The following is a 72,089-nucleotide window of genomic DNA, read 5'->3' as shown; positions in this document are numbered from 1 at the left end:
TAATTTTTAAATTATTTTAAATGTGCTTTTAATTATTTCAACACAGAATGCGAATTTGTCTAGAGGACTATTTTGGTTGTTCATTTGTTTTATCTCTTATATATACTATTCTCAGTTTCTCAGTTTTAAATGATTAGCTTTTTCAATGTTTTGCAGTCCATGACATGCAGCCTTTAGTAGTGGGTCAAAGGACAATACAAATGAAAATACAATGTTGTGCCCAAACATTGTGTCTTACCTCTAGATATAGGAATACATGGGAATGAAGCTGGTATATCTTGACCCTCCCTCCATAGCTCCAGATTGTCTACTGGTACCCTAATCTAACCATTTCCAAACATTCCAAAATTACAATTTGCTCTTATATTAAAATGGACAATAAACTTTTAACATGTTGTATTCATTGGCTCAGAAGTCTATACTTTCTTATCACAGGTAATTTTTTTTCAGACATCTATTTGGAAACAGCTCAGCCCATCTGTTAGTATTTAGCTGCTGTTTTTAAACCAAATTTTCTCAAATGTTTGTAATCATAGAAGCATAAACAAAAATAAATGCCGGCATTGTTAAAAAAATTAATTCAGTGTTTGAGAAATGAGAGACTTCTTTCTACATAGTGAGTATATGCTACTGGCTTACTTTTCTATTTAAGTCTATACATTTATTGAGAGAAAATTTCTATAAAAAAATAATGACCATATTTTGAGGCTTACAGATCAGTGTAGCATATATAACCTACTATACCAGTCAGGAGAAATTCTAAACTGTTCTCAATATTTATTAGTCCTCCTTGCAGATATAAAATAAGGATCTTTTGATCTGTAAGTTATTGTAGTATTACTCTACCAGGAGAGGCATATTCAGAATGAAAACCATTTAAAAGCAAAAAGGGTGATACAAGGGAAGATCAAATGTGTCTCTGGGAGCCTTCAAATTTCTTTTCACAGTTCTCTTCTCTCCAAATTCTGTTTATCATCTCTTAGTCCCTAAGCACAAGACTTTGTGCAAGAAGATCAGCTTTTACTCCATATCCCAGTTTTTTCTTATAGCTTTTTATTAGTTTTCTATTGATACCCAAACAAATTACCACATGCTTGGTGACTTCAAACAACACAGATGTATTATATCACAGCTGTTTAATTCGAAGTCTGGGCATTCCCAATATCAGCTGGGCTTCTGCTCCAGGTTTCACCAAACCAAGTCAAAGCATGAACCAGATTGCATTATTTTTTGGACACTGGGGAAAAATCTACTTCCCAGCTTATTCAGGTGGTTGGCCATATTTATTTCCTTGTGCTTATAGGACCAAGATATACCTCAGTGGTATTAGACAGAAGTCTTTATCAGCTTCTCATGGTTGAGATCCTCATTCCTTCACTTGTAACTCCTTCTATCTTCTAAACCAATAAGACATTTAGTCTTAAGACTTTGAGTCTGTCTAACCTACCCTAATATTTCATTTCTCATCCCCCTTCCTCTTCTTTTTTTAAGGACTTGTGTAACTACATTAGCCAACCAGGATAATCTCCTTATGTTAAAGTCAATGAATAAGCAGACAAATTTCTTCAGTGAAGTACCTATATTAGTATTTTCTAACAGCTTTATTGAAGTGTAATTCACATGCAAAAACTAAACATGTTAAATGTATACAATTTGATAAATTTGAATATATGAATACACTCATGATACCATCACCACAATTAAGGTAATAAACATATCCATCATTTCCAAAAGTTTGTTTAGTATTTTATTTTATTTTGTTTTGGTGTAGTAAGAGTGCTTAACATGAGATCTACCCTCTTAACAAATTTTTTAAGTACACAATACCATATTGTTAACTATGGGCACTATGTTGTATAGCAGATCTCTAGGACTTATTCATCTTGGATAAATGAAACTTTATAACCATTGAGGAACAAAACCTCACATCTCCTTCCCCACCATCCCCTGACAACCACCATTCCACTATTCTGGTTCTAGGAGCTTGATATTTTAGATTCCTCATAGAAGTGGAATTATGCCATATTTGCCCTCCATGACTGACTTACTTCACTTAGCATAATGTCCTCCAAGTTCATCCATGCTGTTGTAAAGGCAAGATTTACTTCCTTTTTAAAGCTAAATAATATCCCAACATATATATGTGTATGTGTGTATGTGTGTGTATCTATATATCTATATCTATATATTACATTTTCTTTCTCCATTTCTCCATCCATGGACATTTGGGTTATTTCTATATCCTAGCTATTCTGAATAATGCTGCAATGAAAATGGGAGTACGGATATCTCTTTAATAGCCCAATTTCAATTCTTTTGGATACACAACCAGATATAGGATTGCTGGATCATATGGTAGTTCTATTTTTAATTTGTTGAGGAATCCCCAAATTGTTTTTCATAATGGTTATAACTTTTTAAAATTCCTGCCAGCAATGTACAAGGGTTCCAGTTTCTCCATATTTTCTCCAACACTTCTTACCTTTATATTTTTTATGATGGCCATTCTAAAGGATGTGAGGTGATTATCTCATGGCTTTGATTTGTGTTTTCCTGATGATTATGAATGTTGAGCACCTTTTCATAAACCTAGTAGTTCTCTATATGTCTTCATTGAAGGGGATCCCTGGGTGGCGCAGCGGTTTGGCACCTGCCTTTGGCCCAGGGCAGGATCTTGGAGACCCAAGATCGAATCCCGCATCGGGCTCCCGGTGCATGGAGCCTGCTTCTCCCTCTGCCTGTGTCTCTGCCTCTCTCTCTCTCTGTGACTATCATAAATAAATAAAAATTAAAAAAAAAAAAAAGAAAAAAATGTCTTCATTGAAGAAATGTCAACGAAGATAAGGGCTTTTGACCATTTTAAATTTTTTTTTATGCCACTCTGTTGTAGATACTATTTAAACACTTTGGGGAAAAAAACACTTTGGATAGTAACTTTTTTTTTTTTTATGATAGTCATACACAGAGAGAGAGAGAGAGAGAGAGGCAGAGACATAGGCAGAGGAAGAAGCAGGCTCCATGCACCAGGAGCCCGATGTGGGATTCGATCCTGGGTCTCCAGGATTGCGCCCTGGGCCAAAGGCAGGCGCTAAACCGCTGCGCCACCCAGGGATCCCAAAAACTAATGGTATCTTGATAGGAATTGCATTAAATGTATAGATTGCTTTGGGTAGTATAGGCATTTTAGCAAAATTTTTTTCCTTTGATCAGTGAACATGGAATATTTTTCCATTTCTTTGTGTCATTTTCAATTTCTTTCATTAGTGCTTTATAATTTTTTTTTAAGATTTATTTATTTATTTATGATAGACATAGAGAGAGAGAGAGACAGAGAGAGAGACAGAGACACAGGAGGAGGGAGAAGCAGGCTCCATGCTGGGAGCCTGATGTGGCTCGGTCCCTGGGTCTCCAGGATCATGCCCTGGGCCAAAGGCAGGCGCTAAACCACTGAGCCACCCAGGGATCCCGGTGCTTTATTGTTTTCAGAATACATATCTTTTATCTCTTTGATTAAGTTTATTCCTGGGTATCTTATGGTTGGTTCTTGGTGTAATTGAAATGAAATTGATTCTTTATTTCTCTTCCTGATTCTTCATTATTAGTATATAGAAATGCAACAGATTTTTATACATTGATTTTTGTATCCTGCTGCTTTACTGAATTCTTTAACCAGTTCTATCTAGCAATTTTTTGGTGGAGTCTTTTGGGTTTTCTATGTAGAGCATCGTGCCATCTACAAGTAGTGAAATTTTGACTTCTTCTTTGTTAATTTGGATGGCTTTTCTTTTGGGGACTGATTTCTGAGGCAAGGACTTCCAGTACTGTATTAAATAACAGTGGTGAGAGTAGGCATCCTTGTTATGTTCCTGACCTTAGAAAAAAAGCTCTCCACTTTTTCCCCCATTGATGATGATATTATCTGTGGGTTTTTTTTTTATATGGTCTTTATGATGTTGAGATATGTTGCCTCTATCCTTACTTTGTTGAGGGTTTTGATCATGAATGGATTTTGTACTTTGTCAAATGCTTTTTCTGCATCCACTAAGAGGATCATATGGTTCTTACCCTTTCCTTTATTAATACGGTGTGTGATATTGATTGATTTGTGAATATTGAAGGGCTCATGCAACCCGAGAATAAATCTCACTTGATGGAAGTGAGTGACTCTTTTAATGTACTGTTGAATTCAATGTGCTAGTATTTTGTTGAGAATTCCTTCATCCATGTTCCTCAGGGATATTGGCCAGTAGTTCTCTTTCTTAGTGGAGTCTTTGTCTGGTTTTGGAATCAGGGCAATGCTTGCCTCATTAATAGAATGAGTTTGGAAGTTTTCCTCCTATTTCTATTTTTTTGGAATAGTGTGAGAAGAATAGGTATTAACTCTTCTTTAAATGTTTGGTAAATTTCCCCTGGGAAGCCATCTGGCCCTGGACTTTTGTTTATTAGAAAATGTTTGATTACTGATTCAATTTCATTGCTGGTTATAGGTCTGTTCAAGTTTTCTATTTCTTCCTGTTTCAGTTTTGTTTATATGTTTCTAGGAATTTATAAATTTCCTCCAGATTGCCCAATTTGTTGGCATATAATTTTTCATAATATTCTCTTATAATTGTTTGTATTTCTGTGGTGTTGATTGTGATATCTCCTCTCTCATTAGTGATTTTATTTACTTGGATCCTTTTTCTTTTCTTTTTGATAAGTCCAGCTAGGGGTTTATCAATTTTATTAACTTTTTAAAAGAACCAGCTGCTGGTTTCATTGATCTGTCTTCCTGGGTGTTTTTTGTTGTTTGTTTCCGTATCATTTATTTCTGCTCAAATCTTCATTATTTCCTTTTTTCCTGCTGGCTTTAGCCTTCATTTGTTCTTCTATTTCTAGCTCTTTAGGTGTAAGGTTAGGTTTTCTATTTGAGATTTTTCTTGCTCTTGAGGCAAGGCCTTTATTGCTATATACTTTCCACTTATGACCCCTTTTGCTGCATCCTAAAAGCTTTGCACCATCATGTTTTTTTTTTTTTTCATTTGTTTCTGGGTATTTTTAAATTTCTTCTTTAATTTCCTGGTTGACCCATTCATTATTAATAAGATGCTCTCTAGCCTCCATGTATTTATGGTCTCTCCAATGTTTTGCCTTGTGGTTGACTTCAAGTTTCATAGCCTTATGGTAAGAAAATATGCATGGTATCATCTCATTTTTTTTGTGCTTTTGGAAGCCTGATTTGTGACCTAGTGTGTGATCTATTTTGGAGAATGTTCCAACTGCACTTGAAAAGTGTGTGTATTCTGCTGCTTTAGGATGAAATGCTCTGAATATATCTGAAATATAACAGGTCAAAGCCATTGTTTCTCTGTTGATTTTCTGCTTAATCTGTCCGTTGATGGAAGTGGGGTGCTAAAGTCCCCTACTATTATAATATTATTATCAATTAGTTCCTCCGTGTTTGTTATTAATTGTTTTATGTATTTGGGTGCTCCCAAGGTGAAGGCATAAATATTTGCAATTGTTAGATCTTCTTGTTGAATAGACCCCTTTATCATGATGTGGTGCCCTTCATCTCCTGTTACAACTGTTGGTATAAAATCTAGTTTTTCTGATATAAGTATTGCTATTCTTGCTTTCTTTTGACATCCATTTGCATAGTAAATATTTCTCTATCCCCTCACTTTCATTCTGCACGTGTCATTAGATCTAAAATGAGTCTCTTATAGGCAACACATAGATGGGTCTTGGTTTTTGGTCCATTCTGACACCCTATGTCTTTGGATTGGAGTATTGAGTCCATTTACATTCAGAGTAATTATTGATAGATATGAATTTAGTGCCATTTTATTACTTGTTTTGTCACTGTTTCTGGAGATTTTCTCTGTTCTTTTCTAGTCCTTGTTACTTTTGGTCTTTCCCACTCACAGAGTCCCCTTTACTATTTCTTGCAGGGCTGGTTTAGTGGTCACAAACTCCTTTAGCTTTTGTCTGGGAAACTCTTTATATCTCTTCTTCTATTCTGAATGATAGTCTTTCTGGATAGAATATTTTTGGCTGCATATTTTTCCCATTCAGCACATTGGTTATATCATGCCACTCCCTTCCAGCCTGCTACTGTACAGAGTTCTCATTTTGTCTTTCCTTGTACATTAGGGACTTCTTTTTTCTTGTTTCTTTTAGGATATTTCTTTATCTCTATATTTTGCAAATTAACTACAATGTGTCTTGGTTTAGGCCCTGTTTTTATTGTTTACAACAGGAGGTTTCTGTACCTCCTGATCTTGGATATCTGTGTTCTTCCCTTTTATCTTATTTTATGTTCTATATCACTTATTTGTTCCTCTGCTTCTTCCATACTTGTGGCCATTACATCTAGTTGGTTTTGAGTCTCAGTTACTGCATTTTTCATTTGGGCTGCTTAGTTTTTAGCTCTTTTATACTTTAGTAAAGGACTCCCTGTCATCTTTTATGCTTTTCTCAAGCCCAGCTAGTATCCTTATGATTGTTGTTTTACATTCTCCATCAAGCATATGACTTATATCTATTTTTATTAGATCCCTAACTGTGACCTTTTCTTGTTCCTTCTTTTGGGATGAATTCTCCCATCTTGCATTTTGCCTAGGCCTCTGTCTTCTGTGTGTTATAAAACCCTGTTATGTTCCCAGCTTCTGAGAGTAATGGCTTTATTAAGAAAAGGTCTATACTGTCCAGGGCCTGGCACTTCAGAGACTGTCTCTGGTATGTGGTGCATATAATCTGCTGCTATGTTTTGGATAATCTACTCCTCAGGTCAGTTGTCTACAGGGTTTCTCCTTGCCTGCAATGGGCAATGTTTGGATCTTGGCCAGAGTATGGTGAGTTTTAACTAGTTGAGCTCTGGTCGGCTTGTTAAAAGAGACGTGATGCTACTTACTAGAAATGAAATCTTGCAGAATTCTATGGTCAGTACACAAGTGTGCAGAAGGTTGTTTTTTTGTTTGTTTTTTTGTTTTTTTTCCTGGGCTTCTGGGGAAAAGTCCTGTTGCACTGATCTCTAGGCACAACTGCCTGAGAAAAGCACTACAGGAGAGTATAGGACAGTGATACTCAATGTAAGCAGGTTAGGCAGCCAGAGTTGGTGCTGTGCTGTTTACTGAAATTAATTTATGCTGAGGGGCAAGGGAAGAAAATGGTACCAGTCAGCTTCTTTGTCTCCATAGAAGGGAGTCAGTGATTGCTGTATTCAGGGAAGCACTGTCAGAAGAAGGAATAATTTCCTCTCATGATCCCAGGTGTTTTTTAGACTGTTGTTTTCATGCTGTCTCCACATTGCTTGCCTGCCTGGAGTAGTGCAGGGAACTCCAGGCTCTATCCCAGCCAAATCTGCTGACTTTTAAAACTCCAATCTATAGGGATCTGGTATGGTAGGGACCCCTGATCCTCTGGGGGAGGATCTTGCTGCACCGGTGCCAAGGAAAGCTTCAATGAGAAGGGCAGTCACTAAAAGACCATGAAGATAGATTAAGGAAAATAAACGACAGCCTGAGGAAGAAAACCCTACGTTTAATTGGTGTTCCCGAGGAGACCGAAAGGGACAGAGGGCCAGAATATGTATTTGAACAAATCATAGCTGAAAACTTTCCTAATCTGGGAAGGGAAACAGGCATTCAGATCCAGGAAATAGAGAGATCCCCCCCTAAAATCAATAAAAACCGTTCAACACCTCGACATTTAATAGTGAAGCTTGCAAATTCCAAAGATAAAGAGAAGATCCTTAAAGCAGCAAGAGACAAGAAATCCCTGACTTTTATGGGGAGGAGTATTAGGATAACAGCAGACCTCTCCACAGAGACCTGGCAGGCCAGAAAGGGCTGGCAGGATATATTCAGGGTCCTAAATGAGAAGAACATGCAACCAAGAATACTTTATCCAGCAAGGCTCTCATTCAAAATGGAAGGAGATATAAAGAGCTTCCAAGACAGGCAGCAACTGAAAGAATATGTGACCTCCAAACCAGCTCTGCAAGAAATTTTAAGGGGGACTCTTAAAATTCCCCTTTAAGAAGAAGTCCAGTGGAACAATTCACAAAAACAAGGACTGAATAGATATCATGATGACACTAAACTCATACCTTTCAATAGTAACTCTGAACGTGAACGGGCTTAATGACCCCATCAAAAGACGCAGGGTTTCAGACTGGATAAAAAAGCAGTACCCATCTATTTGCTGTCTACAAGAGACTCACTTTAGACAGAAAGACATCTACAGCCTGAAAATAAAAGGTTGGAGAACCATTTACCATTCGAATGGTCCTCAAAAGAAAGCAGGGGTAGCCATCCTTATATCAGATAAACTAATATTTACCCAGAAGATTGTAGTGAGAGATGAAGAGGGACACTATATAATACTTAAGATCTATCCAACAAGAGGACTTAACGATCTTCAATATATATGCCCCAAATGTGGGAGCTGCCAAATATATAAATCAATTAATAACCAAAGTGAAGAAATACTTAGATAATAATACACTTATACTTGGTGACTTCACTCTAGCTCTTTCTATACTCGATAGGTCTTCTAAGCACAACATCTCCAAAGAAACGAGAGCTTTAAATGACACACTGGACCAGATGGATTTCACAGATATCTACAGAACTTTACATCCAAACTCAACTGAATACACATTCTTCTCAAGTGCACATGGAACTTCCTCCAGAATAGACCACATACTGGGTCATAAATCGGGTCTGAACTGATACCAAAAGATTGGGATCGTCCCCTGCATATTCTCAGACCATAATGCCTTGATATTAGAACTAAATCACAACAAGAAGTTTGGAAGGACCTCAAACACGTGGAGGTTAAGGACCATCCTGCTAAAAGATGATAGGGTCAACCAGGAAATTAAGGAAGAATTAAAAAGATTCATGGAAACTAATGAGAATGAAGATACAACCATTCAAAATCTTTGGGATGCAGCAAAAGGAGTCCTAAGGGGGAAATACATCGCAATACAAGCATCCATTCAAAAACTGGAAAGAACTCAAATACAAAAGCTAACCTTACACATAAAGGAGCTAGAGAAAAAACAGCAAATAGATCCTACACCCAAGAGAAGAAGGGAGTTAATAAAGATTCGAGCAGAACTCAACGAAACCGAGACCAGAAGAACTGTGGAACAGATCAACAGAACCAGGAGTTAGTTCTTTGAAAGAATTAATAAGATAGATAAACCATTAGGCAGCCTTATTAAAAAGAAGAGAGAGAAGACTCAAATTAATAAAATCATGAATAAGAAAGGAGAGATCACTACCAACACCAAGGAAATACAAACGATTTTAAAAACATATTATGAACAGCTATACGCCAATAAATTAGGCAATCTAGAAGAAATGGACGCATTCCTGGAAAGCCACAAACTACCAAAACTGGAACAGGAAGAAATAGAAAACCTTAACAGGCCAATAACCCGGGAGGAAATTTAAGCAGTCATCAAAAACCTCCCAAGACACAAGAGTCCAGGGCCAGATGGCTTCCCAGGGGAATTCTATCAAACGTTTAAAGAAGAAACCATACCTATTCTCCTAAAGCTGTTTGGAAAGATAGAAAGAGATGGAGTACTTCCAAATTCATTCTATGAGGCCAGCATCACCTTAATTCCAAAACCAGACAAAGACCCCACCAAAAAGGAGAATCATAGACCAATATCCCTGATGAACATGGATGCAAAAATTCTCAACAAGATACTGGCCAATAGGATCCAACTGTACATTAAGAAGAATATTCACCATGATCAAGTAGGATTTATCCCTGGGACACAGGCTGGTTCAACACCCATAAAACATCAATGTGATTCATCATATCAGCAAGAGAAAAACCACCATATGATACTCTCATTAGATGCAGAGAAAGCATTTGACAAAATACAGCATCCATTTCTGATCAAAACTCTTCAGAGTGTAGGGATAGAGGCACATTCCTCGACATCTTAAAAGCCATCTATGAAAAGCCCACAGCAAATATCATTCTCAATGGGGAAGCACTGGGAGCCTTTCCCCTAAGATCAGGAACAAGACAGGGATGTCCACTCTCACCACTACTATTCAACATAGTACTGTTAGTCCTAGCCTCAGCAATCAGACAACAAAAGACATAAAAGGCATTCAAATTGGCAAAGAAGAAGTCAAACTCTCCCTCTTCGCCGATAACATGATACTCTACATAGAAAACCCAAAAGTCTCCACCCCAAGATTGCTAGAACTCATACAGCAATTTGGTAGCGTTGCAGGATACAAAATCAATGCCCAGAAATCAATGGCATTTCTATACACTAACAATGAGACTGAAGAAAGAGAAATTAAGCAGTCAATCCCATTTACAATTGCACCGAAAAGCATAAGATACCTAGGAATAAACCTAACCAAAGAGGTAAAGGATCTATACCCTAAAAACTATAGAACACTTCTGAAAGAAATTGAGGAAAACACAAAGAGATGGAAAAATATTCCATGCTCATGGATTGGCAGAATTAATATTGTGAAAATGTCAATGTTACCCAGGGCAATATACACGTTTAATGCAATCCCTATCAAAATACCATGGACTTTCTTCAGAGAGTTAGAACAAATTATTTTAAGATTTGTGTGGAATCAGAAAAGACCCCGAATAGCCAGGGGAATTTTAAAAAAGAAAACCATAGCTGGGGGCATCACAATGCCAGATTTCAGGTTGTACTACAAAGCTGTGGTCATCAAGACAGTGTGGTACTGGCAGAAAAACAGACACATAGATCAATGGAATAGAATAGAGAACCCAGAAGTGGACCCTGAACTTTATGGTAAACTTATATTCGATAAAGGAGGAAAGACTACCCATTGGAAGAAAGACAGTCTCTTCAATAAATGGTGCTGGGAAAATTGGACATCCACATGCAGAAGAATGAAACTAGACCACTCTCTTTCACCATACACAAAGATAAACTCAAAATGGATGAAAGATCTAAATGTGAGACAAGATTCCATCAAAATCCTAGAGGAGAACACAGGCAACACCCTTTTTGAACTCGGCCACAGTAACTTCTTGCAAGATACATCCACGAAGGCAAAAGAAACAAAAGCAAAAATGAACTATTGGGACTTCATCAAGATAAGAAGCTTTTGCACAGCAAAGGATACAGTCAACAAAACTAAAAGACAGCCTACATAATGGGAGAAGATATTTGCAAACGACATATCCGATAAAGGGCTAGTTTCCAAGATCTATAAGAACTTCTTAAACTCAACTCCAAAGAAACAAACAATCCAATCATGAAATGGGCAAAAGACATGAAGAGAAATCTCACAGAGGAAGACATAGACATGGCCAACATGCATATGAGAAAATGCTCTGCATCTCTTGCCATCAGGGGAATACAAATCAAAACCACAATGAGATACCACCTCACACCAGTGAGAATGGGGCAAATTAACAAGGCAGGAAACCACAAATGTTGGAGAAGATGCGGAGAAAAGGGAACCCTCTTACACTGTTGGTGGGAATGTGAACTGGTGCAGCCACTCTGGAAAACTGTGTGGAGGTTCTTCAAAGAGTTAAAAATATACCTGCCCTATGACCCAGCAATTGCACTGCTGGGGATTTACCCCAAAGATACAGATGCAATGAAATGCCGGGACATCTGCACCCCGATGTTTATAGCAGCAGTGGTCACAATAGCCAAACTGTGGAAGGAGCCTCGGTGTCCATCGAAAGATGAGTGGATAAAGAAGATGTGGTTTATGCATACAATGGAATATTACTCAGCTATTAGAAATGACAAATACCCAACATTTGTTTCAACGTGGATGGAACTGGAGGGTATTATGCTGAGTGAATAAGTCAGTCAGAGAAGGACAAACATTATATGTTCTCATTCATTTGGGGAATATAAATAATAGTGGAAGGGAATATAAGGGAAGGGAGAAGAAATGGGTGGGAAATATCAGAAAGGGAGACAGAACGTAAAGACTGCTAACTCTGGGAAACGAACTAGGGGTGATAGAAGGGGAGGAGGGCGGGGGTGGGAGTGAATGGGTGACAGGCACTGGGGGTTATTCTGTATATTGGTAAATTGAACACCAATAAAAAATAAATTAAAAAAATGAGAAGGGCAGTCACACCAAAGTTCAGGGGCATGAGATTAAAGTAGGCTAATAGCCAGTGTCCAAATCTCATCACCCTAAGCAGATGTCTCTGTGCCTATACTGGGGGTTAGAGAAGGGAAATGGAGCCTGGAAAGGGAATTTGTGTCCTGAGAGGTGGCTGCAAATGTCACCTCTCACAGATGCATCCAAAGAAGAATGACCAGTCTCTCAAAGCACCTTAGGTGGTCCTCCGATCAGAGTCGGCCTTGGGGTTGCTTGTGTGCCTTCTCTTCAGGGTCCTCAGGCCCTATCCCAGCCAAGCCCACAGACCTCTAAAACTCCAGTGTTTCAGCCCCTCATGGTTGCAAAAACTCACAAAAATTATGCCCTCTCATTGTCCCAGCCAATGACTTTGGGGAAGTGTTCACCTAGTGCATATCCCCATGTGCTCCACTCTCATCTTTCTCTGCTACCAAGGCTCCCTTCTGTCTGCAGCATCTGTGATCTGTTTATCCCCTAAACCATATCTCTGTATTTTCTACCTTCCTCAAAGTGGCCTCTTCTTTCCCTCTAGATATGCAATTTGTTCCATCAGTCCTCACATCTATTTCTTGCATATTTAGAATGATTTGATAACTATCTAGCTGTGTTCAAGGGACAAGGTGAGACTAGAGTCCTCCTACCATCTTAGCTCCCCCACTAGTAATATGGACATTTTAACAATATTAAGTCTTCCAATCCATGAGTATGGGATGTCTTTTCATTTATTTGTGTATTCTTTCATTTCCTTCATCAATGTTTTGTAGTTTTCAGTATACAAGCCTTTTACTTCCTTGGTTAAGTTTACTCCTAGGCATTTCTTTTTATTTTAGGTGCTATTATAAATAAGATTGCTTTCTTAATTTTCTTTTTTGATATTTCCTTGGTAATATATAGAATTACAACTGATTTTCTGTATGTTGTATGTTTTATGTCTGTTTATGTATGTTGATTTTGCATTCTGTAACTTTATTAAATTTATCAGTTCTAAGTTTTTTGGTGAAATTTAGAGTTTCCTATATATAAAATCTACCATCTACAGAGACAATTTTATTTCTTCCTTTCTGATTTGAATGCTTATTTTACTTTCTTGCCTAGTTGCTCTGGATAAGACTTCCAGTACTATGTTGAATAGAAGTGGCAAGAATGGGCATCCTTGTCTTGTTCTTGATCTTGGAAGAAAAGCTTCAGTTTTTCACTGATAGGTATAATGCTGGCTGTAGGCTTGTCATGTATGTATTTTATTGAATTGAATTCTTCTGTAACTTGAAAAATAATAGAAAAAATTTAAAAAGGAAAAGTGGGGGCTTTTTTAAGATAAGCAAAACTGGCAAATATTTAAGTTGACTAAGAAGAAAAAAGAGAGGAAATACAAATAAAATTAGAAATGGAAAAGGAAACATTACAACTGATGCCACAGTAATGCAAAGGATCACAAGAGACTAACTGAACAATTATACATCAATGTATTGGATACGTTGGAAGAAATGGATAAATCCCTGAAAATATACAACCTACCAACACCAAATCATGAAGAAATAGAAAATCTAAATACACCAGTAACAGTAAAGAGACTGAATCAGTAATCTAAAACTTCCTAAAAAAGAAATTTAACCCAGGTGTAGATGGCTTCACTGATGAATTCTGCAAAACATTTAAAGAAGAATTAATAACAATTCTTCTCAAACCCTTCCAAAAAATTAAAGAGGATGGAACATTTCCAAACTAAATTTACAAGGCCAGCATTACTCTGAAACTAAAGCCAAAGGAAAGGAAAAGGAAATTATACAAGAAAAGGAAATTATAGGCCAATACCCCTATAGTCATAAATGCAAAATCTACAACAAAATACTAACAAACCAGGGATCCCTGGGTGGCGCAGCGGTTTGGCGCCTGCCTTTGGCCCAGGGCCCGATCCTGGAGACCCGGGATCGAATCCCACATCAGGCTTCCAGTGCATGGAGCCTGCTTCTCCCTCTGCCTGTGTCTCTGCCTCTCTCTCTCTCTCTCTCTCTCTCTCTCTCTGTGACTATCAGAAATAAATTAAAAAAAAAAATACTAACAAACCAAATTCAACAGTACATTGGAAGGATCATAAAACATGATAAAGTGAGATTTATTCCTGGGATACAAGAATAGCTCAATATACATAAATCAATAAATATGACATAGCACAAGGAGTATTTAAGAAAATTCAATACATTTTCATGCTAAAAATGCTCAACAGCTTAGATTAATATTTGATTACTTTGTGTCTTCTGAATTCCCTGCGGGCAATTAGTGCTGTATTCCAGTTTTTAGAACACTGAACATCTTTCCCATATTTGGGAAGTTCCTCACCTCATGAATATCTCCCACCAGAAAAGAAAATGCTGGATACTCGCTTCCCTAGATTTCAATGCTATGACATATACATATGACCTAGATTAACTGCATCAGAGCTAGTGACTAGAGCAGCAAAAGTGGTGAGGATCTCTCTCTTTATAGCAACAGTAACAGTTTCTGAAAATAATAAACCCCCCCAAAATTCCAATTCTATTAACAGCTTAACTCTATGATTTAGTTTTAGATGTGGTTTCTATCTGTAAAGCTTTGAATCTTGTCTTCCAGCACCCCAATAGTCCTATAAATTTCCAATATTTTTAAATAAACTATATTTCTGCTTTCTCAGCCAAAGTCAGCTTTGGTTGTTCTCCACCAAGAACAATGAGTTATATAGACAACATCAAATGTGCTAAGGGAGACACTGAAGGAGTTAATGGTACTTCATAGCAAACCTAGTTTTCTACAATCTATGGCTCAGGTTCTGAAAGAGTGGAATACAGCTTTGCCCTTGATGTATTACTGCCACTCATCCAGGGAACTTCATTTGAAATAATTTAGCTATGCATTTGGAAATTGCCAATTTATTCCTACTTTGTTTTTGTTTTGATATCAAGTCACTTTTTTTTCTATTTACATGACTAAGTGTTCAATGAATTATAAGCAAACAAAAATTGCCAATTTTGATACATTTGCATAAGAAATAAGTATAATGATTTTATATTGCATTCCAGTGAAGTAAATTCATAGTCACAGCTATTCAGATGAAAACCATGCATATTTTTTCTTTTAATGAAATATGGAGTTTTTTATTTAGAAGATTAAAATTAAATGCTGTATGCTTTTAGGCAAGCCTTGAAAGTAGTTTCAAACAAGAGCTCAGAAACAACAATAAAAGGTTAAAGTTTAAACACTGTACCTAGTTTAAATCATTCATTTGGCTGCATCATGTATTTTTTTTTATTCTTCAATTTCTCACTTTTTCTTCTTTTGCTGCAGATCATGTAAAACTAAAGAGAGCCCAAATATCTAATTGTGGCCACTTGTTCAAAATTTTGAATGATGGGTAAAAGTAGAGACAGATATCTCTTATAAATGAATGCTAATAGAAATTAAGTGAAAAAGAGAAAGAACATAAAAATCACCAATAATTATTGCTCATTGGCACTACTTCCATTTTATTTTAGATATTGCCTAGAATAGTAAATGGCTATGTTGTCCAAAATATATCCTTGTATTTTCTATCCTGCTTTAAAACAAAGCCTGGTTCTGAATCTGTATGCTGGGTCTAACTGACATGACTTTTTTTTCTTATACCTGGTTTATTATTAGATACAGGCTTAAAAGTCAAATTAATATTAACAAATTCTGTACAGCATGTCACCTTTGTAGATTATTATTCTTCCCTAGCATTTTCAAAAGAAGCTTTTACCAGAAACACTATTTATTTTGTGTCAGTTTAAAATTCATAGAAAACGAATTCCAGAACTCACTCTGTGTCTGTGACTAGCTGTAGCATACCTTTATTAGCAAGTCATTACAGATGACTGTTTTGCTAAATTAGATTCATTTAGTCTTACCAATCTTGACTGCAAAAAATAAATCAGAAACTAACACTAACTATTGTGTATACATTTTCAGTATGTGTGTGTGTATGTGTGTGAGAGAATGTGTGTGTTGTGTGTGTATGAGTGCATTCTTGTGCCCTGTAAGCAATGTCTCTTCTTGAGGGGAACTCCCCATTGCAAATATAATTGGTGGGATACCTTATATAGGAGGATAGACAGAGGATGGTTGTAAAATCTTTAATCCTTATTCTACCCACTTTGCAGGTAGCCATATGCAAGTGCATGAACCAATCACAAACTCCGAAATCTATTCTTATTCACTTGCCTGTGAAGTTAAGAGTAAGAGCACCTGCCTCCTTCAATATGTTATGTGCTTCCTTTCTTTCTATCCCTCCTGCCCAAATGCACACCTTATAAGTTTGATTTTCCAGCCTTTATGTTACTCTGAATTCTAAAGAGCTTTTTATTAAATTTATCTTTTTCTAAGGATATCTAGGGATGGTTTCAGTTGCTTGCAGTAAACAAACTAAAAGCCGAAGCACCTTGACCGATAAACTATTAGGTTTAAGGAATGGTATTGACTACTTATAATGGTGCCGGATATTCAGGAAAAGTAATTGTATGTGTAGATGAATGGCATGGAAAAGGATGTTGATGCTAGGTTTACAAATATTAACTGATAATCTAAAACACCCTACCCTTTCTATCTCCTTTTTTAATAGCATTAACATGACTCTATGAAAATATCTCAGTATTTTCTTTTCCAAGCAAGCTCATCAAACTTTTCAAGGTAAAAATTGCCAGGTTTAAACCTTTAATTTAGCAAATATGTACCCTTTAAAAAGAGAAAAATGAAAAACTAAACAAAAATTTATAAAATCAACTTTGACTGCCATCACCATTCACACAAAATTTTAGAAAACTGATTATGTTTGCATCTCCAGCCTTCCACAGTTGAGCTTATGTACTTTCACTGTTTAAATTTTACTTGTCATAAGTGAGAAGCTAAGTAAATGAAAGTAGCTTTAAAAAGATTTGCACCCAGCATCATTGCATGAGAGTTGCAGACATCCAACTCAGGCTCATGAGCTTGCCTTCAGATTTAATTCTAGATGTCCTTTCTCTCCTGCACATGTGAATAAATAGGAAAATGATTTCCGTTAGCTAGATCTCTGGTTTAAGCAGAAATGCAATCATCATAGTTCCTAAATGTTGTGTGTACACTCTCTAACTCAATTTTCTCAGCATTATTTAGACACGCTCACTGCTTAAACCTGATAGGAAGCCTTCCTGCCCATACCAATTAACCTAACCCTGCAATTTAGTTTTTACCCAGTCGTCCTTGAATCCTCCCTTGTTCTCTGTGTGGCTTATTTGAATTGGTTTGAATCTTTTCCCAGAAAGTGTTTGTAATCTAAAAATTGTCTTAATTTCTTTGGTCCAATTTTTCCTGCTCTTTAATTTCCCATGGGACCCAAGTGGATTTCCGAACTTTGCCACAACACTATTTTTTAAATACAATTTTCTTTTTGTGTTTTGCCCATGGGAACCGGCATTCTAAAAACAGCAGTCATCAGCCACATCACAATAAAGGGCTTCTCTTGTTCCTATTCTCATGTGGTTTCTAGATGTTTCTCTCAGTAGGATCCAGAAAGGAAAGAAGAGACAAAAATATGTCTTAACTAACACGCTAATGCCACTCTCTACAGGTTAGGCATTGAAAAATAGAAATTGAGAGGTAGGAAGTCAATGATGCCCTTGGAATGACAAATTCTATTGTGCTTGGGACCAGACTTAAATAAAGAAACGAAGCTTAGACAGATCTCCAATTTGGCTCAATCAAACAAAAAAATATTAATCTTGCATCACTTATCATTATAAAAGCAAAATACAGTCATTAGATGAGGTGAGTATGTTCTCTGAAGATTTCATTTAGTACTTGGCACTCTTAGGTCATCATCTTTAGAGCCTCTATGTTTAACCTTGAAGTGATAATATGGACTTATGGGTTTAATTGGCTTATTTTTATACATAAATTCATCATTTCTTGCAAAAACACTAACAGATATTCATATCACTCTACATGCATTCACATTTTTCTCATATTTTTCTAGGTAGGAATTTTTATGTTAATGTTCTCCATCCTGTAAACAAATTGAGCTTTGTAATAAGATGTTGTAACAAACTGGTCAACTTGGGATTTAAGATCTGTACAAAATAGATTTCCTATAAAACTAATAACAAAGCAACACAAAATACAGTGATATATCCAATTTCTTTTTAGCGTCGTAAAGAGATTAAGCCGTGTTTCTATAGAGTTATATATGTTAAGGGAAAATGGAGTTTAAATAACAAAAGTTCTCAAAATTCTTTTTTTTTTTTTAAAGATTTAACCTATTTCTTCATGAGAGACAGAGAGAGAGGCGGAGACATAGGCAGAGGGAGAAACAGGCTCCATGAAGGGAGCCTGATGTGGGACTCGATCCCAGGACCCCAGGATCATGACCTGAGCCAAAGGCAGACACTCAACCACTGAGCCACCCAGGTGTCCCAAATTCTTAAAATTTGTTACTTCCATTTCTTCAAGTAAGCTTCTTCTTAAAAAAAAAAAAAAATAAGCTTCTTCTTGTTTTTCCTAATAAAACATGGCCCAAAGACTAACAATAATAACATAGTAGACCATGTATTCGTGTAATTTTAGTTTATCCCCAAAATGACCTTCTGAGTTAGGTATCCACATTACTTCAATTTTAAAAAGAGAGTCAGGGTGGCTTAAAAGGGACTGTTATTTGCCTAGAGTTACAGAGCTAGTAGAGCCAGTACTTGAATCTAGGTCTATGTGGCTATACAGTTCAAGTTCTCAAACATCTCATCTCCATGGAGAGTCACAAATATTTATATCATAAATGTAAACCATGCAAACTACAATCTCAATAGTAAATCTATGCCTGGTACGAACATCTATACTATGTTCTTTTTTTTAATATTTCTACATTAGGATCATTTTTCTTGATATTCTTTTTTTATTTTTTATAATAAATTTATTTTTTATTGGTGTTCAATTTGCCAACATACAGAATAACACCCAGTGCTCATCCCATCAAGTGCCCCCCTCAGTGCCCGTCACCCATTCACCCCCACCCCCCGCCCTCCTCCCCTTCCACCAACCCTAGTTTGTTTCCCAGAGTTAGGGGTCTTTATCTTCTGTCTCCCTTTCTGATATTTCCTACCCATTTCTTCTCCTTTCCCTTCTATTCCCTTTTACTATTATTTATATTCCCCAAATGAATGAGAACATATAATGTTTGTCCTTCTCCGATTGACTCATTTCACTCAGCATAATACCCTCCAGTTCCATCCACATTGAACAAATGGTGGGTATTTGTCATTTCTAATGGCTGAGGAATATTCCATTGTATACATAAACCACATCTTCTTTATCCATTCATCTTTCGATGGACACCGAGGCTCCTTCCACAGTTTGGCTATTGTGGACATTGCTGCTATAAACATCGGGGTGCAGGTGTCCCAGCGTTTCATTACATCTGAATCTTTGAGGTAAATCCCCTGCAGTGCAATTGCTGGGTTGTAGGGCAGATCTGTTTTTAACTCTATGAGGAACCTCCACACAGTTTTCCAGAGTGGCTGCACCAGTTCACATTCCCACCAACAGTGTAAGAGGGTTGCCTTTTCTCCTCTCCAACATTTGTAGTTTCCTGCCTTGTTAATTTTCCCCATTCTCATTGGTGTGAGGTGGTATCTCATTGTGGTTTTGATTTGTTATACTATGCTCTTTATCTTTGGCAACAGAGAAGCCATTATCACGTAAGACAGAATCTTCCCATCTGTGAAGTAATGATTTGCATTTCTCTCTTAAAAAAGTAGAAAAAAATTGAAACTTCCCCAACAGACATGACATGAATACCAATCTACACAGAGTGTTTTACTTAACCTGCAATTATAATAATCTTTATGTCCAAAAGCCCCAACCATAAGACCAAACACACTTGTAAACAGAGACCTGGTAATTCAGTCTTTTTGTAGAATTATGTAACAGACCAGGGTAGTATATATTCTAGATATACAGGAGAGCAGGTGGTTTACATGGTTTACTTTTAGCATACATCTCAATATGTGTGGGTGTTTGCAAGTGGTGGACATAGAAAGAAAGGGGAGTATTCAAAACCATCTAGTCTCACAGAATTATTTTAAAAGTTACCAAATGATATATGTCTTTAAAACATAGAATATTTGTAATCTCCTATTCAAAGAATCCCATGTATCCTATAATTAATGCATTAGTTTAATTTTCTTTGATATTTTAAATATTTTTATCCTTCAAAAGTATGCAACTAAAATTACATACTCTCAAATTACTTTTCTTAAGATTGATTTCCTGCTCCAATGGTTGCTACCTAGAAATATATCAGAAAATGCTGAGATAAATAGCTAACCATATACAGAATATAGCATTAAGCTATGATAAACCCAGAACTATATATATTATATTACCAAATATTAGGAGTTGCCATATTAAAGACAATTTATAAAATAACTTTTTTTCCTCAGAACAGACATTTCACCAGGAATATTATTTTCTCTTTGTCTATGTCCTAATATATTTGAAAGGAAATTTTTAATACTGATGTGTGTGTGTGTGTGTGTGTGTGTGTGTGTATGTGTTTAATAATCAGAGGCTACAAAAAACAAACCATAGGTCTTTGTTAGTCTACAGAAAGATTTTACTTGAATATAAATTTAAGCCTTATGAAAATATAGTTAATCCTTAAACAACAGAGGTTTGAACTGCAAGAGTCCACTTATATACAGATTTTTTACTTTCCCTTAAATGTATTTTCTCGTCCTTATGATTTTCTTAATGACATTTTCCTTTCTAGCTTACTCGAATGTAAGAATACAGTCTATAATACATACAACATATAAAATATACATTCATGAAGTATTTATTTTATTGGTGAGGCTTCCAGTTGACAGTATGCCATTAATAGTTAAGTTTGGGAGCAAAGTTATATATGATTTTTAACTGCGTGAGAGGCCAGAGCCCCTAACCCGCACATTGTTCAAAGGTTAACTGTGCATTCTCTGGGTTAGCACTCTCCTGCAGTAAAATACAATTTCTGTATTTTATTTAAAATCATCAAAGTGATGTCTAAGTTCTGATTTGAAACAATGTGAGATGCTGGATGCTGAAAATTGCTATCTGTCATTTTAAAATAAAAGGAGGGCTACCAATTTCTACTAAAGTGATACCTTCCCTTGGTAGGGCTGGAGTCGGTTAGTAGGAGTGGATAGCAATGTTGTTTGCAACTCTCTAAGGTAATACCTTTCAAACTAGAATATCAACCTGAAGACTATATTTGCATTTCTAACAAGCTTCCTTGTCATGCTGATGTTACTGGGCCATAGACAAATTTTGAAGAGCACTCAGTGACCTAAGAATCTGAATCATCCAAAAGGCATTCAACTCATAGTACATACAAAAATTAGCATAAAATGTAATCAAAGACCTAAATATAAGAGCTATAAAAAAGCTGTACAATCTTAGAAGCTACAAAAAACTATAAAACCTTAGAGGAAAACATAAATACACCTTCATGACCCCAAATCATGTACCAGTAACAACAGAAATAAACAGATAAATAGACATCATCAAAATTTAAACAGTTTTGTTTTAAAGGACACCAATAAGCAGGTGAAAAGAGAATTCATGGAACCAGAGAACATTTTTACAAATCATATAAAATATAAGGAACTTGCACCTAGAATATACAAGGAAATCTTACAATTCAACAGCACACAAAAATTTATCCATGAATGTTCATAGCAGCATTATTCATAAATAACCAAAAAGCAGAAACAACTCAATATCTATAAAATGATCAATGGATAAATAAAACATCTTATATCCATACAGTGTAACACTGTTTGAAAATAAAAAGGAAATGAAGCATTGATATGTGTTATAATATAGAAGAACTTTGAAAACATCATTAGACTTTGAAAACTTTAGAGAATTCAGTTACCAAGGGGCACATATTGTACGATTCTATTTATACAAAAATGTCCCAAATTAACCAAGCTATAGAGACAAAAAGATTAGTAGTTGCTTAGGGCTGGGGGAGGAAGAATAGGATTCTGGGGGTATCTGCTAAGGAGTATGGGGTTTCTTTTGGTAGTAATGAAAATGTTCTACAATTGATTGTGGTGATGGATGTGCAACTGAGAATATACTAAAAACCATTGAAGTCTATATGTTAAATGAGTAAATTGTAATGCAAATTATATCTCAGTAAAGCTGATTTTAAAAGGCATTAAATATTTATTGAGCAGATACTACATTTGAGTACTGTCTTCTCCCTCTTTTTAATTTCAAAAGTATCAGATTTAATAGCAATTTCTCTGGAACATTTTTCTAACTTTCCCCTTTCCCAATGACTTGATCTGATGCTTTGACTAAATGCTTTTAACACACCTCTACTTCTGCTTCAGAGCCGGTGTGACACTTCAGTGTGATAGATTATTTAAAATTCTGTCATCTGTTTTAGATTCTAAACTGCAGTGACCATGAATAGTTTGTCTGGTATGTTATTTCCATAACTTAACACAGTGCTTGGTAGAGCTGGTGCTTAATAAATTATTCTCACATTAATGAATGAAGGGCTCCTGGTCTTGCGGGACTGTAAATCTCCCTGTTTATAGTCTCGTAAGACTTGGTAGCATGAGGTGAAGAGATTGTCAAGCACCTCCTCTGCTATTCCCGGGCATATAGCCGTGGTTATTGTGGAGACAAAGCAACTTCGTTACAATTGAAGAGGACACCAATGGAATAGCTTAAAAAGGGGCATCATGTTGCAGAAGATTTAGACTAAAATGCTTACCCTTTTTTTGTCTCTTAAGCTATGCAACTCTGCCTCATCCAAGTAAACTTCAGTTTCCTTATCCTTAAGGCATTGATAATGATATTCACTTCTACTTTATTGTCTGGGTGATTATGAAGAACAAAGAGAACCCAGGAGTTAACTTCTTGCAGATGTGAAACTATATAAATATAATTTGCTAATGGTATGGCATATTCATAGAGAATTAAAAATATGACAGCTAGGGGATCCCTGGGTGGCTCAGTGGTTTGGCGCCTGCCATCGGCCCAGGGTGTGATCCTGGAGTCCCGAGATTGAGTTCCACATCAGGCTTCCTGCATGGAGCCTGCTTCTCCTCTGTCTGTGTCTCTGCCTCTCTCTCTCTCTGTCTCTCATGAATAAATAAATACAATCTTAAAAAATAAAAATAAATAAAAAATATGACAGCTAAAGAAAGACATTTGCTTAGATCAGAACCAAACAGAAGGCATTCTTGTTTGCCTACACAATAGCCATTTCTCTATTCTTCCTTGCTAACAGAAATCCAATTTTGTTCAAGCAGCTGTGTGCCCTCCCCCAGGAAATGAATTACAATTGGTCTAAGCAAATCATTAAAATTATATTTCCCTTACCTACAATTGGTCTTAAGATAGGCATTAATTCAGTTCTGGCCAATGAAAAATAAGGTGAATCTAATATGTGCTTCAGGGGAAATATTTAACTCCTTGAAAAGAGGCACACAAGAAAAAAGTCCCTTTATATCTACCCATCTTCCTTCCTGTGTGAGATTCTGTTCTATTAGGACCTTAGGCAGAGTGCTGCGGCTGCCAACTTCCAATCATGAAAGAAGGGCCAAGAGAATCACAGAGATGCTTCACCAGCCACTGATCCACCAGCCATGGAACCACTGGCCACCAGAATTTTTAGTATGTAAATTCAATCACTGTCTTCAATACGGAAGTCGCTATTAGTGGGACTTTAAAACAGTTTTTTTTTTTTTTTTTTTTAAGAAAATGCTGTAACTGATACTTAGTTCTTTGGGGAAGTGTAGTGGCAGAGTGACACAGGGAGGATTAGGGTTTATCTTAACAGCCTTCCTCTGCCATGTGTAGCAGTGGCAGTCCAATGTCTCCTTGCACTTTGCCACATTAGAGCTGTAACAATAGGCAATTAAATCTTTGAAAATTAGAAAACTTGCTCTTGAAATTAGGCAGATTAATTGAAATGATAAAAGGTATTTTTAAATGATCATGTCTAAGTACTTGTCACACTAATTTGGTGAAAGAGGGGAAGACAAAGCATAAGAGAAAAAGAGGATGAGTCTTTCAAGCCTAAAGGATTTGTTGATTTCTGATGTAGATTCCTACAGATTCATGACATTGTTTTAAACAAGGTACAATGTACAGTTGAAGACTAATTATACAATTTTCTGTGTGGCTTCTGTAGCCTTGCTGTTCTAGCCAAGACCTGTCTCTTTTGTTACAGTAATCACATCAAAGTAGCTATGAGGCCCAGGAATACATAAGCAGGCACAGGGACACACATTTACACACACACACACGCACACACACACACAAATTACTTATAACAACACTTCCTTTATCTAACTGAAGAAAATGAGAGTGATTTCTGCCCAGTTGGACTTCTTTGGGGAGGAAGGTGCATTTATTGAAAACACACAAGTGCTATTAGTTAAATAAACCACCTAGTGGAAACTCAGACAATAATTGATCTTAATGCTTTTTAACACCATGTCTAGAAAGAATGACTATTGACACATATTTTTCAATGAATTTATTCCTCTTCCCTCCAGAAATATAGCCAAGGCAGTCTCAGCCTTGTTAAGCATAGGTAAAGCTAAATGATTTTAAGATACACTAATGAGTCATTTGTCTAAAAATGCTGACTCTAAGTTCACTGATAGCAAGGCTTTTTGCTTTATTCATATTTGAGTTCTCAATGGCAGAAGCGCTGGCACAGAGAAGTGGCTCAAGAAATTTTCGTGGCATAAATGTTTGAATGAATGAAGTCATGAATAAATTACTAATTCCCCAAATTTTACCACTTCATTTCTTTTATTTTCCTTCCTAGATCAGGAACGTTGCATTTTTGTAAAGTATCTTTCAAACTATATGTATCATGAATATTTTGAACCGTGAGGGCAGATATAACTCTATATAATTTAGATCATAAAGTAGAATGAAGAATCTTTTATTTTAGATTTATCGTGTTACACATTTATAAACCTTGAATAAGTAATGTGTGATCTCCTACAGGGATCCAGGACATTGAAAATAATAATAATTATTATAAATATTATTTTGAAATAATATTTATGAAATATAAAATAATTTCATATGAAATATGAAAATAATAATAACTCACAGACCTTGTGATACCTGAGCAGTCCACTGCATGTGCAGAGAATTCTAGACTGAGGGTCATTGGTATATTAATGGCCTGTCCTGGAGAATATACTATGACCAAAAACAATTGCATTCAGTAAGGCCATCTTTTTTATCCAAGCCCACAGCTTCAGGTAAGCCTCCTAGGAAATAAGTGTAGCCCATCCACCTAAACACAAGTATAGCTTTGCAGTCCTGAAATAGAATATACTGTAGCCAAAATGCCCTCATGTCTTGCCTTCCTCTGTCCATAGGAAAGGAACTGACCTAAACAACCTCACAGGCCTCCTCCCAGATCAGCCACACTACCACTTTGACATTGTCCTTCACACAAAACTCGTTCATTCCCTGCTTCTGATTTTATTGGCCATGAAAACCTCAAGAATATCCTTCTAGGCTTTGCCTGCTCACTAATATGCTCTTCTTTATAGCAAGGTACACAATCCATTTCAAAGCAATCTCTTCCTTCCCTGAATTCCTAAACCATTTATAGCCTGCCCCATATCATTTGCCTATGCATAGTATGTCTTACATTATTTCACTATGTATTGCCAATCCTATGTCATTTCAATATAGGTTGTCTGTCCTATATCATTTTATTATGATCACTATTATTTTAACAATCGATATATTTTATTGTTTACATATTATATACTAGGTGCTATGTTAGGTGTTACATCAGTGTGTGTCAGGGCCATATCTCAGATTTATCCCAAGGACAGTGTTCCCCTTCCTTCAGCCTATTCCAAAATAGAAACAAGGACTCAAAGAAAGCACTAGCCTAAGTATACATCCTTGACAAGGTGACTGTGTCTCCCCTTAGATACCGGACACATATTTCATCCCTATGTTTACCTTTTATTTCCTTTTTAGATCATGGACTCTGTGTTTTTATAAAAACAAGGTTTATGGAAGACCCAGGAAGAGACAGAGGGGAAAAAAGTGGGGGACTTTGAATAGCCAAAGACAAAAGAAGTTTCCATTCTGGAAGATGTAGGAGTAAAATAGAAAGGCCAACCCTTCCAATTTCCTAGAGAATGGAGGATCCATTTTTGAAGGACACTCCACTATTCTAACAGTCTCAGTCACTTGTAAGTCCCTGAAATAAGAATGTCCAACTTGGGGAAATGTTATGTAGTTCTCCCCACTTTCTCTGAATTAAGAGGCCTTGGTCCATATGATATTTAGAAGGGTTTCATTAAAAACTATTACCATGTCTATATAACCCTTGAGTTCACCTTGATTATCCATTTCTATAGGACTAGAATGGTATTCAATTTATCCCCAGGGTACAGTAATTATCCTATTAATCAACATATTCAATTAACTAAGATGTCCTATTCATCAAAAACATACTTAATAAATGCAAGTTCATTTAGGTAAGAAAAAGCACAAGCATCTGAAACAACAGTAAATTTCAGATGGCAATAAGATTAACAAATGTTTACAGTCCATTTCTGTCCTCTGCCATCAAAGCAAACATCAAACTCAAGCTGTCATCACTTTGATCTTAAATCACATAAAATGTTAACAAGCTAAGAAACTTTAAAAACTAAACAAAGCACAAAGCATGTCTGTTGTTAGGGGGTAGGATGGGCCCAGACACTTAATCCTTCCTTACTAGTTAACCAAAGGAATTCAAACCTGATTTTTATCAATTTTTGTCCCTCCATATAAGACATAAAGTAGTGGTTAATAAAGTTTTCCAGGTTTGTCTACTGAATAATTTGTGACATCATTAATCACAAAGGAATTGATTATTTTTGCCACCTAATTAGTGAAACAAACTTCTACTTAGCACCTTGTGCTGAAAACGTGTCAGCACTTCATTACCCAGATATTGCAAACTGCAATCTGGTTGCTATAGTGACAAGATCCCATGGGGATTTTTTGTGTTTAGCTGACACCTCTAGATCAGATGGAATATGATTAAAAGGAAAAGAATCTAACTTAAAGCACTTTGGTGCTGAAAACACTGCAAAATTATGGTTTTAAAACTGCCAATTTCAAATAAAATGATTGCATAAGTCTCCATAGAAATAAACTTTTTTTGTATTTCATTATTTTTGGACCTTCATTTTTCTTTTTTACTTGGAAGATAAAAATCGTTATTGTAGAAACACTCAGACCATAACCCCAATTGTTTCAATATTTTATTGGGTATAGTAATGTATAAATCATGTTAGAAGCCATGGAGTTAAGCCAAAGCAAAAAAGACAAAAGATGTATGGCCATAAAACAATGAATAAATCAGAAACATAGATTACTTTATGTTAATATGATTCTGTGACATAATTGGCAGGGAAGCTTGTTAAAATGGCAATTCATTAAAAGTATAGCTGTTTGGTTAGATGCTGAGTTTTCTCCTGCTCATCCTTTACACTATCCCACTGCATTCATTCATAACACTTTATTTTTACAACCTGACTTATGTATAATGGAGCTCTGGGGTCAATATTAAAATATAGAAAATATTCCAATCAACAAATAATTATTGAGCCCTCATTTATTCCTTTATTTTGATACTTTAATCCTCCTTTCAAAAATTTCATTGATCTCAAAATATGCAATGACTTACTTGCATAACCCAAATCAGCAACTAAAGACATAACCCTGGGGCACCTGGGTGGCTCAGGTAGTTGGGCATCAGAATTGATTTCAGCTGGGATCATGATCTTGGGGTTGTGGAATAGCCCCCAGATGGGCTCCATGCTCAGCATGGAGTCTGCTTGAGAGTCTCTGCCTCTACCTCTGACTCTCTCCCCTCTTTCTCTCTCTCTTTCTCTCTTTCCAATAAATAAATAAAACCTTTAAAAATAAAAAAGAAGACATAATCCTGCATAGCCTTGGGTAGTCAGGACCTGGATTTTGTCAAGACTAGGGTGCCATTACTGACAGGACAGTCAAGACCCAACAGAGTGAGAGAATCCTAGGATTGGTACAGCATGTGCTTAACAAGTGTACTCCAGAGCATATATTGCTGGCAAAGTGTGGCAAAGAGAGAAATCACTTGGCAGTTGGAGCCCCAAATGGTCAGTGTTCAGGATGGCTCTCAGCAGCACAAAGGATCTGAGATTTAATTGCAACAAAGATCTCAACCTTGGAAAAAATAAGATATTGGGCAGGAAACCAAGGCATTGGCATATGTACAACCTAGTTTGGGAAGTAGTTTTAAAAGTGTCTAACCTTCACTGATGCAGAATCAATAGGAACCAACAAGTCATTATTGATGTCCCAGGTGACACAGAGTAGTTAGTTCTGCCATTGGACATGCAGATTTGAGAACAGAAGTGATAACTCTTTGGAGACTCTGACCATAAAATATAGTAGATTGTACTGGTGAATATTGACTCAAGAAAGCCCAAGACAACTAAAAAGTGTGTTCATTAAAAAAAAAAAAAAATCATTACACAGAAATCATTTTGCCAGTCTGGATAATAATTTAGCAGAATTATAAAGACAAAGAGACTCTTTCCATATGACTCTAAGAGTAAATAGCAAAGCTGTTAGCATAAATTATCCTGCTGGCCTCAACTTCTCTGGAAGCACAAAAGGTAAATAATCTTCTACAATAAAGATATAAAACCAACCTTCAGTAATCCAGATGCCATTTACTCAAGGCAAAATAATACATACTATATTTTCTACATTTCTCTAGAATTCTTAATTAAGTCAGTAGCTTTGTATATTTGGTATATGTCTGCAGGGCTACTTTGAGTGTCAATGGCTTTACTTTTAGCTATATTCATGCTAGGTAGACTCTCTCCTAGGTACTACATGGCACTCTCAACTCCATGACTGGAGCAGGGAAACATAGGCTTACAGCTGTGGAGTAGATTTAAGTTTTTTGAATGATTTATGAATAAGTATCAGAGCTTTATACTTTATTGTTAGATATATATTAAATCAATTCCACTAAACTAAGGAAAGTAGATGGCTATGTCATGATTTACAGAAGTGTTTATTAAACACTAAACTACAGACAAATATGAAAGTATAAGCTTGTTTGATTTTTCATTAAATCTCTTATTTTGAGATAATTTTAGAATCACATACAGCTTTAAGAAATAATACAGGAAGGTCCTGTGTACTCTTATCCAGTTTCACCCAAAGTTAAGATATTTATAAAACTATGGTACCCTATCCCAGCTAGGGTATTGACACTGATACCATCAACTTATAGAACATTTCCATCACCACAAGGAGCCCTCATGTTGCATTTTTACTAACATACTTCATTCACAACCATTCTGATAGCCACTAATCTGTTCTCTGTGTCCATAATTTTTCAAAAATGCTATATAAAGAGAATCATGCAGTATGTAACATTTTGTAATTGGCTTATTTTCTTCAGTATAATTCTCTGGAGGTTCATCCAGTTTTTTGCATGCATCAGTTTATTTCTTCTTTCCATGGTAGGAACGTACCACAATTATCTAACCATTTATTCTTTGAAGGCATCTAGGTTGTTTCCAGTTTTTAGCCACTATGAATAAAGCTGCTACCAATACTCATATACAGGTTTTTGTGTGAATGTGTTTTTATACTTCTGGGATAAACACCCAGGAATGCAACTGCTAAGTCATATGATAGTTTCATGTTTAGTTATTCAAGAATCCACCAAATAGTTTTCCAGAATGGTTATAACATTTAACATTTCCAAATGTGGTCCATGAGTGATCCATACTTGGTATTCTTGCCAGCATTTGGTGTCATTACTATATTTTATTTTATGATTCTGGTTAATTAATAGTGTGAGCTGATTGTGGTTTTAATTTTCCTAACAATATGATACTTATACCTTTTCATTATCTTATTTTCCATTTTCATATATTCTTCATGTCTTCTGCCCATTTTGTAATTGGACGAAATTGTTTGTTTTGTTTTTACTATTGAGCTTTGAATGAACTTTATATACTCCAGATTCGAGTCCTTTGCACATTTAGTGTGCAAATATTTCCTCCAAACTTGTTGATAGTCTTTTCATCTTCTTAGCAGTCTTTCACAGCAAATTTTTTTAATTTTGATAAAGTTCAATGTACAATTTTTTTTTATTTTATGTGTCATACTTTCAATGTCAGGTCTAAGAACTCTGCCTAGCTCTAGAACCTAAAGATTTTCTCCAACATTTTACTTTTAAATATTTTGTACTTTTACATTTTACATTTAAATCCATGATCAGTGTTAACTGAATGTTTGTATAATGTATAAGGCAAGTTGAGTCTCATTCTTTTTTTTTAAACATTTTACTTATTTATTTGACATAGAGAGAGCACAAGGCAGAGCAGCAGGCAGAGGGAGAGGGAAAAGCAAGCTCCCTGCTGAACAGAGCCTCACGGGGGCTTGATCACAGGACCCTGAGCAGGACCACTTAACCGACGGAGCCACCAGGCCCTCCTTGGTTCATTCTTTATCTATGTTATTCATTCACTCCAGCACCATTTGCTCAAAAGTGATTTTTTTTCTCCCTTGAATTAATGTACTCCTTTGTCAAGAATTAATTGGGAATATTTGTGTGGGTCTATTTCTATATCTATTCTGTCCCATTAGTCTTTGTGCCTACCTCTGCGAAACAGTTTGGATTACTGTGGATACATAAAAAGCCTTGAAGTCAGACTGATTCCTCTCATTTTATTCTTCTTTTTTAAAATTGTTTTAGCTATTTGACATCCTTTGTCTATTAAATTTTAGAACAGTTTTGTCTATATAAGAAGTCTGGCTGTGATTTTGATAGAAATTGTTAAATCTGTATATCCATCATCTCAAAAACACAGAAATGGCTTCTGTGCCCATGGACAACAATCTAATACTCTGTAAGTCATTATGCCCATGCCAAGCTGCTTCATAGAACTCAGCTGGGTTTGAGAGAGAGACCTGGAAGTCTAGTTTCTCCTGGTTCTTGCCTAACAATCTTCAATCAGTCCCATTTAAAACAATTTTATATATTGGTATGTGTATTAATCATTGCTGTGTAAGAAATTATCCCTAATTACTTAAAAAATAAATATTTATTTCCCCTCAAAATTTTGAGAGTCAGTAATGTAAGAGTAGTTTAGTTGTGTGGTTATGGTTCAAGGTCATTCATGAGGTTGCAATTAAGTTGTGAGCCAAGGTTGCTTCAATGGTGACTCATTCACAAGGCTATTAGCTGGAAACCTCACTTCTTCATCATGTGTAACTCTCTACAATGATATTGAGGATCTTCATGAGGATCTTCATATTCTCCCAGAGTGAGTGATTCAAGAGAGAAAAAAGAGAGGAAGCCCTAAAGCCATTTTTGACCTGGTCACTCATACTATCACTGTCGCCATATTTTATTTTCTAGAAGAGTCAATAAGACTAGCCTACCCTTAAAGCAAGAATTACCTTCCACCTTTTAGAGGAAAAAAACCCATCAGAGAATTAAACATAAGATACCAGGTTTTTAAAGTGTTTTGCTACTTTAGAAAAGTTAGAAAATATTTTTCTAAATTAACTTCATGAAGGTACACAACAATTCAATTATATCACCATTTAGGCATCATAAAGCTTATTATTGGTAATCTTTAAGCAAGGGAACAAAGAAAATTGTAAAAATGGTTATCAACAGAATAATAGTCTAATATTTGATTATAAATTACATAAATGTTAAATGACATTTAAATGCTGTCAAGAATTTCTGTATTTCCTGTCAAGATCTTATTACTATTTGGTATGTTTTAATTAGAATGAAATATACAGGAGGCCCTAAAGAAGTATGAACTATGAATGAAATGTAACTTGGGTTTTAGGCAATCATACTGGGCAGACAAGAGCTGATTGTTGATGCTAACATCTTTCCTAGGATCAATGATACATACTAGTTCCCAGTTTCTTTCTTTCTTTTTTTTTTTTTTTAAATAGTACTAAGTTTAGATATATACCCTATGGTTTGATTAGAGAACTGAAAGAATTATAAATTAACATCATATTGAACATAACTATAAAAGATCAAATGGAAAGCAAATTTACTAATTCCAATAAAAATAAGTGTCTAGATTTCTTCCACTACCAAATTTCATCATAGTTAACTATTAAGAAAAAATAGTTTTTGTGGCAAGCTTTGCAAGACGGTTTTACATACAACCCCCATACACATGCACTGACACACAAATATATCTCTACATTCCATGGACACAGATATAGATAGATAGATAGATAGATAGATAGATAGATAGATAGATAGATAGATATTCACTTGCCTAATCTTCATTTTTCTCAAGTACACAATAACAATAAAAATAGTACATAACACATAAGACTCTGAAGATAAAATGAGATGATACAGGTAATGTACTAAGCACAATGTTTGGCACATGGTTAGTCTCCAATTGTCCAATATGTGTTAGCTATTTTTGTTACTTAAATGGCATTATCACAAATATGCTTTCTTGTGATTGTAAATAGGAAGAAGTTATAGAGCATTAATTCTGCATTCTGGTAAGTATCTGGTTAATATTAAATTTCTCAAACAGAACTATACTATTTCTCCACCACTATATTACTATTTTTTAAGACTCAAAGCCACCCACCTAATAAGTAGGCAAAATTGTGATTTAAATCCACAGTTTCCTGATCTTTCCACTACAGTATATCAATTGAATAGATGGTCTTCTGGTACATAATTTTAAGTGTATCCTTTTGTAATCATCCAATGATATACAGGTTTTTCATGTAACCCTCATTATATAGATACAATAAATTCTAATTAGATGTGTGAGGTCCTCAGGGATGGTCTAGAGTCTTACTGCTTTCATTGTCCTCTTTGCCCATCCTTTCCCCAACATAATCTCTCAGGTCAATGCAATTCTATGTACAGGTACTCAAAAAATTCATGCTTCTTAAGATGATAAATTCCTTTCAGCACCTACTTATTTGTAATAGTTTGTTTTGACTACAAACATTTATCTCTGACAGGAAATTGATTCAGATATTCAATAGCCAAGTAGAGTTTACAAGTGTGATAGTCAAGTGAACATAATGACCAATAGGTGCCTGAGTGTTCTGAGGTTAGTTTTCTCTTCAATGAGTACAGGCTTTGCTATAAAAAATTTATTCATGTTGGTATTTCAAATAAAGGAGAAGAAAAACCCTTCTCTTAGACTTCAACTCTACTCTAAAACAGCAAGCTGGAATTGGAGGGTATTATGGTAAGCGAAATAAGTCAATCAGAGAAAGACAATTATGTGGTTTTATTCATATGTGGAATTTAAGAAACAAAACAGAATCAAAGGGGAAGGGAGAGAAAAATAAAATAAGCTGAAATCAGAGAGGGAGACAAACCATAAGAGACTCTTAACTATAGGAATCAAACTGTGGGTTATTGGAGGGCAAGTGGGTGGGGGGATTGAGTAATTGGGTGATGGACATTAAGGAGGGCATGCAATGTAACACTGGGTGTTACATGCAATAGATGAATGAGTTCTATGTCTGAAACTAGTAATGTAGTATATGTTAATCAATTACATTTAAATAAAATAATATTTTTTTAAAAGATGCTTAATAAAGAGTACAGCTCATTGGTTCTCAGAAACTAAAAGTAAGTATATGAATGGAAAACACATTTCAGTTCCTATTTGGATAATAACATCTGAGGAACTGTTGGTTGGACATTCTTATAAAACAACAAATTAGGATTGTCTCTGGTGCCCTTGCCCCATAAGTGTAATCCAACAGATCATTTCCCAAACTAAGTTGGTACTTCAGAGATAGAGTCAAGTCCTCTGGCTGAATTGCGTTCTCAAGAGGAGATTGAGTAGAAACAAGAGCTGGGTAATGGTCTGGAGAGACTTCTGGAGTGGCAATACTATTAAATATGGTGAATTTGAAAGAAGTCTTGATGCTCTGCCCCTACTCAGGGAATGTGCTTTAGAGGTTATGCTGGACTCTGGACCAGGGAATCTGAAAAGGAAGAGTATAATAAAAAATATCTTTTATTCCACAAGATGAGGAACCCACCAGCCTTAACAATAATGAAATTGGTAACCAGAGAAACCTCTCTCAGGGATCTAGACTCCAGAAAGAGATATACAAGTTGCTGTCTGGTTCACTAATCAACCAAGATTCTCCAGAGAGAGATGGCTTATGTAATTTACATGCTTAATGGACTCTAGATGCTCAACCTAAATACCAGAAAAAAAATAAGCCACTAGATAGAGAGGAAAACAAACAGAAGGCATAGAATGAAGAACTCTTAGTAAAATAGAACTATCGGAGAAAAGGTAGTAACTTGAGCAACACAGAAAAAAAATAATGAAAGCAATTAACAACTTCAAAATTAGCAAACAAAAAACGTTTATGTGGAAAAAAAGTGACATACAACTATAAAATTCAAAAATGAAGGCAAATTGAAGAGACATTGTTGCAATCCAAATTAGTGGCCTCAAAGATTAAGAGGAGAAATAATACAAAAGTAATAATAAAGGAGATGGAAAATATTAAGAAAACATTAGAAACTTGAAAGATGGATTTAGAGTACTAACTAAAAATAATAGGTGGCCCCAGAGGAAAAAAGCAAAAGAAGAATACATAGAAGAAAGATCATAAGTAAATTGAAAGAAATTTTCCTGAGAAAAAAAATCTCCAGAAAAATCTGTAACCAAAAATACAAATATTAGGACAGAAATCTTAATATTAGAGAAGAAATTGAGACTAGGGCAATTATTTTTGCAATATATATAGTTTAATCTAAATGGATAATGATATAGTGGCGGAGGGCTGAGGGTATGTAATTTAAAAGCTAAGCAAGGATTCTTAGCATAGAAAAGACACACTGCTGGGGAAAACATTATAATCTGGAACTAAAAATACTAAAATATCTCTGACAAAAATGAAGCATTAAAATAAGGCAGGATTCAGAGGTGGACTATTCTCAATATCTCTTCTTGGAAAATGAGGGCACAATAATAGAAAAAAAAGTCTATAATGAGAAGGAACTACTTATAAATTACTTTCATGTAATAGCCATGTGTATTCCACTAATAACAAAGTTTAGTAAATAGAGCAATGAAATAAACAATAAAACTCCAAAATAGCAAAAAAGACAGAGGCAAATAAAATTTTTCTAAAAAACAACAATAAAAAAGAAATGATTAGCAACTTGGTCCAATAGGCAAAAAATGAAATGGAAAAAGTAAATAACAATAAAAATAAACATTAGACATACATGAACCGGAAGAAATAAAATCTATTATAACCATTGTTATGCTAAATGTTAATATTTAAAAGCATTGAAAACTTTAAATGGAAAAGATATTATAAAAGGAGACACAGAAAAATGATCCTTCTGTATACGGCTAAAGGGTCATCATCAGTTCCTTTGGGAAGAATTAGAAATAAATAAAACCCATTTTTCATTATTTATATTTGATCTAAGGAATTCCTTTACAAAAGACATTGAATGGGAAGGAGGAAGGGAGGGAATAAGAGAGGGAGGAAAAAAAGTTGTATCTACTTGGTAGCGGTTCACCATTTATGTTCAAATGCCAAACATAGGAAAGTTGCCATTTATCATTTTGAATGGCTGGCATGCTCTTTGATTTAGAACATGTTCTTTGTAACTAGGAAAATGGTCCTATCTCTTACCCCAAAGAGATATTGAGGAAGTGTTTAATCAAAAGATAAAGAACAGAAATGCCTTTTCTCTAGATCCCTCTGTGTTTTGGTAGATTATCTCAATTGCCTCTATCATTTTCATCCTCTTAGTAAAAAACCAACTATGCTCCTACGGCAACAGTCAATCCTAGATTTTCCTTTCTGTCTCCATTCAACCTATACCAGATGTATTAATTTTTTAGGGCAGTCATACCAAAGTACCACTATCTAGCTGGCTTATATAACAGACATATATTTATTTTTGCACAATTCTGGAGGCTAAAATTCTAAGATCAAGGTGTTTATAGGGTTTTTCCGATGAGGCCTCTCTTTGCTTGTGGATGGCCATCTGCTCCCTGTGTCTTCTCATGGTCTTACCTCTCTATGTTCTAATCTTTTCTTTTAATAAAGGAACCAATTTTATTGAATTAGCCCCCACCCTACTGACCTCATTTTAATGTAATCACCTTTTTAAAGGCATTATCTTGGGACACCTGGGTGGCTCAGCGGTTGAGCAGCTGCCTTTGGCTCAGGGCGTGATCCTAGAGTTCCAAGATCCTGGAGTCCTGTGTTGGGCTTCCTGCAGGGAGCTTGCTTCTCCCTCTGCCTATGTCTCTGCCTCTCTCTCTCTCATGAATAAAGGCACTATCTCCAAATTCAGCCATATTCTGAGGTACCACAGCTTAGAATTTCAACTTAGGAATTTAGAGAGGGACAAAATTCAACCCATAGCCCCTGTCTTCCTCATCATTGCTTGCTAAGGATTGGAAGGACATTTCATTGACTCAGACTGATCAGTGAGCAGCAGCATTTTGGTGTTCGTTTTCCAGTCCTGTAGTGTCTATGAGATTGCTTAGAATCACCAGGGTCAAGAAATAATAGAATTAAATATTATCTTGCCAGCATTGCACACACTTCATATTATTATTTGTTGGCACTAATTTAGAGGCTTCCTGTCTGACCCTTGGTGAATATGGACTAAAGACAGAAATAAAGGAATGCTGGTAAAAGGAAAAACTTTTAGGGGCACCTGGGTGGTTCAGTTGGTTAAACATCTGCCTTTGGCTCAAGTCATGACCCCAAGAGGCTCAGGTAATGACCCCAGGGTCCTGGGATCAAGCCCTGACTTGGGCTCCCTGTTCAAGGGAGCCTGCTTCTCCCTCTCCTCCTCCTCCTCACCCCACTCTCCTCTCTTTCACTCACTCTCTCAAATAAATAAATAAAAATTAAAAAAAAAAAAAAGGAAGAAAAATTCTATTGTTCTCTATTCTCACACTTTGCTTATGAGACCAAATGTGTGTGTGTGTGGGGGGGGGTCCAATATTGAACAGCTATCTGGCATCAGTTGGTGTCCTGCAATTCAATTTAATTCTGACACTAACCAAATTTAGTACAGACACCACAGATTAAGGCCTCATCCCACAAAACACTCCCCAACTCAGATGCCAATCCTAGTGCCAAGTTATCACCTATACTCCTGACTGACCAGCTATAAATTAGGGGTTCCTCTGACACCGCTCTCGGGTTTGATAATTGTTAGAATGGCTCACAGAACCAAGATAATAGCTGACTTATTATTACTGATTTATGGCAAGGAGTATATTAGATGATACAAATGAATAGTCAAGTGAAGATTTCATACAGGATGTAATCCAGAAGTATCTTAAAGCAAAGCACAGGAGCTTCTTTATCCATGGAGTTTGAAATGTGCCACCAGCCTGACACATACATGTGTTCTTGTTCACTAATCTGAAAGCTCTCCAAAGCCCTTTGGCTAAAGTTTTTATGGAGTTTCACTATGTAGCCATGATTGACTAAATCATTTACCATTGGTGATTAACAGGCTCTAGCTCCTCTCCCCTCCCAGATGTCAGGGGATGGGGCAGAAAGTTCCAACCCTCCAATCACATAGTTGGTTCACCACACTCCTTTTACCTCTATCAATCCAGAGCCAACTCAGGAACTGGGGACAAAAACCAAATATTAATTTATTTTATTACATTAGGATCTCTGTGCCAAGAACCAAGACAAAGACTATATATATATATATATATATTTATATCATTATATCATTATATCATAATATCATACTTGGAAAAACCTGAAATATATTATCTCTCTTCCTTAGAAGTATTTTTCTCTTGAATCAAGCTTTATTGGGTTAATAACTCTTGGTTAAGTTTCAGGTAATTAAGTTTGACTATTACTTTTAATATCTCAGAACAAACCTCACCTAGAGGGGATAGAAAAGATCACATAATCTGCTCTAGGCAAGCAGAAGAGGTCAGTGTTTTTGTACAAGAAATGTCTTTATCTATTTATCCATCAAGTAATTTTTTAGTATCCATCACATTAGAAGCTCTCTACTAGCTGTTAAAACCATGCGACTATAGTCTCAACTATGACTAAAATAGACAGCACTGGTCTTCTCACACTTACAGTCTGATGAGGGGAGATACTATGAGCTGTACACCCTCTTCAGATCATACACATCATGTAAGATGATAAAATGTTAAACTTAGGATGAAAAAAATCTAGCATTTTTCATTCATTAAGAATCTGAGCACTCTCGGGGTTCTACTAAGAAATTGTTGCTTGAGAAACACTCAATTAAAAGTTGATTGCTGAATACAATACACATTTCCCCACAAAGATATACAAATGCCCAATAAAAACATCATTAGCTATCAGGGAAATGCAAAATAAAAGCACAATGAGGTACCACTTTATACCCAATAGGACAGCTATCATCAAAAAAGCAATAACAAGTGTTCTTAAGCTTGTGGAGAAATTGGAATCAACTAATACTGCATTGTAAAATGGTTATGCTACTTTGAAAACAATCTAACAGTGACTTAAAATGTTCAACATAAAGTTACCATTTGACCCAGCAATTCCACTCCTGTGTATGTACCCCAAGCAAACAAAAATATATGTTCACGCAAAAATTTATACACAAACGTTCATAGCAGCATTATTTATAATAACCTAAAAGTGAAAACGACCCGAACACCTATCAACTGATAAACTGACAATCAAAATGTGATATACCCATACAGTGGAATATTATTATGCAATACAAGAAAATGAAGTATTATTGCAGGTGTTATAATGTGGACAAATCTTACAGGTATGCTAAATGAAAGAAGTCAGTCACTAGAGATGACCTATGATACCATATAAATGAAATATTCAGAATAAACAAATCTACAGAGACCAAAAAAAAAAAAAAAAAAAAAAAATAGAACACTGGTTTCCCAGGGCTGGGATGTTGGGGTAGAAAAAATGGAAAGGAATTGGGGAATGAATGCTAATGGATATGAGGTTTCTTTTCTGGGTGATGAAAATATGTTCTAAAATTGTAATGATAGTTGCACACTACTGAATTGTACACTTTAAATAGGTGAATTGTATATTATGAATTATGTCTCAAAGCTATTATTTTTTAAATGCCAGTTGCTGTCATTCTAGGTACCTACTTCTCATTGATATGATGTTAAAAAATAGGAAAACAGGTATAAGTAGAACAGTCATTACTGATATAAAATGATTACCTCAATGGTCTTTATTCTTTAAAATTGTCATCGAGATAATAGCTCAACATTAGCAAAGTTAGGTAAGGAATTGAATTCTTCTAGTTTCTTCCATTATATTTTCTCCTTATGGATTGCAAAACCTCAAAAGGTGCCGTTCACAAGATAGTACTGCAAATGGCACCCCCTGGAGTTCAGAACAAAACCGAAACAGCAATCTGCAGGGATCCTGATTGGGCCATTGCTCCAATGGGTAGAAGAGGTTTAGAAGTATTTGAACTTCCCAAAGGTAACATATATCCTGATTTGTTTGCTGAAATTTACCATGTACTTTGCATTCTATTATCCTTTCCCAGGACCATGAAATCAGTATTTAGAAAAGCAAGGCATTTACTAACATCTGTAAATTACCGCTCTGAGGAGCCAGTATGGTGGGAGTCATGGACTGCTATCTGGCTGAACAAACTTGTCCCAGTGATTTTCTACACTCAAGCAACCCCAAGCAACCTTAAAAACAAAACTAAATCTTTTTATTTTAAGCTTATATAAAAAAATCAACATGATAGAATTTAGCGATTTAATTTGTTTCCTTTAATTTAATTTTCACATGCCAAAGGTGCAGACTAAAGAGGTGTTAAAATGCAGGGAACAACTTTATAGAATTATCCTTGCTCCCTGTAAGAGGTTATGAAGATGACATTGGTGAGCATTCCCTGAACCACTAAATTTTAATGCAGGTTGATTTGGGCATATTTAGGTGAAGTGTGTAAAGGGCTGACTTCCTTGAGATTTCACAGTGTACATAGATCATAAATGCACATCCTTGATGTTTCCCAAAGGTCCTTATGTTATCTGCTTAGAAGGCAGTACATTATATGTGAAATGCTGAAATCACGTCCACTATATGCAGACAGTGAAAATTTTTTTTCTGTAAATATTGATTCTTCTTTAAAAGTTTCAGTGAATTAATGATGAAATATGTTTTAAATAATAGATTACAATAAGTTAATATGTATGAGAAATAGTTTGAGGAAATCATAAAGAATTGTGTCTTTCCCTAACAACAGTTATAGATAAAATGATAAATATTACTTTTGTCTTTCATTAGAAAAGTAATGCTTATTCCTTAAAGAACAGGTTGAACACAGAGAACATTTTATACTATCCCAAGAACCACCACCATACAATAATCATGCTAACATTTTGGTGCATTTCCTCTTATGTTTTTATATATAATTTATTTTGTTTAGCAGAGCATCAATTATATATTTAACTATACTATTTATCTTTATAGTTTGGGTCCAAAGCACAGATGTAAGCCTGAATCATGCCATATTTTTCACTTACACATGCACACACACACCAACCACAATTTTATCTGAAGGACAAGTCCTATTTACTCTCATGTCCTTACTTTAAGCCAGAATATGTATATGCTCCCTTGAAGCTGAAAGCTTCCAGAAGAGCTATCAGAGTTCATTAGCCTGATCTAAACAGTTGCCAAAACAGATGCCTGGGGTTGAGAAGAAACTCAGGACAGTTGCCACTGTGGATGTTGGAATTCATCATCTTATATAGTTCCAATGCTAATGCTTGGACTGCGACTTGTTTCAGAGACATTATTATCTTCCAGGCAGACCACTGGGTTTGTTTAAGGTAGAAGAGAGGACAGCCTTACCATCAGGGTCGTGAAAGCTAAGGATTTCACACCAACATTAGCCTTGGATTCCATGATAGCCATTTAGATTCAGTCATAAAAGTTACTTTTGCTAGGACAGAAGCCTGGCTAGGACAGGATATATCTCTGTGTCACCCATGAAACCACTTCCTTTTTACTTAAAGCTTTAGAGCAAGGGAGAGCCCACTCATTCTTTCTGTGCCTATCTGCTTTTATGGAAAGTTTAGCTCAGTAGTAATACTATCCTCACCTGATCCCAGGACCTCACTCTGGGCCACCTCAATCCAACTGGCTTAGAAGAATGGGGTTGGATCTTGTTCTCTTTTTCTCTCCTAAAGCTCCTGGCACCTTATATAAATAAGCCCACTAATTCCAAAACACAACTTCAATACTTTCCTTAAGCAATAAAACAAAAATTTACCTTACCAAACAAATCATTGTCCTCTACATATAAGGCCACATCACATGGTAGTTAACAGTATGGGTTCAGGCACCTGGGTGGCTCAGTGGTTGAGTATCTCCACCTGCCTTTGGCTCAGGTCGGGATCCTGGGATCCTGGGATCGAGTTCTCTCTCTGCCTATGTCTCTATCTCTTTATCTGTGTCTCTCATGAATAAACAAAATCTTAAAATGATAATGATAATAATAATAATAATAATAATAATAATAATAATAATAATAGTATCGGTTCTACAGCTTCAAGGCCGGGATGCAACTCTCATGTCTGTCATTTACTTTCTTTATGACCTTGGTCAAATACCATAAATCTTCTGTGCCTAGACTTCTTCATCTGCATAACAGAGACAATATCAATGTCTTCTTCACAAAGATGTATCAGAATTCAGAATTAACTTATGTAATGCACTTAGAAAAGCACTTGACAAGTAGTAAACACTGAATATATATTACTTATCAGTATCTTGATTTTTCTCACTCAGATTATGAGTATTTGCTATGCTATTTGATAGATGCCTATTTTCTATCAAATGAACTTAAGTTTTTTCAATAATTCTCTTATAATCAGACATTTAGCTTTTTTTTTCAGTTATTTACTACTATTACTCTATGGATATAAATATCTTTGTGCACGAAGTTGCTTATGTTTAGTGTTACATTTTTGAGTTCAAGTTTTCCAAAATGGAAACAACTACATTAAGGAATAAACAGTTAGGAGCACCTGATAAATTTTGCCAGAATACCTTACAGAATCAATCTAATTGTGTTCAGCAATTTTGATGCCAATTTAGTCTCATATCTCAAAAGGTAGAATGTGAAAAAGAAAAAAAGCCTCTTCCCCAATTTTTTAAACAAAGTTGTCAAGCCTAACCTTCAGACATTACCATGGATCTTATCTCTCCTCACTTTTTGTTCTGAGAGCAATAATACCATGCCAAACCAATACGTGGGCTTGAATTTAAACTTGGTAAAAGTGTAAAATGGTAGCTGACCTGCAATACCAATATTCTCAGTCTGTACAGCTCTCGGTATATATTGCTTAAACATTCATTGTACCAAAAGCCTTATGATGGAATCAAATGAAAAAAAGGGATGACTCAGAGACAAATACCTGAGATAAACCTGAAATGCATAAATTCAGGATAGTAGATAAAGAAAACTTAGAAAAGCAAAATCATTTCCTATCATCAAAATGTTACTATAGAAGAGCAGCATAGCAAAGTAGGTAATGAGAGCTCTAGGTTAGACTGCTTAGTGTAAGTGTGAGGTCTACCACAAATAATGTTTATTTTGAGCTAGTCTTAATATTAGATAAAATCTAATGGGAGACTGAATTTTGGTAGGTCTTCATTTATGGTACAGGGATGACTGAATTCAACTGTCCCCTAACATTCCTCATAAAATTTTGGATGGGCATGTGATCACCCAGTTAAACTACATTTCCCGCAACTCTCACATCTGAGTTTGGCTGTGTGATAGAGTTCTGGCCATGGGGATATGAGAAGAAATTGAGTGTGCAATGCCTGGACATTGCCTTTAAAAGGAGTGAGTGTATACTCTCTAGTCTTTGCCTCTTCCCATAGTTTGATACATGGTGAGATGTGAAGGATGTGCCTTGGTTACACATACAAAACAAAAATATTGTAGATGACTGAGCTGAACTGTTCTATGAGAAGGGGTTAAGGTTCCAGGCATTTTAAAAGTAGGGTTTCCTTGTTATTGCAACTTAAGCTGCACCCTTTCTAATATAATACAACTCCACCAAAAGTCATTTGTTTTTATTTGAATTTTTAAAAAGAATAGGCACAAAATATCTAAAAAACATATTCACTGACTTCCACATTGTTCAATGATCTTACCCTAGCTGCCAGGAGTACCGTTGGTCCCCCACCTTCATCTGTCAGTTCTTCAAAGTTTGCCTTAGCTGTATAAGGCCACCTTGCCCATGTTCACACCCTAATAAACAGCTTGCACACTACAACTTTCTCATGTCTACTTCCCAGAGAGTTCAACCTACAACAGTATGATAGAAGTGGTCCCAAAACTCAGGCGGTAGAGTGGATTCTACGGCTGGATTAGTCACCGTCTGGCTGTCAGTTAAGGTCTCATCATTTGTAGACAGAACACAGATGGACCTTGGTACAACTACATGGCCCAATTGCTAAAACTCACTGGTGCTGAATTGTGATGGTGTACCAGAGCAAGGGAAGGCGTGAGCTAACACAATGTATGAAGCATTTGAAAAACTGGGGTAAATAGTAACCATAATGACAATGGAATTAAGTGGCTATTAGTAAGCTCCACTGATGCTCTAGAAAAAGACAATGAAAAGCTGAGAGCAATTAACAGGCAATTGAAAGCCAAGTGTGAGAGCCAGAGAGCCTCTTTGGTGGTAATAAGCTCTCACTTCCTGCAGCAAGGGGCCAAAGTTAAGGACCAGACTCAACATTTAATTGTTACTTAAGGAATTTGTACTTTGTCTTCCAAAGACTCTAGGTTCCTCAGAGATAGAGGTCTTGGTAATCCATAAGGCATACTGCCACCAGGGAACTAAGCAAGAGACCCTTTGGGTTATAAGCAAGAGCCATTGCCTCAGCACTTTGCACACAATGTGTCAAGAGACCAGTTGGCAGAAAGTCACCCCCTTGGCAGAGTTCCTATTACACAACATGGCAAGGATGAATATTTTTGGCACTCCAGTGTTCCACTTGGGTGCTGCTTGATACTCCTTGCCAAATTTTGATGCTACATCAACAAGTGAAGCAACATTGCCCTGAGAAGGACATAGTGGCCAGAAATGAGGTTCTGGATCATGCCACCAGATAAGCCAATGAAATCACCAGAGACACTAACTGGTGTTTAGGAAAATCTGGAATGTACAGATGAGGAAAGACACAAAGAGCATCAGTTGCAACCCCAAAACCAGCTATCATAGCAGGGGCTCTGGTTTATCTCAACTAAATTTCCTTTTCTAAGTTTATCTCAAAAAGAGGGAAATCAATTGGAGAATTATATATTTATATATTTATAATTTATATATTTTATAAGTTTATATAAGTTTATATATTTATAAATTTTTATATATAAATTTATATATTTATAAATATACATATATCTATATATACATAGTCACACACATATGTATATTTACATACAGTCACACACATAAATATATCTAATCTGTGTATATGTAATTATATATAATTTACATATATTTACAATAATAGACATACAAAATTTTAGATATACAAATCTGAGTGCAAAGGGTGGATTATAGTGGGCACAATGATGCACTGCTTAAGGAAGGGTTTGTCTCAGCCACTGGAAGAGACAACTGGAAGAGCCAAGGCTGTCTCAGACAACAACCCTTGGCTATCAGCCCCTTAAGGAACTGCCTTAGCTGCACATTCATCTGACTCAAGGTTACACCCTTCCTGGGGAAACACACATTCAGTGACTAACTGTGGTAGGGTATTAAAAGCCTAACCATTTTGGCCCAACCAAGGATAATTCTGGATGGACCATTTTAACTCTGGAGTTAGCCAAAGCTGTTATCATCAGATGGGCATTGTGGCTCTCTTTTTGCCCCATGTGGCTTCCTTTCTCTTCTTCTCATGGGTTTTGCTCTTATAGGCATTCCCTAATAAACATTGCATATGCTACAACTGGTCTCAGCATCTGCTTGCCAGGAAATCTACCCTGTTGTGACATACACTTTAACCCTCATACCCCTTGAAACACATTATTCACTTAGATTATAAGACAGTGTAGTCTCTTGTTTTTTCTTCTACTGCATCCGGCCACTATTTCTTCCCCCTTTTTTGTCCTTTCTTTAACTCAGCATGCTCCAGGACTCCCTTTTCAGTCTTTATCCCTCTTATCTCTCCATTTCTCATGCTGATATTAGCTAGTCCTCTTGCTTTAAAAATCATGCAATCTGTTTTTAATAAAGCAGACAAAACATTTTGTTAAAACTGTGGAGGCCGAGAAAATGAAGGCCATTCCACTTCAAGTTCAGCATTAGCACAAGTACAGCCATCCCAGGCCCCTGTGAATAAGAGCTGAAATTTACATTACTTCAGTTACAGGAAGAAAACAGTTTACAGCTTAACGTCCTAGAAAGCCCCATATTAGAATGAGAACAGAGCCCAAGCCAAGGGCTGGAAGCCCCATATTAGAATAAGAACAGAGCTCAATGCCCTTAAAAGCCCTATATTAGAATGTAAAGGGAACTTGAAAAATTCCTCCACCCCTTCTGGAGGTCCCCTAGACTAGCCCATAAAACTCAGCTGAAACCCACCTAGGGGTCCAAGTCCCTGCTCTGCTGTGTCAGCTGTGTCGGGTATACTTGGACCCAAGCTCGAGCTTGTAAATAAACCCTCGTGTGTTTGCATCGGTGTCGGCTCCTTCGTGGTTTCTCCGATTCCCAATCTTGGGCACAACAAAAACACTGAAATCATGTCACTCCTGCCAAAACCATCCCATAAAACTCAGTTTTGGTTTTGTTTGTTTTTTGCTACAATGATCTACAGGTGTTGACACTAAGGGCTCTCAGACCTAGATATACATTAGAATTACCTGGGGAGCTGAAGATCTAGGTTAGAAAAAATAAGTACAGTATTTCAACTTTATGAAAAATTATTTATGAAAAGAATTTTGATAAAACAGGTATATTATTATGTCACCAAATCAAGTACAGATAATGTTACCAAGCAATAACAGCCACAGATATAGGTATAATAAAGCACACTTTTGAATACTACTAAAGTCAGATTCATACTTATGTCCATAACCACTCCCAACCATTACCATTAATCATTAATTACATAGATCAAACCTTAAGAATCATCTTTGGTTTTCCACTTTTTCTCATACCCTTACTCCATCCATCACCAAAGCCTGTGGCTCTATTTTCAAAATATATCCTTTATAGAAGTAATCATTAATGTTCAACACATATATCCCCAATATCCTTCATATTTCCCAGTCCCTGTGGATTTTAAGTTGGAACCATGGAATTAATACAAGTCAAGGAAGTTTGAATGGCAATAATGAGTATCATCTCCAGTCTAAAGAATCTAGGAGCTGATATGCCTCCTTTATCTCTCATTCTTCCTCTGCTGCAGTGACCTTGAAGGCGCCATGCTCCAGATGGTGAAGCTAAAGATGGAAGAAACTTTGATTCTCCAGTCACCATTTGGAAGAGAGCTTCTTTGGACAGCTGCCCAAACTGCATCAGACTGTGAGATAAAAAATACACTTTTAATGGGTTAAGCCATGGAGATTTGGGGATTTATGTCTTATAGCAGCTAGCATTAATTACTCTAAAAATTAACATTGGTAACAGGAATGGGCAGGGGTTCTCTAAAGAAAACAAAAGCAAAAATATAAAGCATATGTTCAGGGGTCAAATGTCAGGTATAGTAACTATGATCATATCATTACTGAGCTAGCAACTCTAGGGGAGGAAATGGGAAAATAGAAAATAAGTAGTGTTCATTGCGAAGTATAGGCTCTAAAACTATCCCTCTTCACAGATTTTCCTCTCTCCACTTCCCACAATTTAACCCTTCATTCTGTTCTATATCATTTTATATTACTCATTATTATCCTAAATTATACTATATTGTTGTTTCCTCATTGAGGATCTGTCTCACGAGCATAAAATCTCCACAAAGAAATGGCATAGAGTCCCATGTTTACCATTTTATCATTAGAATCTTTAGCAGTATCTGCCATACAGTAACAAAGAATAAATGTTGAATGAATGAACATACTTTTCATTTGAGATGAAGACTCCTTTAATATGCTGTGGGAACTGTTGTTACTCTTCCCTCTCTCTCTTATTCTACTTCACTTTCTTGTTCTCTCTACACAGTCTCTTTTCTTTTCCATTTGTGCATCTGCCTATTCTTTTCTCCCCACAGACTGGTTTCTCTGCTTCCAAGTTTACCCAACAGCCCCCCATTTTCCAAATTAATGTGTTCTCTTGCTATACTGTAATTCCAAGTTACCCTAAGAAATTATCTAATTTAGCTAGCTTGGGCCATTTATGATCATGTATGGTTATTTGGGGGGAGGAGATATATACACAATGGTTAATGCAATGTCCTAGGCAGAAATCTCAAAAGATGTCTACTATAAATGTTCTTGGCAACAGAATAATGAAGAGGAAGCTGATTAATGAATTTTCAAATAGTTGTCCCCTATTTGTGGCATAAATCCTGTACAGGTGGTTCCTGAGGATACCAACCATTGGAAAAAGTAATGAAGAAAAGCCCTAAAACTGCATTCTAAAAAGGAAATAGCTGAGTATTGACCATTTTGAAGAACAAGGAAATAATAAATATTTTAATCAAATCATATATCATGCAATACCCCCAAATCTTTGGAGTTACTTGCTCACAGTTATATGTTTAAAGCAAAACTCTCCTCATTGGAAGCATTCAATCACAATATTACACAAAGATTATGAGGGTTAAAAATGGAATCACATATGCTTTTTCTTATATGTAAATATTTTATTCTGTCATTCATTTAGGAAAAGAAAAATTAAACAGCTCTAGCAACAAATTTATAAGCAGATGAAAAAGAAAGTCAGCTATAGTTTATTCTGGTACTTGCCTGGAAAAAGTTATAGATCAAAATAAAGATTCTGACAGTAAATACTATGTTTATGAGTGTGTTTTGTCCATGAATAGAGCTACTGATTTAAAATAAACTCACAGCTTATACTTCAAAAATTATGTTTTAAATGTTACTCTAATTATGTTGTCCAGTATAATCAGGCCTATTGGCACTGTCATTTTAGGAAAATAATTTTAATATATTTTGTTATTTGATAACTCTTTAATGTATTTGTGGCATACATAGTTGTGTAATATATACATATATCTGTATGTATGCAATATATATGTATATCCTGTAAACACATTGTTTTGAGTTGAAAATATTAAATTTAAATAAAATTTAAAACTATACCATGGATGTGTAGTTATCCTACCTCTTAAGTTCTCCAATCAAATTTTTCAGTTACCCATTATCCTCTATTGCCCAGAAACTGTCAAATTTTACTAGAGTACTAAGGTCTTATTATTTTTTTCCATGAAATATGTCTTCTGTTTCCCTTTCCATACCAATCAGAAGTTACATTCCAGAATGTCAGATAGATGATTATCTTATTATTGTATATGGTAAAAAAAAAGTTTTAATTTTCCCCATGTTCATTCAAGTAGGACACACACACACACCCCAAACTGACAATATGCTAAGGGTTAAAGAAACAATAGCGAACAAGCCAATTTCCTACACTTTTGTCATTTAGAGTCTAATAAATAAAATTATTAAGCCCTTACTATATGCCAACAGGTGATAACAAAGTATGGTAGCACATTTTGTTCTTTCAACCCTCTGACCTAGGGTTAATAACATTTTAAAGATGTCATAAATTATTTAACAAGTCAAAACTCAGATGGTGTTATATTTCTAAGTCTCTGGATATCAAATGCTCAAACACAAATATTAGGCATTAAGATAGTGCTTAAGGCACTATTAGATAGAATTTGAATAAGAAACAAAGGACCTGACATTCCCATTTCATCAAAAACCTTTTCCTTCTAGATAATTGCTGAACACACTAAATACATATATCGCTAATAAATGGTAATCCACACCAGCACATTAGTATTAGGTAAGCTAACAATTATACCCACACTCAAGACTTTCTTGTGACCTAGATCAAACACACAGTTTCAACTTAAGTACTAAGTGGGCTTCTATACGTCAAAGAATGGAATCCAATCAGGTTGATTCTCTAGGTTTGAGTAATGCTCTGAGAGGAACATAGAGATACAAGAGGGGCAATTGGCTATCTCATGCAGGAGTAGGCTTTGGTCTCCTTATTGGAGAGAAGAGAACGAGAAGGAGCTGCACAGTGACCCTGATTATAAATAACAATAGTCTAACCATTGATCCAAAGACAGAAGGTTTCTTTCTCTAGAGAAAAAGGAAAAAAAAAAATGTTTTGGAAAGAATGGAGCTTCCTCTCCCATGAAATTAGTAAATGTTGAAACCAAAATATGATTCAGGTCTTTTTCACTCCAAGAATTATTATTTTAACCACTCTACTTTTTTAAATGTTATTATCATGTATTTTTTAAAGAGAGCTTTATTTACAAAAAATGAACTTTAAACCAATAGAATATTTATAGGATCCATTTTTAAGCATACATGATTATTCTGCTTCTCTTTCCAGCAAACTGCTTCTTCCCACTACACTAATTCATTCCACTCATTTCTCGCATTGGTATTCTTGCCAAAGTGGTTTTTCCCAGATTTTTTTTCCCCAGATTTTATTAGCCCTCCAATTTAGATTGAGGAACAATCTAAAACTTTCCATTAGTGATATTTTATTGAAATAGAAAGATCAGGGCACCTAGGTGGCTCAGTCAGCTAGGTGCCTGCCTTTGGTTCAGGTTATGATCTTAGGGTCCTGGGATCAAGTCCATGTTGGGCTTCCTGCTCAGCGAGGAGCCTGCTTCTCCCTTTCCCTCTGCCTCTCCTCCCTACTCAGGCTCTCTCTCTCTAAAATAAATAAATAAAATCTTTTAAAAACAGAAACAAAAAGATCAAAATAATTATCATGATTAAATATTAACCAAAGCAATGATAACCTTAGAAGAAAACCTATTTAACCTTATGAGAAATATGTTTTGTCTTCATTTTTTTTTTTACTTTAAACCTGAAACATTAATGAAATAAAAAATCTTCTACTTTACAAGATACCCTCATTCTGGGTAATATGGAACATATAGCCCATGAAAGCCCAATATTATTAAGTAAGTTGTGCTTTATTTTTTTGAAATGTTCATTTCTTTCCCCCACCACCAGATTTTGGGATAGGTATGCCCTTCAAAATCCTTGTGACTTTGAAGTTTTTTCTCCCATTTCTGGATTTTTTTTTCCTTTCTTTCTACTTGGTAAACTATGGATTGATAATACTCAAATCCTATGGGTCATTGGCACTGCACTTCACAAATGTGCATGCCTACAAAATTGTACATTTCCTAATTTTAGAATTTGCTACAATGTTGTAACCATAACACTATGCCATAACACTGTGCCATAACACGATGACATCCTGGAAAGAAAAGACTGTATCCCATTCAATTCTTAAATTTTCCTGCTGCAAAGCCTACCCCTCGCTGTACCTGTCTATGAACTGAACAAATGATGTTTGGAAGTGAGCAAGTACAAAGATTCACAACTCGAAACTCCCAGAGGATTATTCCTCTTCCCCATCCCCAGATCTATTAATACCCATATGAATATAACAAGCAAATTCTCACTTGGTGTTTTAACCTCTATTTAGTTCTGGGAAATCCATAATTTGTGAGTAAGTTACAGGATGAAAAGATTAATTTGTGGTGACTCATTTTGATCTATGTTAAGCAGGACAACAAAATGTATAAACTTCAAATTTTCAGAGTCTAGATTCTATGCAATTCAAAGGTATGGTATCTTATAAGAAAATTAAAGTTGACCGTCCAGCTCTTTAACTATTTGATAACTCCATTCATATAGGGAAATATTTTGATTCAGCCACTCAACTTTTTAGACCATAACAAAAATCTATATGTGAAAAAGAAATAAATTATTAGCAAAGAAAAATAAACTTGAAAACTTAGGAAAATCAAATAACAACTCTTGTTAGTTACTGGTATTGACTTCATAGAAAATAGTTGGACATATAAAGGTATTTGAATGTTTTTCTGATTTAGACCATCTAAATCATTTTAGAATCACTTATATATGATTGTTAAGAGGTCTTTGTTTCATTCCACAAAGACATTTGAACATTTACTAAGTAGCAGTTACCACAGCTTTAGATGATGAAGAAAAACAACCAGAGAATCACATGCATAAGCCTTAATTAGGAAATGCCTAGCAGAAGAAGTCTTCCAAGAAGTATTTAACTTGGGGAAGGCTTCAAAAGAGTCCCTAACTTGTGTTAAAGGGATTTAGCAGAAGGAGATTGGCCAGAATTTAGTTATTTTCAGGAATGATTGATGAAAGATAGTTCTGGGAAAATGAGGGATTGTTCTTGTAAATTACCATTTATTGATTGAGCAATTTGGGATGCAGAGGAAAAGTAAGGAGATAAAGTTGTGTATAAGAGGGAGTAGGGAAGACAGCTGCAGGAAACAAGGACATGCATTTTAAAATGCACAGCAGTAAGAAGACAAGGTACCACTGAAGAAGTTATTGTCACCACCAATACTGAAACAGCCTGTTCATCTAAACAAACACAAAGTATACAAATGCCTACCCCAGATCCTGAAAAACAAACAATAAAGTTATAAGGCATAGTTAAAAGTTGTGTTTGTCATATGGAAGTTATCTTTATCTTTCTTATAGCATACAATATCTAGAGGAAAATATTTACTATATTCTCACATCTAGAAAAATGTGTTTCTTCTAATAAACTATTGTTATTATATGAAAAGAAATTTATTATATGAAAATGAAACGTAATTAATCAGTATATCCTTCCTTGTGCTGATCATCAGAAAACTTGAGAACTAGTTTATAATCCTCCTAAGGCAATGGTCAGAACTTATAGTGCATAATTTTATTATAAATACCATCCTTGGATTTATCCTATTTTTCTTTCTTTGCCTGAATGTCCTTATAATTAAAAATACATGTATTTTTGTAAATGACTTTAAATCATTCTTAGAAAATTTGAGTAGATGAATTAAAAGATGAATGAATGATAAATAAATATATCCCTCCAAAATTTTTTTACAACTGACAAATGCAAGTTCTAGAGTTCTATTATAACACTACATTAAGTTGAGCACTAAAAGCAAAATTGGTTATTATTTAAAATTTGGTGTTGGGCATTCTCCCAATGCACATTTTCCACACCAGAAAGTTAGAGTTTTACTGGCCTTAATTCCTATCTTTAAACTCATCTCATATCCAAACAAGCTGTTTTATTCAATAAATATTTATAAAGCTCCCTTCTGACATGCATTTAAAGTTGTTCTGTCAAAGAGAAAAGGTTAGCAAAGCTCAACTAGACCAAATGGAATGCTTGAGAGAACAGAACTGTCTTTGGCAATTTTTGAACGTTAATACTGTTAGTGGATTCTATGTCCTTGGACAAGGAATTCTGTAGCTCTGGGCTGGAATTGACAAATTTGTCAGTAGCACCTGCCCACGCCAGTCTCTATATGGGATGAGTAATAAGCCATCACATTAGGGTTAAACATGGTAATGCAGAAAAAAATTTATTTTCAAGTAAGCATTCTCAGCTATTTGATGTCTTTAAAAGAAAGCTTGCACTGTTGCTTTGAGTCTGATAGATGCTCTATTCCACTTCAGAGGAAGGTACCATTTAACATTGAAATATCTGCAGAAGAGACATTATTAAGTGAAATATTTAGAGAATTTTCCAGAAAAAATGGGGTTGCTCCTTGAAGTTACTGAAACTATTTTCTCATCTTTTAATAGCACCTCTTAAGTAAAAACTAAAATGTGCAGTAATTCTCTGCTTGATCACCAGAGACTTCTCATTTAAACACCAGATATAAACAGTTGAAATTGAGATTCAAACTGAGCAAATGTTCAGTTTAGTAAGACAAGTACATGTTAAAGCTGTAGATTTGGGAAAAACCGTGTGAATCTGAAATGTAATGCCTATATCTCTATGGGACAAAATAAGAGCAAATGCAGATCTTTTTTGTTACATGACTGATTTGTGTAATGGGATATAGAGTAATACTGATAATTAAAGAGATACATAGAAACATGAAGGAATCTCTGATAGAAATAAAGTTAAAAAGAGGGGGAATGGATTAAATACCAGAAGTTTTATTTATTTTCTCAACTATGTGTTAGCAATAGAGGTTACCATGTAAATGAATTTCTAAATTGTTAGTCAATGTTAGACATTTTCTCACCAAATTAAAAATGCTAAATCCTAGTATTTAACTTTTCCAGTAACTTGCTACTTGAATTTAGGCGAGTTTCTTTATAAGACACTATTTTTATCAATAAAAATGGAGCTAATAATATCTTTTCTTCCTTTCTCCCAAGATCATTATAAGTGTAAAATGATATAGTAGGTAAATGTAAAGCTCTGCATTTAAATTCAAATGTTAATTGTTCAAAATAAGTCAGTTGCTCCCAATATAGATAGGATAGGAGAAACTATTTTTAAAATTATACTTGAAAATATAAGATTATAACCTCCTGTTAAAAAGCTGATGAAATCCAAGACTACAAAAACAGAACTGTTGTGTAGCTCAAAGGACAGAACAAGCTATCTTACCCTGTACTGGTCACATCAAGTAGACATTGCTCAAAACTTTAAGAAGCTTTCTAAGAAGGTAGTGTTGAGAAACTGTGCCCTAGGAAAAAAACTTTGAAAGAGTCACAGATGATTACACAGGACAAGTAAGGTTTCAGAAGTGGTGTCATTAGACCATTACACCAGAAAAAGAAATTGGGCTTGAAATACTCCTAGCAATCAGATCTGTCCAATAAGTGAAAAGACAATGCTACAATATAATGAACTTCCTGTCATTAGAAGGGATCAAGTATAGGCTATATAATCAATCAACTGTCAGTGTGCAAAAGAGAAAGCATCACTAGACATGCTCCAAAATCTCTTCCAACTAAATAATTTAATATGGTGAACATAGTAGTAATACTAAAATTAACAATATTATATAATGGAAAACTGCCATCTTATGGAACTAGATTTCTCCAATGGAAAAATCACTGAGTAATGTACTAATATGCTATTACTCTGAAGATGATGGTTCTGAATGGTAAAAAGGATACAAAAAGACCAATTAGCTCTTGTCTACCATTTTCACAATGAATGCTATGATTTCCACATGGATAAAAACAAATTTTTTAATGTGAACATGAAATTTGTCTATCATTTCTATTAATGGGAGCAGAAATTGCTTCTGTTTTGAAAATAAACTATAAAATTTTTGTCTCAGAAATGACTTACAAGGGATCCCTGGGTGGCGTAGCGGTTTAGCACCTGCCTTTGGCCCAGGGCACAATCCTGGAGACCCGGGATCGAATCCCACATCGGGCTCCCGGTGCATGGAGCCTGCTTCTCCCTCTGCCTATGTCTCTGCCTCTCTCTCTCTCTCAATGTGTGACTATCATAAATAAATAAAAATTAAAAAAAAAAGAAATGACTTACAAGAAGTAAATTGGGGTTTTTTTTGAGTTAATACCAAGAATATTATATTATGAAACTAATAACTTTTTCATAAATAAAGTTATGGTCCAATAGAAAATGACTTGAGTTAGTTTTTTTTTTTCTTTCTTGTTTCCTTGGGGTTTTTGTAAGGTTTGGGGGCTTTGTTTGTTTTTCATTTAACTTCAAGTTAGTTAACATATAGTGTAGTATTGGTTTCAGTAGAGTTTAGTGATTCATCACTTATATATAAAACCCAGTGCTCATCCCAACAAGTGTCTGCATATGAGTGAAATCATATGGTATTTGTCTTTCTCTAACTGATTTATTTCACTTAGCATAATACACTCTAGTTCCATCCACATTGTTATAAATGGCAAGATTTCATTATTTTTGATTGCCAAGTAATATTTCAATATATATATCTTTATATATATATCTTTATAAATATCCAAGTAATATTTCAATATATCTATTCTTTATATCTATCTATCTATTTATCTATTTATCTGTCATCTATTTATCTATCTATCATCTATCTATATCTCTCTATCTCTCTATCTATCTATTATCTATCTATCTATCTATCTATCTATCTATCTATCTATCTATCATCATCTATCTCACTTCTTTACCCATTTGTCAGCCAATCAACATTTGGGCTCTTTTCATAATTTGACTATTGCTGATCATGCTACTATAAACATTGGGATGCATGTTTCCCCCCAAATCAGCATTTTTATATCCTTTGGATAAATATCTAGTAGGGCAATTGCTGGGTTGTAGGGTAGCTCTATTTTTAACTTTTTGGGGAACCTCTATACTGTTTTCCAGAGTGGCTGCACCAGTTTGTATTCCCACCAACCATGCAGGAGGGTTCCCCTTTCTCTACATCCTTCCCAACATCTGTTATTTCCTGAGTTGTTCACTTTAGCCATTCTGACAGATGTGAGGTGGTATCTCATTGTGGTTTTGATTTGTATTTGCCTGATGATGTATGATGTTGAGCATCTTTTCATGTGACTGTTAGCTATCTGGATGTCTTCTTTAGGAAAGCATCTGTTCATGTCTTCTATCCATTTCTTAACCGGAGTATTTGTTTTTGGGGTGTTGAGTTTGATAAGTTCTTTATAGATTTTGGATACCAACCCTTTATCTGATATATCATTTGTAAATAACTTCTTCCATTCTGTAGGTTGCCTTTTAGTTTTTTTGCTCTTTCCTTTGTTGTGCAGAAGCTTTTTATATTGATGAAGTCCTAATAGTTCATTTTTGCTTTTGCTTCCCTTCCCTCCAGAGATGTGTCTTGTAAGAAGTTGCTGGGGCCAGGGCCAAAGGAATAGCTGCCTGTCTTCTCCTTTAGAATAAATTCCTGTCTCACATTTAGGTCTTTAATCCATTTTGAATTTATTTTTTGTGTATGGTGTAAGAAAATGGTCGAGGTTCATTCTTTTGCATGTTGCTGTGCAATTTTCCCAACTCTGTCTATTGATGAGACTTTTTTCCATTGGATATTCTTTTGTGCTTTGTTGAACAAATAGTATGTTGAACATACAGTTTTGTGTCCATTTCTGGGTTTTCTATTCTGTTCCATTGATCTATATGTCTGTTTTTGTGCCAGTACCATACTGTCTTGATTATTACAGCTTTGTAATATAGCTTGATGTCTGAAATTGTGATATCTCCCACTATAGCTTGACGTCTGAAATTGTGATATCTCCCACTTTGCTTTTCTTTCTCAACATTTACTTTAGCTATTCAGGGTCTTTTGTGGTTCCATACAATTTTAGAATTGTTTGTTCTAGCTCTGTGAAAAATGCTGCTCTCATTTTGATAAGGATTTGCACTGAGTGTGTAGTTTGCTTTGGATGGTATAGACATTGTAACAGTATTTTTTCTCTTTTGATCCATGAACATGGAACATTTTTCCATTTCTTTGGGTCTTCTTTAATTTCTTTCATAAGTATTCTATAGTTTATTGAGTATAGATCTTTTACTCCTTTAGTTAGGTTTATTCCTAGATATCTTATAGTTTTTGATGCACTTTTAAATGGAATTGATTCCTTCGTTTCCCTTCCTGCAGCTTAATTATTGGAATTCATGTATTAGTTCTAGCAATATTTTGGTGGAGTTTTTCAGTAGTTTTGTTTGTAATCTCTCCTCTTTCATTCAGAATTTTATTTATTTGGATCCATTCTCTTTTCTTTTTGTTAAGTCCAGCTAGGGGTTTATCAATCTTGTTAATTCTTTCAATAAACCAGCTTATAGTTTCCTTGATCTGTTCTACCATTTTAAAAAATTTCTGTATCATTTTTTGTTCCAATCTCTATTATTTTCCTTCTTCTATTTGCTGTTCTTTTTCCAATTTCTTTACATATAATGCTAGGTTGTGTATTTGAGATTTTCCTTGTTTTTTTTGAAAGCTTGTAGTGCTATGACTGCCTTTGCTGAACCCCAAAGGTTTTGGACTGCCATGTTTTTATTTTCATTTGCTTCTATGCATTTTTTAAATTTCTTCTTTAATTTCCTAGTTAACCCATTCATTCTTTAGTATGATGTTCATTGTTCATTAACCTCCATGTACTTGTGGTCTTTCCAAATTTCTTCTTGCAGTTGACTTCAAGTTTCATAGTGTTGTTGTCTGAAAATATCTATGGTATGATCACAATCTTTTTGTACCAGTTGAGGCCTGATTTGTGACTCAGTATGTGATCTGGAAAATGTTCTGCATGCTTTTGAAAAGAATAGGTATTCTCTTGCTTTAGAATGAAATGCTGTGAATATGTTCTTTAAGCCCACCTGGTCCAGTGTGTCATTCAAAGCCACTGTTTCCTTGTTGATTTTCTGCTTAGATTATCTGTCCAGTACTGTGAGTGGGATGTTGAAGTCCTTCACTATCACTGTATTACTGTCAATAAATCTCTTTAAGTTTGTTATTAATTGATTTATGTATTTGCTGCTGCCCAGTTTGGGGCATAAATATTCACAATTCTTAGATCATCTTGCCTGATAGGCTCCTTTATTATGATATAGTATCCTTTTCATATTTTATTATAGTCTTTGGTTTAAAATATAGTTTGTCTAATATAAGGATTGCTACTCCAGCTTTCTTTTGATATCCATTAGCATGATAGTGGTTCTCCATCCCCTCGTTTTCAATCTGAAGGTGTCTTTGGGTCTAAAAGGAGTCTCTTGTAAGCAGTGTATTTATGGGTCTTGTTTTTTTTTATCCATTGAGTCCATTTACATCCAAAGTGATTATTGATAGGAGATATGAATTTAGTGCCATTGTATTCCCTATAAAGTTTCTGTGCCTACAGGTTGTCTCTGTTCCTTTCTTTTCTTTGTTACTTTTGGTTTTTCTTTTCTGCTCAAAGGATTCCCTTTAATGCTGAGCTGGGTTAGTGTTCACAAATTCCTTTAGTGATTGCTTGTCTTGGAAACTCTCTCTTGCCTTCTATTCTTAATGACAGGCTTGCTGGATAAGGTACTCTTTGCTGTGCATTTTTCCCATTTAGCACATTGAATATATCATGCCACTTTTTTCTCACCTATCAAGTTTCTGTGGACAGGTCTGCTGCCAGCCTTATGTGTCTACCCTTATAGGTTAGGGATCTTTTCTCCCAAGCTGCTTTCAGAATTCTCTCTTTATCCTTGTGGGTTTTTAAAAAATATTTTATTTAAATTCATTTTGCCAACATATAATACCCAGTGTTCATCTCATTAAGTGCCCTCATAAGTACCCATCACCCAGTTACCCCATCCTCCCATTCTCCTCCCCTTTTGCAACTCTTTGTTTGTTTCCCAGAATTAGTATTTTGTAAGTTTCACTATGATCTGTCTTGGTGTTGACCTGTTTTTGTTTATTTGGAGGGGTGTTCTCTGTGACTCTTGGATGCCTGTTTCTTTCCCTGAATTAAGGAAGTTCTCAGCTATAATTTGTTCAAATAAGCTTTCTGCTCCTTTTTCCCACTCTACTTCTTCTGGGACTCCTATGATATGGATATAATTGGATTTTATAGAATTACTGAGTTCCTTGTCTACATTTGTGATCTAATAGTTTTACTTCCCTCTTCTTTTCAGCTTTGTTATTTTCCATGATTTTATCTTTTATTTCAACTATTCATTCTTCTGCTTCTTCCATCCTCACTGTGATTATATCTAGTTAGTTTTGCATCTCAGTTATAGCATTTTTTATTCCGACTTCACTAGTTTTTAGGTCCTTTATCTCACCAGCCAGGGTTTCTCTGGTATCTTCTATGTTTCTTTCGAGCCCAGCTAGTATTCTTATGACTATTGGTCTAAATTCTTATTCAAATATATTGTTTATATCTATTTTTAGCAAATCCTTGTCTGTGATTTCTTCCTGATCTTTCTTTTAGAGAGAGTTCCTTCATCTTCTCATTATGTCTGGGTTGCTGTCTTCTGCATATTTTGAAAGCTTGTCATGTTTCCTGCTCCTGAGAGTAATACATATTAAGAAGGGGTCATACCCTGTTCAAGACCTGGCTCTTCAGGAAATGTTTCTGGTGTATACTATATGCACTCTGCTGTTGTGTTTTGATTGCTCTTTTCCACAGGTCAGTCCTCTGTAGAGTTCCTCCTTGCTTGCAGTGGGGAGTGTTTGGACCTTTAACTAAGTATGCTTTGATCCGTTTCCTAAGATAAGCCCAATTTTTTAAAAAAAAGAAAAAAAAGCCTAATCCAAGAAAAAAGGAAAAGAATCAAAAAAGCAAACAACAACAACACAAAACTATAAGCCTGATTCTAAAGAAAAAGAAAGAAAGAAGAAAAAGAAAAGAAAAGAAAAGAAAAGAAGCTTGACACAGACATGAGGAAAGGAAACAAATCAATAAATTTTAAAAACTTATGAGATTCATACCAAAGAAGGGAAAAATAGAAAAACAAAACAAAATAAAATAAAATAATAAAAAATAAAAATCTAAAAAACAACTGTGGTTCTATTTCCATCAGAACTGAAGCTGATAGTTTGGAATACTATATGATCAGTAAAATTAGTACATTCAGGGGTTCTTCAGGGGCCTTCTGAGGGAGAGGACCACTGCACTGGTTCACAGTCAGACCAACCCTTGTAAAGATTCCCTTGTCAGCATCAGAGGGTGGGGTTTGGTATAAGCGCCCCCAGTGGAGGCTGGAAGTGCTGTGTTTCTCTCTGAAGTCCATCGTGCTAATGGGTCAGGGGTGGAAGATGGCACCACACTACCTTCTCATCTCTGGGGAAGGGTACTTGAATCCCTGGCTGTTCAGGAGGTCCTTACAGAAAAGCAAACAATCTCCTCTCCTATATCCTAGGCTCTCATCAGCTCCCTGCCCTTAATCTGTCTGTTCCCAGTCATCAGCATGCCCAGCAGCACAGTTCTGTGTTTTATCTCTGGCCAGTGGCTGGGATTCAAAACTCCAAATCTTAAAGAGCCCATCAAGGTGCAGACCCACACCCCTCCCATGGAGGAGAGGTTTTGTCTCAGAAAAGCAGTCACACAGCAAGCACACAATTTCTGGAGTCTATTGTGATGCACAGTGGAAAGCTGTGACCAGGTTATCTGCCCCCCCATGCATGCCTCTGTCCTCTGCTGATGAACTGCTGCTCAAAGTCTCCTGGTGGGTCTTTTGTCCTTGGAGAGGCAAAATACCTCTTCTGAATGTACTGTAGACAGGAGAGTGATCTCTCCCAGTATGATCCAAGGGAACCCCTCACTGAAACATACTGTGCAAACCTTTGGGCTGCTCTCCCACTGTCTCTATGACCTGGTTCTACACAAAGGGTTCCCTCCCCTTTGCAGTACGATGGCTTTTCTCTCCCCCAGTTCATGGCTCTGAACCTCGCATCTGCCATGTTCTCTTCCTCCAATTGTGCAGATTGTTTTCTTAATCCTCAGATCAATTTCCTAGTTGTTAAAAATGATTTGATGTTCATCTAGCTGTGTTCTGGGGACCAAGAAAGCTCAAGGTCCCCATACTACTCCACAATCATAACTCCTTTTTAACTTTCTGTCTCATTTCAAATGGAAATTGTTGGCAGAGAGTTAGCTAAGTTTTCAGAATGCACCACTCTCTATGAGCTAAGTAATTTTAAAATTTCTTGATTTTAGTATATGTACATTTAATTTACATATAAACACACATTTAAACAAAGAATCTCTACTAGATTTTGTGGACATATATGGAAGAAATTCAAAATTCATTTTAACATCATATTTGACTATATGCTAAACTAAATATATAATTTGGCCCCTTATTCTTTGTTGCTATTCAAGTACATTGAGAAAGTCCAGACAGGCTAGGTTGGACCATTCCAAAACCATACAGTTAGAATCATAAGATTTTGAGGTCATAACTGTCCTCAGGGAACATCTCTTGAAGGGAATCACATTATCAATTGTCTTTGGAGACCAGGCAAATAAAAGAAAGGTAAGACCTCAGAAAATGACAGAATTTATGGACAATTATAGACTATCCCTTGACAAAATGTATCGGATTCAATTTATAAAAATTATATAATGCTCAATAAACATTTTTCTGTACCAGATCTGATTCAGAGCCATGTAGGCGAAACTCTGGATCTAATGCTCAGCCTCATCTAATGGATAACAAACAAAAGTGAATGTTGCATTAAGTAAGTGACTTACTCAAAGTTATTACAATAAGTCATGGCAAAACCAGATCTACATTCTAAGTGTTCTGTCTTTCAGTTGCATAACTTTTACATTACACAATGACTATTGCCAATATTCATAGCTCTTTGTTCTGGCTTTTTAAAAAATATTTTATTTATTTATTTATGAGAGACACAGAGAGTGAGAAAGAAAGAGAGAGAGAGATGCAGAGGGAGAAGCAGGCCCCATGCAGGTAGCCTAGTGTGGGACTCAATCCCAGGACTCCAAGATCACACCCTGGGCCAAAGGCAGGAGCTAGATGGCTAAGCCACCTAGGGATCCCCTGTTCTGGCCTTTAACATGTTTTCATAAACAAAAAAAATGTGTTTAATTATACACTGATATCTTTTATAATCCTAATTCACAGTTCTTTTTGCTTTTTCCTATTTACAAAAGGCTACTATGTGAAGTAAAATATAGTGAAAAAACTTTATAAATATGTTTAGTGGATATCCCTGTAAGTTGGTGGAAAAGTTACACTACTCTATGTTATGAAGCACCCAAAGTTTTCTATTCTGAAAGGCAGTTATATAATGAAAACTGAGTCTACCATATTTTCTTATCCATATCTAATTTTGCTGTATTTGCATAAATATCTCCTTGAAGAGAACAGTAAACCATTTTATAACCCCCTGTGCAGTTGGCCTGGCATGGATCTTCATAGTCTGATATTAGTAAAAGAAATTTTGTTAGGATAAGTCAAAGAAAAATAATTGTTTGCTTGCTAATAAGTCATCTGTAGATAGACCATAATCTTACTTTTTTTTTTTTACAGCTTGAACATGTGTCATTGCATTTGGGGAAAGATTCATTTTTGCTTAGTGGAGACATAGCAAGAAACTGAAGCCTCAATCTGGTGATCTGCAAGAAAGACATCGTACCAGAAATAATCACCATGTTTACATTGGTTATGTCCATCAGGACATTAAACAATTGTTGTTCCTAAATAGGCCAGAGAAGAGAAACAAAAAATCTAATGAGCATCATTATTGAAGTGGCTTCAATCTCAGAACCCAAATTACAATTATTATTTGCCTCTAAGGCTTCTGATTATATAGGAATTCTTCAATAACAATTTATCTCTTCCAGAAATTTGTTCTTCATTCTTAAAATAGAAGCCTAACTCTTCCATGAACATAATGATGAAAGATGAGAGCATGCAGCCTAACCCATTTGTATGAATGAGTTGGTTTGATTTCCTTTTTGGCAACTCCAAACCCAAAGCATTAGGAATAAATGTGTTCATTCAACAAAAAATGCGTCTTATTTGATTGAATAATGCTCTGATCCAAGCAAAAAAGTCTGAAAAAGTGGAAAAGATTTGTGAGGAAGCTAATGAGATATTCATATTGTAATAGAAATAAAGCCACTCACTGGAATTTTTTGGAGACATATTTAATTCTCATCTGGAATGTAAGAACAGCGCACAGCTCTTTCCCACTGACACATAGTTTCTAAACAGTTCTAGTTATTCCCTGGTCCTACAACCAATTGTTTATTTAGCCTTTGGTATTGGTAATGCCTGTGTCTGTTAAGATTTTTTGGTTATCATCAACAAAAATCGACATTTAATAATCAAGGAAAATAAAAAATTTACTGGAGGGCACCTGGATGGCTCAGTCCATTAAATGTCTGTCTTCAGTTCAGGTCATGATCAAGAGTTGGATCAAGCACCACATTGGATTTCCTGTTCAGCAAAGAGCCTGCTTCTCCTTCTGCCCTTCATCTCACTCACTAGTGATCTCTCTCTCTCAAATAAATAAATAAAATCTTAAAAAAAAAATTCACTGGAAGATAATCATGTAGCACACAGATTCAAAGATAATACAGATAAGCCAGATTCAGAGATGGACAAGAATCAGGAAAACTAAATAATTGAGTTCCCAAAGGCAAGTATCTGACTGGCAGAACTTGAGACATGCTCAGAGAAGACACAATGCTTTGTGGCAATTGCAAGAAAACCACACAGAGAACAGGTGACTCTCTAAAAGGAAAAGAGGGTGAGACTATCAAATGGGAGGCAGGGGTATAAAATAAATATGCACTACACTGCCCTTCATATTTTGGCTTCAATCAGTGTAAGACTTGCTAATAGAGGCCCAGAGTACCTGTACAGGCTTTTGCTCATTCCTCCTGATTTGCCTCCATCTGACTCCAGTCTTGCTATCTGATTAAAGACACATTTTCTTCACTTCTGATTTGGGACCACACTTGCACTGTGTGCTGATACTGTGTACTGCTGTTTCATGCTTCAGTATCACAAAAAGGAAATCAAGCAAACCATCAAAGACTATTTTAACAGGAATCAGGCTGAAAATTTGTTATTTTTTTCCACTTTATTTTATAGAAACATAACTGTCTACTACCAATAGTTTCTGGATGTCTCTGAATTCATTATAACAAACAGTATCAAACAAAGAAAAAACATTTTTTCATATAAATCAGAAGTGAAAAACCAATTTGTGTTTTTCGGGTTTCCAAACTTTAAAGCTTCATGTAGAAATAAATTTTGAGGAATATTTATTTCTTTAACAAGAACACCTAAAAACAATTTTACATGCCCAACATGCCATGGTGAGCATTTTGACTGATGGATATTTTATGATGTGCTTAGTAGGCCTAAATGAAATTCTTATCTGCAGCAGCATCAATTACTAAAATTTGCTATTTCCACCCCATGATGAGTGCTTTGCAAACATTAGTCCCTGATGTTGAGATACACTTGTGAGATGAATGGCCCTATTTCTATGTTATGGATAAAGACACTAAAGCCTACTTAGGGTCTAAGTAACATACCTAGAGTCCTTAGCTAGCAAATGCTTAGAAGTGGGGGCTAAAGGCTTCTTGGAATTCAGTTGTTACCCACTATGCCATAATTCTCCCCAAATCACCAGCTTTGAATATTATTTAGGAAAAATGAATCTAACTTATTCTTATTAGGTGGCTCAAATTTAATTCAGCTGACTTAGTCACAGATGGTGTCTATAAAATTTAAATAAAGGGGTAGAATTCAGTGTAGAAGGGTCAGGAGCACCAATAATATTCAAATTTCACATTGTAAAAATAAATTATAGTAACTCTCTAATGAAGTCAACTGATACTTTTTTTTTTTAATTGCCCATCATTCAGAGCTTACTAGGAAGTAACCACATTACTAGAGACATAATTTAACCATATGACAAAAGTTATGGTTAATATTATTTAGTACTCATCATTTGATTAATATCAAACATAAAAATATGCCCACTTCTTGCCCCATCCTATTTTTTCTAGTCTTTTCCTAAATGGAAATTGTTGTCTATTCTTTTTTTTTTTTTTTTTTTTGTTGTCTATTCTATACATGGTTTCTCACCATCAACAGTATTGACATTTTGTGTTGAATAATTTTTTGTTTTGGGAGCTGTCCTGTTCGTTGTAAGATGTTTAGCACTATATCTCACCTTATCCCACCAGATGCCAATAGCACCACCTCCCCAGAGTGACAACCAAAAATATATCCAGAATTCCCCAAATGTTTTGGGGACTACAGGGAGAAGGAATAAAATCAATCTCAATTGAGAATCACTACTCTAGAGTTTATCCCTTCTGTACCAACTTCTTGTATTCATCTCTGCCATGTTTGTAAGAATTTTCCCATCTCTATAATCACCTTCTCTCCAGAATGCTTAAAATCTTTTATATAGATTCTTCTCATTGGCTTTAAATACACAAGTCACCCCCTTTTATGAATACTGATTAATTAATTAATTAAAAGTCAACTGACCCCTTAAGCTTGTCTTAGTTCCTGTTTTGTCTCTATTTTCTTAGCCAAGTTTCTTAGAAAAGCCATCTATTCATATTGTATCATTTACTCACTTTTTTTCCACTCTGTAGCCCCATCCAAAATTGGTTTCCATCAATCCCTCTCTTTCCTTGGCTTCTGTACTTAACAGTCTCCTGATTTTCTTTTCTTTCTGGAAATTTCTCTCTCTCTTCCCTATCATGCTCATTCTCCATTACTTCACCATGAGATGGTGGAGTTTCTCAAGTCTAATTTCTAATTCGCCTTTTCTTTTAACACAAGATTCTGCACTTCAATGATCCCAGAGCTTAAATAACTACATATATAGTGACAGCTCACAACATTCCCAGGTCTCTCCTGGGAGCACCAACTGACTGTATGGGTCTAAATGATTTGACATTTTCTTTTGGAGATCCCAGAGCACCTCAAAGGCCAGATGTCCAAAATAAGACTTATTATAATAAAACTTATGATCATTCCATCTCTAAACCTATTTTTGTTCAATTCTTTATACAATAACTGGACCTTTGACTCATCTTGTTTTGCAGTTGAGAAATCTAAATGTTATTCCTGAAACCTCCATTTTATCTCTTTATCAATTTAATCACAAAATTATGTAAATTTTCCTCTTACATGTCTCTCAATTCTATCTCCCTATTCCATATTCATCAATTCTGGCCTAGCACACACAATATTTTTCTCATACTTGGAGTTATGACAATAGTCTCCAACTAATTCTACCAGAATCTTCTCTCTGATCACACATTCTCTACATCTTTAAAACTTTAAAAGGCCCCCCAATGCCATGCAAAACACACATTATTTAAAGTTTATACTACAAGCAAATCAATGTACAAAGCATTGTAGCCAATACCTCATCAAGCTATACAGAAGTGAAATCTACAATGACAACAACAAAACAGCAACCAAAACATGAAACCTTCACTATGAACCAAATACTATTCTAAGTACTTTACACACATAGAGTAATTGAATCTTCATAACAGTCCTAAGAGGTAAATATTATTTTCATGTCTATTTCATGGATGAAAATACTGAGTCACACAGAGTCAGAAGCAATCTTTTCAGATCACACCATGATGGAGGGTCAGAGGCAGGACTGTAATCCAGACACTCTGGTTCCAGGTTTACAGTTTAGACAACCACATTATTTTCTCTCCTAATAAAATAATTTTAACCACTTCAAAAATCATATGCCAAGATTTTTATTTAACTGAGATTTTCTTACCACTTTTAAAGTGATAACTAGCATAACCATTGGGAAAAAATGGTATCCAATTTCTACGGTTTAAGAAATATTTAATACTTTCAGTCAAATGTGTGTTACAATAATGCCTCTTCTGAAGTGCTTGGACAGGAGAAGAAATAGGCTCACCCAGCTAACTATGAAACAATGCATCTGGAAAGAGTGGAAGAGCCATGCTAAGGGCAGAAACTGCTCTCAAGGCAATAATGGGATTAAATGCATTACAGCTTTGAAAGGCGAAGACATTAATTGGAAGTGAAAAGAAAATTCACAAAGGTATACTTTTGCTATAACAACCATCAACAACAACACAGTCATGCTGATATTTATTGAGCATTTGTTATAAGCAAAAAAATTGGGTGGACCCCTTTATGTTTAGTAATTCATCTGCTTCTTACAGTAATATTTGTAATAAGTATATTACCTGTAATTTACAGTTGAGATTCAGGACCACAGAGCAAGAAAACCAGGCTGGAATTTGGATCCAACTTAATGGAGCTCTAGCAATTATAAAATTAAAAAATTAAAAAAAAATTAAATCCACTACTTATAGAAATGAAATAAAATAAAATAATAAAGCATAGTGATGCAAATATAGGTCAGACCTTTCCAGGTCCTTGTCAGTAATGAGACTGCCTTGCCAAGAAATGACTGAGAAATATATGTAGAAACCTTGAAAAGCTCAAGAAAAAGGGCCTAAGTTTACTTACACAGCTGCCCTTTTTGCCTGCTCTGCTCTTTACCTCTGCTTTGCTCTGAGAATTTGGTAATTGGTTTTTAAAGCAAAAAGTTGTTCTCTAGCAAAAGGGTTTTGGTCCAGCCTTTAGGTAGATTAATTTTTTAAGCCTTCACAGCTTATTTTTCAAACACTGCTCTCTGGCACTGCCTGAGGAAGGCAATCACTGAAGGCCCTCAACACACAGCCAGTATTGGAGAGTGTAATTGCCTGAAAAATAACAACAAAAAGGGAAAAATGGTTAAATTCAAATAAAAGCTGATTTGAAGTTGGTCTTTATTCTTCTTGACCTCTAGACAACTTGCCTCAAAATAACTTATTTTAGCATGTATTCAAGATGCCCGAATCAGAGACCACCCTTCTGATGTACACAAGGTAGAAAAGTTTGAATGTTGTCTGGAGAACCCTTTACAGTCATAGCTTCTACACAAGTCGTTTTGTGGAATTCCTCTCAGGATCTCCCTGACCATAAGTTTCTCTCTCAGAGACATCTCTGGTGGCAAGATAACTTTCACGCATATGAAAAATTAAATTTCTAAAACCAATAGGAATTTAGAAAGAACAAGATTATCTGGTTGGGAAAAGAAATACACTGAATAATATTAGGGGACATATGTAAAAATAACTCTCTTTTCCTTTAGATGAATCCTCTACAAAGATAACTCAGACTCAGTGATTAGGCACAAACCAAGACTTTAATAAATACTTATTCATTATGCAATGGACCATAATATAAGTAAGAGCTTGATCAAAATTTCTTCTGCATTTTATTGCAAAGAGCAGTCTGACTTGAGTATGTAGGCCACAGTTCACACCCTATTCTAAATCCAAGCCGTAACAGATATTAAGATGGTTTTTTGGTAGATTTCAAGAGCACCTAAATTGCCAGAACATGTTCTATAGAAGATAACAAGGAATTATGTTCCACTATTACTATTACAAGACAGGATACATTTTACTGATAGTTGAAATTTTTAGTTAAGCTAAAACACTCTAAAAATAAGGGTGCCTGTGTGGCTCAGTAGATTAAGCATTGAGCTCTTGGTTTCAGCTCAGGTCATGATCTCAGGATCATGAGATTGAGCCCCGCAAGGGCTCCATGCTCAGCATGAAGTCTGTTGGAGATTCTCTCTCTCTCTTCCCCTCCCCCTACTCGCTCTCTCTTTTTGTAAAAAGAATAAGTAAATAAAATCTTTCAAAAAATATTCTAAAAATCCACAACTCTAATGTTTCAAATACCATAGTTTCTAAGTGCTTTCTCAGAGCAAAGCAGGAGATTTTGGCAGATGGCTCTTATCTGTATAGTGAAATGGGATTCATATTTCTTCCATTCTGTCATCCCTAGAACCTAGTCTGTGCCTAGATCCCACCAGATGAAGGGAATAAAGAGGATACTCACTTTTTATTTTACTTTATTTTTCTTATTTTTTTACTTTTTTTTTTTTTTTCACTTTTTAAAGGTCATAACCCAGAAAAGGCACACAGCAATTCCCCTCCCATTTCATTAATGAAAACTAGATGCATGACTGCATAAAGATGCCAAAGAGGCTGAGAACTGTAGTCTCTGTCTGGGCAGCCACCATTCAACCACACTTCAGCTGGCAAAAAAAAAAAAAAAAAAAAAAAAAAATTGAAAAAAGGATTTTTATGGCCACTTAGTCATCTCCATCACAAATCAATAAGAGTACAAACAAGTTAAGCTTGACTAACAACAGAATTTCAAAGGCAGAAAGTTAATAATTTAGGTTCCAGGGATTGATCATTCAAAATCAATGTAAAAATATCAGGAAAATAGCAAACACAATTTTAAAGTAGAAAGGTTCAAAATGTTGGTATGGTATTGTAGAGGAGGACTAAAAATTCACTCGTGGATCAATGGTCAATAGTTACGCTATTTTATGCTGTTCCATTTCAAGAATAAGGAGATAGTATGTAACAGGAAAGTCAGACAGATGTGGTTTATTTGAAGGCTCTGAATATTTCCAGCTGTATAAGCTTGGGAGAGTCAGTTAATTTCTCTGATTCTCAGTTTCCAGTTCTGTAAAATGGAGTTATTACCATTTGTTTACATGACTTTTAGTATTCTATTAATATATGAAAAGAGCTTAGTGGAGCTTACAGTACAAATGAGCGCTAAATGAAACAGCCATTACCATTATTATTTTTGTGATGTAAGTTTAAATTTAGAGGTTACCACAACATATTCAAAACCAACTTCATTCTACTGCAACTCTTTTCAAGTCCTTTGCCTGAGAGATGCTTCTATTATTGGCAAAACAACTGTACCTGGATTCCTCTTTGATTTCCCCCTATTTCTGTATCCAAATTCCAGGTGTATAATTAGCCATCATATTCCTATTCAATCTTCCTAATTCACATTTCTATTATGTTTTTTTGGATCACCCTAAACTTTCCTGCTATGAGGCTTTTTATCCACCAGGGGTAGGTAAGAGCGTAAGAGAAAAAATAGTTCACTGTATTCCATTATGTCTAGTCCATCCTATCCCAATCAAAAATTTTAAATCACATGATTTTGCTAGATATGTGGATTTTGAATCAATGCTTAATTCAAACTGTGGTCTCAGAATTCAACAAATCACAATAGAAGTTTCAAAGTACAAGATATTAACTGGTCTTGTATTTTATGATTATTGTCATTTAAAAGCAAGTACATAAAATCATTTTCATCTTTGCTTACACACACACAGATAAAAAGATAGTGTATACTACTAACATAAAGGCAATTCTTTCCATATTCAAGACCATAAATCTTATTTCCAAGTACCTGTAACATTTCTTTCATCACTGAACCATCTGATTTCTTTAACAGATCTGACATGCACTTCTATCATCTTTTCTGATTATTCATCCAAACTAGACACTTCTCACATGAATTTTCATCATTACCTAATTTGTCTCCATATTTCTTGAATTTCCTAGGCATGTTGATTTATTTTTTTTAAATTGGGCAACATTTGAATATATAATGCAGTAGAACTAGAAAAAAATAATTTTCTTGAACTCTTTCCTTTTTGCAGCCTTTAATCTGAGCCATTTGATCTCCATTTTGCCTATTACATGTGGAAACACTTTTAATAGATATAACAGAGAGGAAAAAAAATGGGCTTTAGAATCTGATAGACTTATCTTTCACTCTTGATCCTACAAATTATTCCCTGTGTTAACTTGGATATGTTAGTTAACTTTGAGATTTACTTTCCTTTTCCTTAAAATGAGGACAGAATATCATGCTCTTAAAATTACTAAAGAGTTAGATAAGCTACATTTTAAGTTCCTTGAAATCAAATACCTCGCCTCGATCTTTCGATCACTCACTGTTACATTCCCAGCACCCAACACAGTGCCCTATACATGATAGGCAAGCAATAAACCATTAGTTGATATTATTCCTAATAAAATGTTATAAAAAAAACTCTAGAGTAATCATATATAATTCTAGATAGAAGTAAACACTATGCGCCGCAAATAATTGATTTTATTAAGAAAGGTCATATAAGAAATAAACAAATAACAAGTTCCTCAGGCTAAAAATCAACCCTCAGCTAGTCAGTAACCTTTAAGGAAAACAAAACAAAACAAAAAAAAAAACTCCATAAGTGCTGAAATTAGTGTTAGTACATCACTAGATAACTTATGTCACCCTGAGATACAGAAAACCCTGAATGTCCTAAGGAAAATACCTTCAGGAATAGGGAAGGAGAAAAAGTAAAATTTGTTCTCTCTGTTCAAAGTCAGAAAAAAAATGGATCTCCAATTTGCTGGTCTAGAAGTTGTTAAGAATTTGTCTGCAAATGAATAATCAAAGTATCAGATCCTTTTGACCAGGTTTCTGTTGCAAAATGGGCTTTATACCTTCTTTTTTATGAGCAGGCTTTATAGATACCTTCTTTTTTATCGTGTGGCCATTATACTACAAGCAGGACAATATTAATAAAATCCTCCTTAACTACATATGCACTGAGATCATCAAAATGTGGTAAAGGCCTGACAGCACCATTTCCTTATTTTTACTGAGCCCTGAACTAACTTGTTCTATTCACATGCAGTGGTTACTTAATAAGTATTTCATTGTTTAAAACATAAATCGGTCTTTTTTTTTTTTTTTTACCTTAGTTCTGTTCTTTGGAACTGCATGTTTCTGTAAAACAAAAAGGTATACTTTAATTTTTACTGCATGACATGACACATTCAGCTCCAATGACTTGTACTGAATCACTCAAATTATAAACAGCAGTTCCAAGGCACAAATGCAAACTAGGTCTGGTCACATTTTTGTATTTTACAGCACAGGGGGAAAATGGCAATTGGAACAACCACTTTCAGCCTCTTGTGGAGCTTTGTTTTCAGTCAATACCACAAAGTGAGTCACATATTCAGCATGGCTCCTCTTAAACCAACTGATCAATAGCTTACCATAAATCATACCATAGTGCTGATAGAGTCATTCAGTTGTGTATCATAATTTCCTATTTTTTGGTGCCTTGGTGCTTTCTAGCTCCTTTTCAGAGAAGTGACTTTAATATGCATCAAAGAGGGCAGCCCTGCAGTTCTGTTCCCTCTTGAGTCTGTGCTCATCAAAATATCAAACTGAACAAGAGAAACCAGAACTGGAAAAAAAAAAAAAAAAAAAAGTAGAAGAAACACATCTGAGAAAAAGCAAAAGACAGACTTGTTTGGGTTAATTTTCCACCCTCCAGCTGTCATCCTCTGTAACACTGGAAAAAAAAGGGGCAAGTATCATCCAAGCACATATATATGGTGTAGGACTTTGGAATGGACATATTCTGCTAGACAGATCTGGTAAAGCAAAG

The 72,089-nt window shown here is 35.4% G+C and overlaps 1 long non-coding RNA gene across 1 annotated transcript; it reads left to right on the top strand.

The window, feature by feature from the left end:
* The first annotated feature begins 23,633 nt into the window (after window positions 1–23,633).
* LOC140631576 (uncharacterized) lies at window positions 23,634–63,067 on the top strand. Its single transcript, XR_012029114.1, has 3 exons — window positions 23,634–23,813; window positions 46,698–46,813; window positions 62,249–63,067. It is a non-coding gene; the product is annotated as an uncharacterized lncRNA (long non-coding RNA).
* Window positions 63,068–72,089: the final 9,022 nt, after the last annotated feature.

This window comes from Canis lupus, chromosome 4 (genome assembly GCF_048164855.1).
Source record: "Canis lupus baileyi chromosome 4, mCanLup2.hap1, whole genome shotgun sequence".
Lineage (NCBI taxonomy): Eukaryota > Metazoa > Chordata > Mammalia > Carnivora > Canidae > Canis > Canis lupus.
The sequence above is the reverse complement of the archived record's forward strand: the minus strand, read 5'-3'. Positions and strand labels throughout refer to the sequence as shown.